Below are 69,698 nucleotides of genomic sequence, written 5' to 3'. Positions count from 1 at the left end.
CGCCGGGGCACTCCGGGATGACCTGGTAAGCTGCTGCCCCTCCCGCCCTCTCACCCGGGGTGCCCGTCCGAGGGTCGGTGCGGCCAGTCCGGATCCGCTCCTGCCGGGAGGCAGCGCCAGTGGCGGCGCCCAGGGCGCGCGGCGGGGGCGACGAGAGTGCACGGCCCACCCCTCCCACCCGGGAAGGCAGCCTCCTGGCCTCCTGGCAAACAAAGACTCGGGAAGTTTGGAAGGGAATCTTTCCCGACATTTTCCCTCCCCTCCGGCTCTGGGCTGCCGCCATCAGGGCTCTTAAAGGGGCATAAGATCACTCTGGCTTTCTTCTCCGTGGTTTTTCCCTGCACTTCGTCTGCCCTCCTTTGGCTGAAGGGAAGACCCAGAGGGCACCGGTGCCCCTGGAGTCCGCAGGTCTTAACCCTCCAGGCCCAGGTTGCCTACGGCAGCACAGGAGGTGAGAGCCTGTGGTGTGAGGGTCCCCAGCAGCACAGGGAGGCAGCCCCCTCGCCCTTCCAGGGCACAGGTCCTGGGGGCTTGGGTGGACATTGACGCCGATCCACCCCACCAGCCTGAGTGGATTTCCCTGGGGCCATCCTGGGTGACACCACCCTGTCTTCTCTGGAGCAGCCACAGAGCCTAGTCTGCATGGTGGCTACTGTGGACAAGGCAGCTGTGGACAGGCTTGAAGTCGAGAGGTGGTGGGAAGGAGCCTGGGGCCCCTGGGGAGCATACAAGGGGACACTGTCCACAGCCCAGGCCTGGCTCACCCTCAAACCAGCTTCTCTGCACCCACCTCCCTCCCTTTGCTTGAGACAAGGCCTCTGTCCCCGTGAGTGGCCTGATTCCTGGAGGGCACTGGTGGGGTAGGAAGCCACCCCACCTGTGGGCTATGGCAAAGCCCTAACAACTCCAGAGCTCTGTCCTGGGCCAGGGGCTCTGAAAGCCTCTGAGTTTGCAGAGATGCCTCCAGCCACCTGGGACCATATGGCAGGGACCATACGGCAGGTCTTGCATCAGAGGCCTCCCCTAACCTTCACCTCCACCTCCAGGGTGGCCAGAACCCCACAGTCCTCTTCAATGAGAGGCTGTAGGGCAGTGGGATAGCACTGAGCAGGAGGGAGAGGTTGACAGGACACCCACCCTCTGACCCTGAACTCTCTCCAGTAGTGTAATAGGGGCAGGAGTCAGGGGTCAGGCAGGGCACAGAGGGGTGTTTACAGGGACTGGAAATGGAGTGCCCCATTGGTTCCAGTTGCTGCCAGGAAGGTAAAGGGCTGGAGCTGCTAGAGCTTGTATGTAAAATGTCCAAAATCTGAACACACTGTAGGGCAGAAGAAGCACATACCTGGGATGGACCTAGCCCTGCTGCCCACCCTAAGGTTGCAACTTCTCCGTGCAAAGAATTGGTTAGAGTTAAAAGGAGGGAAATTTTCTGGTGACCCTGGTCCCAGCCCAAGTTCTGAGAAGGAAATCCCCTATATGTGGGGAACGGGGAGGAGCGAGAGTTTGTACTTCACCCAGTACCATGAAGTAGTGGCCTCTGCAAATGCAAGCTGTCTAGGCAACTAGAACTCACTTCCCTCCTTAAGACCATATTTGCCTGTTTTGGCCCATTCGAAATAATAATAAAAAAAGATACTCCCTAAAATAAAACACCTGAGGTGTCCCATCCCCAAATCCTCCAGGGGAGCTTCTGAGCCCACTCAGTTAGTAATGAAAGAAAATGAGCCTGAACTTGAACTTTCTTCTTATCCCAACCGCAACTGTTGATTAAAAGCCTGAGCACCACTGTTGCCCAGCAGGGCATCTCTGCATTGAGACAGACCCACCTTCACCTGCCAGCACTACCTCCTTCTAGCTGGGGAACCTCAGTTCTCCAAGCCTCAGTTTCCTCACTCATAAAATGGGCTTAATAAGAGTTCTGACTGAGTTGTGATGCCAGAGAACTTGACAATCCGTGTGAACACTAGCACACAGTAGGCATACGATAAATATTAGCTTCTGCTCATCTCCTGTGGTCCGGGTGAGCCCTGACTGCCTGCTGCTTCAACACATCACCTGCTTCTGGGCAGCTCAGGAATTTCTCTCTCATGTCTCATGTCAACTCTCAATTGTTTGCCTCGCCCCACCTTTTTGTGTTTGTTTTCTTTCTTTTTTTTTTTTTTGTAGAGACAGAGTCTCACTGTACCGCCCTGGGGTAGAGTGCTGTGGCGTCACACGGCTCACAGCAACCTCTAACTCTTGGGCTTACGTGATTCTCTTGCCTCAGCCTCCCGAGAAGCTGGGACTACAGGCGCCCGCCACAACGCCCGGCTATTTTTTGGTTGCAGTTTGGCCGGGGCTGAGTTTGAACCCGCCACCCTCCGCATATGAGGCCGGCGCCTTACTCACTGAGCCACAGGCGCTGCCCTGTGTTTGTTTTCTTATCCCAAAAGAAAGCCACCAATCGGGCGGTGCCTGTGGCTCAGTCCGTAAGGCACCGGCCCCATATACCGAGGGTGGCGGGTTCAAACCCGGCCCCGGCCAAACTGAAACCAAAAAATAGCCGGGCGTTGTGGCGGGCGCCTGTAGTCCCAGCTACTCGGGAGGCTGAGGCAAGAGAATCGCTTAAGCCAAGGAGTTGGAGGTTGCTGTGAGCTGTGTGATGCCATAGCACTCTACCGAGGGCCATAAAGTGAGACTCTGTCTCTACAAAAAAAAAAAAAAAAGAAAGAAAGAAAGCCACCAATCCCTTCCCTGTAGTCCTACACTGCCTTCTGAAGCTGCTGGGACCTTGTGCAATCACCTAAGGCTAATACCACAGGAGGTGTTTCTTGTGTAGTGCTCTTGCCAGTGGCCATATGGTCTTTGTTGAATGCCTCCAGAGACAGGCAGCTCACAATCTCCGTGGCAGTGTTGCTGTGGAAGTTAGGAGATGAAGCCTCCCAGTCATCCTTGAGCCTTAACTGGTAGGACCAGATGTGAGACAGGTCTGCAGGCAGTGGCTCTGAGTCTGAGGCATCTGTTTTTACTGTGGAAAACACACACCTTCTTAGAAGGTTCTAAAAACTTGGTGAGGTGCTGTCTGCAGTCTCCAAAAAAAGCGTGGCAGAGGATGGATGTACGGTTTCACAAAACAGAGCCCTGTTTCCCCTTTTAGCTGACAGCCCATGTAGCAATGTGAGGACTGTGCTGGTGACCTCCCTACTTCCTAACAAGCAAGCTGCTGTCCCTAGAGACAACATATATGCTTTGATTTTCTGGGATTAGATTCCTTGGGTCCCTCATTTTGGAAAACCTGAACAAAAGAAAAGAAAAGGAGTCAATGAGTGGAAAATAGACTTACTACAAAAAGCTGTTGCTGCATTTGGGAAGCTGAAAGTTAGACCAAGGTGTGCAGAAGGCAGAGCCCTGCGCCAGAGCCAGCTGTGGAATTTTCAGGGTCCAGTGCATGATGAAAATGTGGGGCTCTTGTCGGAAAACAGCCAAGAACTTCAAGGCAGTGACAACAGACACTAAACCGAACATGGAGCCCTTCTGAGTGCAGGGCCTTCCTGAGCACAAAGCCCTGTGTTAGCTTCTGCTTGTCTCTAATGTCTGTGGCATAAGTCACAGACCCACTAAGCCAGCCTTGTCCCCTGCATGTGCTTGTGCCATCAGAGGAGCACAACTCCTTTTTTCTTGTTGTTTTGTTTTTGCGACAAAGTCTCCCTTTGTCACCCTGGCTTTCAGTGTCACGGCGTCATAGCTCCCAACAACCTCAAACTCTTGTGCTCAAGCGATTCTCTTGTCTCAGCCTCCTTAGCTGAGATGACAGGCGCCCACCACAACACCTGGCTAGTTTTTCTATTTTTAGTAGAGATGGGGGACTCACTCTTGCTCAGGCTGGTCTCAAACACCTGAGCTCAGGCAATCCACCCACCTCGGCCTCCCAGAGTGCTTAGGATTACAGGCATGAGCCACCGGCCCAGCTAACTCCTCTTCTTTTGCTTGGATGTTTTTTTGTTGGGGGGTGGGGGAGGACGGGGTGCCATTACTGCTGTTCTGTGCAAATTTTAGAATATTTTGAATCCTCACAAAAGAAGGAAAACGTTTTTTAACCATGTGTGAAACCAGACTCAGAGATAGCCATGGGAAACACCTCACCCAGCTTCTATGACATCATACCATTTTAAACCAAATGAGCATCTTAGCATCTTATTAGGCACATCAGCTTATCTTTTGCTCATCACAACTCTTTACCTAAGTCAGAAGATACTTTTCTACGTATTAATTTTAATGACTAGTTAGTATTCCACTGGGTGGTTTCCTTAACTAAACCCTTATTATTGGAAATGTAGGCTCTTCCCAATTATTTCTAGTTTTCCCTATGGTAAACAGTACTGCAAAAAGCGTCTGTGTGTACATTTCTGATTATTTCCTATGAAAGTGGAACTGCATTTTTGTGGTGGGACTTCCTGTCAAGCTGTGAGGGGAGACCTTTGGCTCCAGAAGGCCCTGGGATTGTCTCTGAAATGCTACCTTACCCAAGTGCCTTGGCCCCCAATGCTTTGTGCAGTGACAGTCCAAGGCCATGGCCCTGGCATCTCACTTTCATTTTGAGAGAAAACCCAGTCCCTATACCCCCAGTTGCCTTGCCTGGCAGCACAGCAGAGACTTGAAGGGGTCTGGGAGAAATATCATGAGCCTGCCTGGCTGACTGTGTTCATAGCCACCTGTGAAGTGCCAGCCCGCCCCCCATACAGACGAGGACCCAGGGCTCAGTGGGCAGAGGCGCTGGCCTAGGTATCTCCCTGCCAGCTACTAGGAGTTCTGCCAGCCTTATTGTACGGAGGGCACATCAGCGATTATGAAGCAGAAAACGGCCTCTCATTCTACCAAGCTACAGAGAGGTAGAGGGTCCACGTGTGGCGACACAGGCTGTCTGTCCCGCGAGCCTGTCAGGCCAGGGTTGGAGCGAGAAAAGGATGCACAGGTGCCTACCTTGCAGAAGAGGAGAGGATAGAAGGCAGCAGCCGGGAGGTGAGCTCAGAGCCCCTGTAGGAGGGAAGCTCTGTGTCTGTTCACTTGGCAAAGGCTCCTGAGGGCAAGAATGAGGTGTGCTGGCCCCTGCGTGGCCTCCAGGCCAGCCGGGTGCAGAGAAGCGAGATGTGCAGTATGAGAACGTCAAGAGCCATGTCCTGTGTGAGCCTCTGTTCCTTCATTGGCATCTGGGTGTGTCGGAGGAGGGTGAGGAGGGTCACAACTGCTGAGTCAGTGTCTTAAAAGATGCACATTTATTATCTCACAGCCCAGGGCAGTCAGGACCCTGTGTGTTCTCAGCAGGCTAAGGCCAAGGTTGAAGCAGGGCTAGTTCCTTCCATTCTCCATGGGAGAATCTGGTTCCTTGCCTTTTCCAGCTGCCAGAGGCAGAGGACACCTGTGGTCTTTGGCTTGTGGCCCCTTCTTTAACCTTCAAAGCCAGCTTTCTCTCCCTTTCTCTAACCCCAAGTGGGAAAGGGCCTCTGCTTTTCAGGACTCCCGTGATTAGATGGGGCCCGCCTGGATAACCTAGGTTAACCTCCCATTTCAGGTCTCTAACTGAATCACAGCTGCAAGGGGACAGGACTGGGACATCTTGGGGCCATTATTCTGCTTGACAAAGGTAGTATCAAGGAATCTAGGGGCTGAAGAAATGCCTCCTTCCCTCCTCCTCGGTCACATCGGAAGAGTCTGAAGAGACTCAGGCCTCAGAGGCCTCGCCCAGGATCCCAGGCCAGGCCCAGTGTCCTCGCACATAGGCTCCCTTTTCCCCTACCCAGTGGTGTGCTGCCCTTGGGCCTGGAGGGACGCCAGCTTGAGGACGCCAGGGAGCTCCATGCCTGGGGGAAGGGAGGGAACGCATATTTTTGGGCAACTTCTGTCTGCCAGGTGCCACCTTATCCAGATTCCCTTCTCTTCCTCCCCAAACCCCAGGAATGTGAACATTAGTTTCCCATCTTGCAAATAAGGAAGTAGAGGCTCTCAGAGGGGCAGAGAAGTAGAGAAGAGTCTGCTTCCTACTGAGAGCCGGTGGAGCTGCAGAACTGCTAGAAAAGCAGGGGTGAATGAGACATCACAGCAGGAGAGGCTGTGCTGAGATGCCAGCTGGTCCCTCCAGAGCTCTGTGGCTCAGGCCTGGGGGCTCACTGACAGGCAGCTGAGAAGCCCTGCAATCATACCTCTGCTTGTAAAGCTGGATAAATAGGCTCAGAGAGGTGTGTTAATTTTCCCAAAGACACACAGCAACCTGGAAACATGCTTTTGACCCTGTGCTCTGCCCCGTACCATGGAAGAGTTACTGGGTGCTCGATTGAGACATGGTCTGTAAGGTGGATGGGGTCTCCTATATGGAAACACTTAGCTGCCTTTCTGTAAAACAAAAACCTTTCTCCAACATGAACTTTCACCCTAGACAGAGACCAGCTCAGTGCATAGTAGGGTGGTTAAAAGCTCTGGGTTCGGAGTGAGGATGTTCTGATTTCCAATCCTGGTGCCACCACCTTGGTGTGACCCTGGGCACATTGCTGATCTGTGTGCCTGCGTCTCCTCATTTGTGAAATGGGGATGAGTAGTACTTCCAGGGCCCCAGAGGACCCCCAGGAGGCTCTTGCTGGATAGCTGATCCTTCCCCACCCCACAAACACCCGCATACACTCAAGGGCCCCAGGATCCCAGGGCCAAGTCAACTCTGGTGGCCCTCAGGATGTACTGTCTGTGAGGATTCAGGTTATTTTCTCAGCATGAGCAAGGCTGGGTCATCCTGGATTTGTCTGAACTTATTCTGGCTTCAATCTTTGCCCGTCACAGGGACAGAAGGTTTGGGAACTCAGGAAGATTCTCTGTCAACTAGAAGCTGCTCTTGGTCACCTTGACCCTAATCCTAACATTATCATTCCCATTTCACAGATGGGCAAATTGGGGCCAGGGATGCCAGTTAACCTGCCTAAGGCACACAGCTGGTAAGGGGCAGGATTGACCCTGGAGATGGCTGGACCCTAAATCCAGGCCTTCACAGGGCCTACCTCTTCCCTAGCACCACTTAGTCCATAGCCCTTCAGTCTTTTCAGAAGGATGACAGGCCTCCCTTCCCTGTTGCTGGAACAAGCTGGCTGCTCTTGGGGACAGAAGAGCAATGGGACAGCCCTTGGGAGGAGGGGGGTTGTGGGAGTGTAGAGGGATCTTAGAGCCTCTCCCAGGGAAGAGCAGCATTGCAGCTTGTGGGGAGGGTGAAGGTGTTTGTGGCAAAAGAGAAGTCTGTCCCAGTTGGAAATGTCCCACCAGGGCTCTCCGGGATGTCCCTTTCTCTGCATGGCACATGTTTTGACCTGAGCAATGGTGAGCTCCTCCAAAAATAAAAGCAGGGAGGAGAACCCTCCGGGGCAGCATTTGAAGCTGTGGCACTTGGCACAGGAAAGTCGGCAAGGGCGTGCACCCCAAGGCTGAGACCCAGGGCAGGTGCTCTCTCTCTCCATTGTCTGCTGTGGCCACCACCTCCTCCCAGCCTGGCATGGGAGGAGTTAAGCTGCAGCGGGCACCTTGGCACATCGCACTGCCCAGAATGTCCGGCTCCCTGCCCCCACTGCTTTTCTTCCTTTTTGCCTTTTTCCTTCTTAATTAATCATACGCTGCTGCCCAATTTAAATATGGAAATGCCCAGGCCAGGCGGTGCAATTATTCATGAGGGCCTGGCCGGCTGTCCGGGGCTCTCGGCTGTGGGGAGCATCATGGCATCGCCTCCATTCTGATGTGTGTGAAATTATGTGCACAAAAGGCGCCTCCTTATCTGGGTGTGTGAACTAAATAAATAAATAAGGGCTTTTGTTTGTTTGCCGGCTCCTGCACAGGGCTGTTTTGACTAAACCGCTCATGTCGTCTGCGCTTTTATGGGACTCGGGAGACAGGGAGGCAGGGGGAGCCCCCGCAGGCCGGCCGGGGGCTGGGGGGCTGCTGCTGGGCACCTGGGGCCCTCTCCCTCCTCTGCCACCACCCTTACCCCCATACACCCCCCACCCCATACACACCCTCGCCAGAAAGTTCACCCCACCCGGGCTGGGCTCCCAGGCAGCCTGGCATCCTGCCAGGCTTGCCACCTAGCTCGGGCAACAGGGTGGGGCGTGCAGAGCACCGAGGATGGGCCAGGCGCCCTGGGCACCAGCAGGACCCAAGGCCGGGGGCCAGGGGCCCAAAAGGTGAGGGTGTCCCCCGTGGGCTCAAGGGTGTATGCTCAGTGGGCAGGAGGTAGGGAGGAGGCCTCACGGGGTGGGGAGAGGCTGGTGGAGGAGGCGGGCACAAAAGGGGCAGTGCCAGGCAGCCGCGCTGACGCAGGCATTGCTGCTGCCGGCCTCCCCGCAGCCGGCCCGGCCTGGGCTCTGCGGGAGGACGCGCGCTTGTGTGTGTGTGGGGGGGCCGAGCAGAAGCGCAGGCACCGAGCGTGGTCGTGGTCGCAGGACCAGCCATAGCCAGAGGAAGGGCCTGAGCGAGGCCGGGCCCAGGGCTGTCAAGGAGAAAAACATCCCAAGGCCTGCAAATTGCTGCTCTCAGCTTTTTTTCCCCCTCCTCCTGCTTGGGGAGAAAAAAAAGCAGCGCTTCCTCTGGAGGCGGATGCAAAAAGGATGCAGAATTTTAACCATCTCCTGCACTGGCCGGTCCTTCTCTGGCAGGTTTTGGGCCCAGGCCTGGTGTGGAGGCATGGAAGGAAGGGGAAGGTCAAAAGCATGAGAAGCTTTTTCTGGGAGATGCGGGAAAGCTGGGCCTTCTTGGCACACCCATCAAGGAACAAACTGGGGCCTGTAGCACCTGCAGCAGGGGTGTGAGGACCAGAGGTTGGGGGTATCTGGGGCCCATGAGGGGCCATCCATCACTGTGTAGGTCTCTGTCCCTGCTTGCTGGGCTCCTCGATTGGTGTTGAATGTCACGCCTGCCCCAGTTGGGGACTGCAGTGCCAGGCTAGGAGGGTCTTAGTTCACACTGACTTGAACCCTTCAGCCACACTGGGGTCCTGGGCCTTTCTTGTGACAGATTTTTGTGTTGTAAAAATAATGTGAAGTATTTTCTGGCAGCTGTCAGGGGCTTCACACACGCTACATCCAGGGCAAGACTTAAGGAATGAATTCTAGGGTGAGGAAGGTGGTCTGGTCACGGGACGCATGGCAGGCAGCCCCCAACACAGGATGGGGGCCGTGCACCTGGCTGCCGGATGCGGGACACTGGGTTCCAGGTGAGAGCACAAGGAGTGGTCCAACCAACAGCCCATAAGACACAAAGCCTAGGGCCCACAGAATGTTTTAATTTTAATTTTTTAAATAAAAAAACTGACTAAAAAATAATGAATATATAATAAGAATCCTGGTTATATTGGTCTTTAATCTAATGCAGTTGTAAAATTTAACCTAATGTTTAATATTTATGGAAGAGAGGGCCCAGGCAATGTGCTTAGGTCCAGGAAAGGCAGATTTATCCTGTGTTGGTCCTGTCTGTCCCAAGACAAAGGGTCAGATGTCTGGTTCTGGGGGGGGGGGGTCTGGGTGCCCTGTGATTCTGGCCTCTATGAAGGTTAGATGGGACAGGTTGCCCCAGCCTGCAATGGAGGGAGTAGAGGTGAGCCGGGGTCTGCGTGTGTGTGTGTGTGTGTGTGTGTGCGTGTGTGTGTGCATGCATGGACACATGTGAGCACGCATTCATGCCCACACAAGCAGGCATACTTCTGTACACACGTGTGATTCCCGGACATCTGAGTGTGGAAGTCCCAATTCTTAAAATAGGTGAATGCCAGGCTAAGACCAGGTGACGGTGTGGCTGTTAGGGCCTGGTGCTCCGGATAGCAGGTGGGGAGCCACTGTCTCTCTGGGAGGAAGCAAGCAGGCCTTCAGGTCCACCTGGCCCAGGCCGTGATCTAGCACAATGCTGTCCAGACAAACAAGGGGAGCCTCAAACACAAGCCATATCTGTAATTTCACATTACAGTTCACTTTAATCCTTAAAGTCATTTTAGTCTAGTATAAATACCCCAAATGGTATCATTTCAATGTGTCCTTTTGTATTTTATACACTCACTTCTCAGCTTGGGCTCCACATTGCAAGGCTTCAGCTGCCACGTGTGACCAGGCTACAGCATGGTGAGGCAGCCTTGGCACCTCCCCACCTGGAGGTGGGGAGACTGGTTTTCTGCTTCTGTTTTACTGGTGGCCCTTCTTGGCTGGGGAATAGGACGCTTCCCCTGGTTTGTCAGGGCCTTAGTAGCCCTGAGAGCTGAAAGAATGGATGTTGGGGCTGTAGGTTCCACAACGAGGGGGGCTGCTGGAAAGGCTTCTTCGGTTGTGCTCCCAGACGCCAGGGGACGACACAAAGGGCTGACTTCAGGCGCACAATAGTGGGGCGGTTAGTCACAGTGCCAGGGCAGCGGGCAAGCAGACAGAGCCCCCTGTGTCTGCGCCTGGTTGGGCTGGGCCCTGCGGCCCCCATCTCCCCAGCCTGCTTCCCACCCCACCCTGCCCGCTCCTGCATTAACCCCCTGCAGTCTGCTGCCTACCTGGCAGCCTGGTGGGGGCTTCCTTGCCAGGCCCTGGTTTTCCATCAGCCATCCTAGCCAGAAGCTCCTTCTAGAAGCCAGACTCAGGCCTGCATGATTTCATTGGCCTGTCTTGGGAAACAGGCATCCCAAAGGCCCCGTTGCTATAGCTGGGCAGTGTTTGTGAAGCCCGAGGAGAGATTTTCATATTATTTAGAGGACCCAGTGTGCTGGACTCTCTGCTTCAAAATCTCATCAGCAAGTGACAGTGCTCCTCATTCAGGGACTGTGCATTTCGGGGAAACAATGAAAAGCCAAAACTGTGAAAAATTAAGGAGTGGACCCAAAGCTGCTGTCTGTAACTGCAGTTTTAAAGTGAACAGACTGATATAAATATTTTAATTCTGTGCATAGATAGATGGATAAGATAAAATAAATTAGTCATATTCTGGCCCAGTCTGGAAACTGAAAACAGGACTGATGTTGTTAGCGTTTGCTATTTACTAGTTACGATTAAAATCTTTCCTTCTAGGTTGTGATTCTAGAGCCTCAGAGATAAAGTGAGCTGTGTTACTATGATTTGACAGTTAAATTATTGACACCTGGAGAAGGTAACAGACCCCAAAAGATATAGAATGCAGTTAATAGTCTCTCTTTTTAATTTAAAAATAATCTCTGCAAAAATACTGCATTTTGGCTTTTCTTCACTCAATTAAAGTGGCATGTGTTTTTATTTTAGGAGGCAGGGATGTTTTGCTGTGCCTAGTATGAGAAGGGAAATAAAATAAGGTATCTTTAGAATAGACACATATCTACTTGCAGGTCAAAAATGCCAACTGCCAGACCATCTTCTTGAAGGCAATAAACATCTCCAATTTATTCATCTTACCTGTCGATTATATCTTATAATTATTTGCTTTATAGTTTAATCCTTGGCCAGAACTGAGGTTGTCTTTGGAATATAAAAGGCCTTGGTCTGTCTGGTCCACGAGATATGGTGTGGCTCTGTTAGAATCATTCATAGCCGGATCAGGGCTCAGTTGGCTCCAAGGACAGAACCAGGGTGCGCGCAGCAGAAAACCAGCCTTCAGAAAACAAGTAACGGAAGACGCGTACTCAGCTCACATCATTTTCTTCTGTTTTATTTTAAACCACTTAAGATGATTTTAGCACAGAGTGCTGTATCTTACATGCATTCTGAGAGCCATTGGGTTTTCAAGCTAGTGTAAAAACTTAAAAAAAATCCTGATTTTAAAATTGCCTTTTCGAGCAAACAGCATGCAAGTTTGCTTTTTAATTCATTTTTAAAGAAAGATACTTAAGAGCAAATACATTTGAGGTGGAGATACTTTTCAAAACAAAGGTGACAAAAGGGGTGTTCCACGAGGAGTACTCGGATGGCTCATCCCTGGAGGTTCTTCCACAGACACGAGCACAATTTTTCCATCCAAAGAGGATTGTGGCAATCAGTTCTAATGTTATCTTGTGGAAAAGAGTCCCCACCTGGCTGAGACACTGGCACACTCAGCCGAGCTACTTCCCAGAGAGACCCACAAGCTGGACTGTGCCCCTTAAGTGATTGAGGACCCATGCAAATATTATTTTAAGACAAATGCAACTCTCCCATTTCTAATTGCAGTTCACCCTGACTTCAGGTACTACCTCAAGTAATGGAAAAATTAAAAAAGATGCACATCAGAGCCCCAGAGAAATTGGCCTGGAAGCCACTGTAGGGACATAGGAGACCTGATCAAGTCCTGGGGCTCTTTGCTCCTCTCAGCCTCAGCTTCCCTGATTTAAAATGAAAACAGCACCCAACCCAGCCCTCTGTCAGGGCTATTGCTGGAATATGACAACAGCAGCCGGTATTTGCATGGCAAAGCCACCCAGTTTCGTTTTCTGTTTGAAAGTTCCTCCAAAAGGTCCAGTGCTATAGACGTGTGAGCTGCTGCAGTCCTCTCAGTAACTTTTCTGGCAATATATGATGATTACTGTATACAATGATTATTTTATTCTTAAGTGAACAATCACTGTTAATAATGATTATTTTATTCTTAAGTGAATTCTATTTGACTTAAAACAAATGTGATGGTACCGGTAAGATAGTCCTTTTCTGATCATGAAAGCAACGTATGCTCACTGTAGAAAATTTGGAAAATACAGAAGAATGCACATAAGGGAAAAACTGTTCGTCATTCCTCCCACACAGAGAAGCTCTGGTCACATTTTCCCATGTTTCCTTCCAGGCTGCTCCAGCTGCTGAGTGGCTCTTGTCAATTCTTCTAGCCTCTATTCCAGATAACTCCACAGCTTTTCTGCTCGGTCTTCCTCGCCGCCTTCACCCTTCTATCCCTCAGTGGCAGGCTCTTCTCTCATCTTCGGGCAGCTGGTGCAGGCTCTGCGTGTTTGGGGAGAAGAGCTCAGGCTCCATGGCACCCAGCCTCCTTTCCCTGCTTTTCTGGGTACCTTGATGGGACAGGCCAAAGCGCTCACATAGCCCTCCAGCAAAGCCCTGTGTGCGGGCTCAGGGTGTGGAGGACCCAGAGTGGGATAAACCCATGCCTCGGAGGTGAATTTGCTAGGCCTTCCCTGGGCAGGGGAGGGCTGGCCAGTGGGAGGACACAGGCAGGCCGGCCGGACAGAAAACCCAGGAATGCTGCAGCATGAGGGGGAGTAAAAAGCAGCCCTGATGTTTGAATTTTTGGCAAAGAAAGACACTGGGGCCAAATTAAACAAATTACTTCTTAGATGTGCAAAGTTTCATCAGAACCGTTGAGATAATGTTTCCAAGGTGTTTGGCTTTATGGCTCTGACTTACACGCGTCCAGTGGTTGAGAGTTAGTGTCAAGTGGCTTGGTAGACAGACTCTACCAGGAGTTTAGTGCAAGGGCACGATTCCTGAATACCATGTCATGAGCAGGTGTGTGCCTTGGCTGGTCCTACAAATCCATCAGGTGAAGGTTCCAAAGGAACCAGGTCTCTGGAGGGGGAAACAAATTGATTTCCATATTGCTCTCTGGAGTAACTGTGATCCAAAGGGAATTCGAGAATTGCCACATTCATTTCCAATAGGATAAATGGTGCCCACGGGGTCTGCCTTAGCCTCCTTAGAATAATGCAGAGACCTCAACATCTCAACAATAGATCATTAGAGATTTATTAATAATCCAAGTTGCAGACAAACTTCACAGGCAAGATAATAGGTTGCAGTGTTAGTTATAATAGAGAAATATTAGGAGGAAATGAAATATGGAATAATGGGGGCCATGACAATAAATTATCATGCAATAAAATAATGGAATATTGTGTTACCCTTAAAATGGTGTTGACAGAGTTTGTAATGGCATGGAGAAGTGTGGGATACAGCATTTTTCCTAACAGTAAGTTTGTATGTAACTGTATGCTTTCCACAGAACAATAGAAGGGAATAGAATAGAATATTATTTCTGGACAATGGCATATAGGTGAATTTCCCTTTTTTCTTGTATTTTACACTTAACCCACATTTTTTACTTACTAAATTATCTGTCTTAAATATCTTCTTTATATATTTTTTCATTTATCACCAGTTTTAAGGGAATCTTTATATTTTATTCTTAAATTGCTTATACTTCAGACTTTTTTGTGTGTCTTCCTTAAACATATGGTATTTTTATAATCAGAGAAGAATCATTTTTAAAGACTTGTGATTAGAAATGTAGACAAATGGCATGTTTGCCTCCAGTCGCTGGATAGACGGCATGTGCAGAAGTATTCGTTAGGCCAACAAATATGTATAGTGAATAAATATTATCCATTTTTAAAAAAAAGATTTATATGTTGATAGCTTATTAATCAAATACTACATGTGTTCCTTAACCAAACATATATGCTTGTACACCAGAGCATAAAAATCTCCATTTAGATTTTATGAGGGCTTGAGAAATGTTTCTGTCCCTTAAACAATAGCTTCAAGAAGGAAAAAAGGACAGTATTAGTTGGATCACAATCCTCCCACGCTTGGAGTCTGTGCTTTATGCTTCTCATGTTTGGTTTTTAAGGCAATTTCAAAGATTCTTCAAGTTCATTACTGGAGAATATATAGATCCTGGATCCTGGGTTCATAATGTCAGATAAAACTGTGGTCTTTGAGTGGAGATCTTAGTGGTTTATTTATACTCACCAGTTGGCCTTCTTTAGCCAAAAAAAGAAAGAAAACAATTATTTCCTTCAGCTTGTATTTCCCTCAAAATACTCCTCGGCACCCTTTAATTGCCCTCAGATGCACATCTAGGGGTCATCACTTGTGTTTAGAGGCCAGAATTTTCTTTTTTAACCGTAACACTACAGGATTTTGTGATATGGAAAAGTCTGTCCATATTTCCAATGAAAATTCCTTAGCTTTCAGGCAACTGTGTTCGGCTTCCCTGCAAAACGAATTCCCAGGACCTGCATTCACGGGAAGGGGCCTGGGACAGAATGCAACGCCCCCGTCGGCTTGAGAAGAGACCCCTGCTCGGGCCGCCCGCGGGGACTTCCCGCCGGCCCTGAGCTGCTGCCGCCCGCGGCGGAGGCCCGAGCCTCAGTTTCCCCGACAGCGGAGACGCGGGGTCGGCGTCGGGGACTCCGAGGAGGGCCCTGCGCGCGTCCGCCCGGCTGGGAGGTCCCGCTGCTGGGGCCGCCGCCGCCCGCCCCGGCCTGCAGGGCGCGACCCTCTAATCCGCTTTAGTCAATATATTGTGAGCTTTACTCGGGCAAAGTAAACAGGGCGGGGAACAAAGCGGCGGCCGCCGGCCCGCGACTCCTGACCCCGGGGTCGCGCCCTTTGTTTGCCCTCAATGGGGCAGCCCCGCCGCCCGGCCCGCGGCTAATTGGGGCGCGTGCCGCCGCCGCCCGAGGCCGCCGCTCGGACCTCCGCCCTCGGACCCCAGACCGCGGCCTGAACCTCCTCCCTGCTCGACGCAGACCGGGCCCGCTGCTCGGATGGACTCAGACCGAGCTCGGGCCCCAGACTCAGACTCCAGGCCTCGGCTGCGACCCCGGGCCCCGCGCAGGACCCCTGCAGGCTGACCGCAGCCGGGCCCGGCCGCCCCGCCCAGGCCGCCGGCTCCGACCCGCCGCGGGCCCGGGGCTGCCTGCAGGAGGCGCCTGAGGCCTCGGCGCGCTCAGAGCCGGACGCGGCGGCCGAGCCCCACGCGGGTCCGGAGCTCGGCCCCACACCCTGGAGCCCCCGCCGCCCGCCCGGCGCGCGGAAGGTCCCCAAGCAGCTCCCGCCGCTGCGCGGGGTCTGTCACCTGCGGTGGCCGAGGCCACGGCCATGGGCGATTCTGCTCCTGCTGCCCCTGCCTGGGGTGCTGCCTCTACAGAGCCTTCCAGGACTTCACAAAGCCAGGATGAGGCAGAGAGGTTTATTATTCCTTCTTTTTCTTTTTCTGCTTTTCATTTCTGCCTGGAAGCCTGTTGGATGGGAAAGAAAAGACTCCGTGAACGTGAAATTCAGAATCCCCTGGTGAGGAGACTGGGAACATTCCAGGACCTCTGCTGGGGGTCACTGTCCCCCAGACTCTCCTCTTCCCTCCAAGTCACCAGGGGTGGGTTTGGTGAGACCAGGATGCCGAGGTCACCAAACCCAGGCTGTCACCATTCCAGAGCTCCTGTGTTCTTTGTTGTTTTCCTCAAGTCTTGGACAAGGTTATAATGTTTATCCCAAGAAGCTTTTCAGACTTAAGCTCCTTGTAATTTTTAAGGTTTTAGTCTGTTTTATAAGAGGTACTTTTTCTTGTAATTAGGTGCAAAAAGGAAACAAGAGAAAGGCGTCCTGAAAGGTTTTGACTTTGAAGATGGACGAGTGGCTTCTCGTCTTGGTCCCTTGGGGCAAGGCCCTCTGGCCTGATGCTCAGTTATTTCATAGTTTTCTTCACCAGCTTTAAACATTGCTGGGCTTTGCCAGGAAGACTTTAGGATGTTGGATTTGTTTCTGACCTTGTTTTTTATGGGGTGGAATGTTCTAATGTGGAAATTGGCTTTGGGAAGTCTTGGTGATGAGGAGTCACCAGATGTGCCTTGCTGTTATGAGGATGGGAGCCAGGTGAGGGTCCTGCCGAGTATGGTGTCAGGGCATCAGTAGCTCTCTGCATGGAAAGGAAAACCCTGTGGTTGCCACACAACCCTGTTCCCTCTTTCTTTGACCCTCACTCACTCACTTCTGCTCCCTTCACAAGCTGTATCTTCCTAGCCTTTCTCCTTGCTTAGGAGCAATAACTGGATCTGATCAGCATAAGTTAGCCGCTGTGGAATCTGATGTCCAGGGCTGGGACCCTGGCCATGCCTCTGGAAAGGAACTGCCACCATGAACCAGGTCATCGGCAGTGCTGGCTGGCAGGAGGTCTTGAGGGTTCTCCCAGGCCTTCCTTATCACCTGCTTGGCCGTTGCTATTCAGACCCTGGGGCAGTTGCCTGCCAGGTTCACAGAGGACTTTAAGCAGGGGTGAGGTGCATGTGGGCCTTGGAACCACCCTGGCTGCTTGGCCAAGAAAGCTCTGGTTGCAGGGTGCTGGCTGCAGACTAGGGCAGTGGACAGAGGAGACTGTGATCTCCTAGCTCAGGCAAAGGGCTTCATTATGAGGACTTTGGCAGGCCGGCTGGGCACTTGAGCCTGTGATTTTACACCCAAAGTCTACTCGTCCCAGTCCAGTTTTGAGGGGGTGAGCAGGATGCACCTGGCAGGGAAGAGTGAGAGCCTCAGAAGACTGAAACAGGCTATGGGGCAGAGGGCAGGGGATTGCCAAAGCTGGACCAGCTCGAGGCAGTTCTGGGTCCTAGATTTCAATGGAACTCTGTTTTTCCTGGAAACTATTCTTACCTGTAAAATAAGCCTATGTGTATATAAGGGTAAACAAATGGATGGAGATGTTTTCCTTAAAAAAATAAAAAGTAACAAAGTGCATGAGTATATATCCTGGTTGGTGTCTGAGGTCTGTGCAGAATCAGGGCAAGTCACTGATTCAGGCCTCAGTTTCCCCACCCTTTAAAGAGGGATGACAGTCTTGTTCTGTCGGGCACACAGGTTGTGAGGATCGTAAGAGATAAGTTGAGAACTCATTGTAAATGAGTGGACGTGCTTGCTCTGCACACGTGAGGTCCTACCGTTATTAGGAAAAGCCCTCTATGATGAGGCCATTGTTTTAGGATTAAAATATTTAGCAACTCACATGGTTCCTGGCACTTATTAAGTGATGGGATGTTTTTGTTCATTTGAACTGTGTTGAAACTCTCTGCATTGGCTATACTAAGGATGTGGCCCGAAGACATGAGAAATTGGGTCAGGATAGAGAGAATCCTTCTTCCCTTGAGGCCTTTGAATATGACAAGCAGGCCCCCAATTGTGTTTATTGGAGTCAGCAGTTTGGAGGCTGTCTTGGGACATACACCCAAGAGCCCTATGTGTTGTTTATCCCAGGGTCCATGCCTTCACTGCCCTGTCTAGCTGGCATTGGGTAAGCTTCTGCAGGGCCCAAACCCCAGCCTTGTCTCCACGTTTCAAACCCCTCCTCTCCCCTGGGAGATCAGGCTTGTGTGGCTCTGAGAGCTGCCTGGGCAAAGAACACACCTTCTCAGTGCACGGGCCCCTTGCCTGTCCCTCCAGTAGTGGCTTTGCTGAGTTTGTCCAAATGATGATGAATGAGGTCAGCCTGGCTTGCCATTCACAAAACAACTTTCTGTTGCAGGGAAGGCTTTTCCATATGAGCTCGGATCCCCTTCTCTATGGCAGGTTATGTTTTCATTGGCTTTAGGTGTTCACACATGTGTATGAGAAAGGGTTAGAGACCCTCACCTGGGTTAGAGACTTTCCACTAGGACCCCAAGTTGTCTCCCAGACTTAAGGGCAAAACTTTTATTGCTACACACACACACACACACACACATACACACACGTGTGTATCCACACACATATACACACACCCACACATATCCCAGGATATTATCCTTGTGGAGCTAACATTTAATGTTCTAAGTATTAAAGTTTGAGGCACCAACAGGCTGTCTTAAAAGGCTCATTCAGCCTGTCTGCCTTGGAGCTATTTTATTTATAATTCTTCTTGTCACGTCAAAGAACTCTGTGTTTCTTGCAGACTGTGTTTGGGTGGTTGAGTGTTTGGTTTTTGGCTACAGCCAGTTAATTTTTCCAAATCTGTAGGTCCAGGTGTGTGTTGACAAGTTTTTTCCCAACTCAGAAACTTTCCCAGTGAGTCGTGGAGTCCTCCTATAAATGCCCAGTGTTCCAGATGTGAGGGAATTCCAATTTCGGAGGAAAGCAAGGGGCAGTGCAGCCAGTGCCTGCAGCCACTGACTCCTCACACAGAAAGTCAGCTGAACAAGGCACATGTGGGAAGCAGAATCTTGTAGCATATTTAGAATATTAAGGTGAAAAATTGGTTGATGGATAAGGCATTAGCAAAGGCACAAACCCTTGATGATAATTAAAAATCCCTCCTTCTTGGCATCATTGAAAACCAGGCATAGGAGCCTATTCACATCTCCGGTCATTTTGAAATACATTTAAAAAATATACATTCATCATGTAAAAATTATTTAGACTTTTATTTTCAAAGTTAGTGTCTATTCTTGTCTGATTGCTTATACTGCCACTTTTTTATGTTTAAAATAAATGAACTTCATGTTCTTTTAAAATTAGGAATTACATCAAAAATCGCTCTATAAAATAGCAAAAGCATCAGTTTTCTTCTTTAGTATTTTTTTGCAGCAATTACATATTGTCTTATAGTGATAAATTTAATTCAAATATTTCTTTACGTTTTGTAGAAATGGCATATATGAAAAATCCAACCTTAACCTTGAAGTTAGCTAGATCTAAAAGCTAGGATAGTTTTTAGTATCCTAGGGATACTCCCATAGTCAGGAAAATGAAACTATCTTTATATATGTAGTAAATTACTCAAATTTGTGTTGTGGGAAATAATATTTGTTCAAAAAAAAATAAAATGGAACTATTTCAATAAATAAGACCAGTGTGGTCAAATTTCAAACCACTTGTAATTGACAACAGCCCTTCCCACCCTAATTCCACAATCAGCAGGAATAAATTCTTTTTGCAGACAGATTATGTTTTGTTGCAATTATTTTAAAGAAGTAACCTGTGAAGTCTTGATTTTAATAAGAAGTTACCATACTTTCTTGCAACTTAGCAATGACCAGTTAGAGTTCCAAGGCAGTTTTTTCCTCCCCCCTTTTTTTGTTTTTGTTTATTGTAGAGGAATTATAATTTACCTAGCTCCCTGAATACCTTTACAATAAAATGCTGTAAGTGGCACATAAATTTTTAGAAAAATGTGAATTTCTCAATTTGTGATGATTTCATTTTAAAAACGTAGAAATGAGTGACTGAAATCAATTCAGTGCCTACTTATCTTTGAAAGGCAATTTTTATTTTTTAAAAATTTTAGTTTGTAACTGTGCCTTTTTTCTTTCCTTATTTAAAGCCAAGAATCTAGCTTTGGCATTTGATATGTGCCTATATATAATCATATCATCCTTAATTCATATTTTTTCTGATTTTTTTTTGTTACTACTTTGTAGTGGAAAACAATAATTTTAATTCCTCATTGGTACGAGTGCACTTTTCATCCTAGTAAGTACACATACATATGGTACATTCGTGTTTATGTAAGATTGAACATACATGTATCACAGGCTCCTCGTCGTTTTATGCTCCTCTTGTAATTGAAAAATAATAACTCCTTAAGAATGCTTTCAGGGTTGTTAGACTTCTTTGGAGATATATACACGGGTAACACAACACGAATATCAATGTGTGGACTTCCAGAGGATGTTAAAGACGATAAGCTCATGGAAGGTTTCTAACCAGACCTGAATGCGTGGATGTGGTGTAACGCCCATCAACCATAACAGAGCACGGGCTTGACACTTGCCACCATCACCTGCAAGTACACTTTCAAAGGGTGTTTACTCTTTTTTTTTTTTTCTTGTAAGATAGAAGATAGAAAAATGGTGTCCAGGTGCTGGGTTTGTTTGTTTGTGTTTGTTTGAGGGTGGGTGCACTAATGCAATATCCAGCATTTACTTTTGTCCTTGAACATGTTTGTCCTACAGCCAGAGTTTCATTATTGTTGCTAGTAAACCGATGTGAAGTTTGACATACAGCTGAGTGAAAGCAAGCAACAGATTTTAGTTTCATGATTTCTGGAAGTTACGGATGCTTGCTTACATTTACTTATCCTGCCTGAGACGCTATCAAATCTGAATTATCTTTTGTTGTTTTATTTCTATGAAAAGTAATATAAACACACATATACATATATACTATACATATATACACGTGTACCCATGGTAACATACATAAGTAACATACAGAGTAACATATGAAAGCTAATAGGTTTTGTGCATGAATAATTGGGAGTAGAAATGAACCTGCCCTAAAGAAAGTAGTACAAATTATGATGAAATAGGCACATCAAAATGGACTCTCAAACTTGCAAACTACTTCGAGACAAAAGCAAAAGAAAAAAAATCATAAGCCTGGTTTGCCTTTAGAGTCCCCAAAGCTGCTAAGCAGCTCCTCAAAAGGCACATTGTCTGGGATGATCGAAGTGGCACCTTACCCTGAAGCCGCCACAAACTTTCAATCTCAAGTTTATTGGGCCAGCTTTAAAAACAACATTATTCTTCGATGCACAAGTTGAATGTTCAAAACCCAAGTGAAAATAATTTTCATTTACACTCATCCTACTTTCTTTAATTAGACTAAATGCATCTGTTTACTAAGTCTTTGTAATGCTTTGGATATTGAAAATTTACAACTATCAAACCTGGGTATGTGGAGAAAAGGGAAAGTAAAGAGAAGCACCCCACAGCCTCCTGAGGCCAGACGTTGGGCCAGAGGCCGGCGAAGGCAGAGCAGCAAGAAATTGCCGGCTGCATTTCCACTGGACAGATCTGGGGAGAAATCAGGGGAAAATAACTGTGTAAGACTGACATTATAAACATGACAGCCTGGGATTTATTTTCAAACATTTGACCTCAGGCATAGTTGTGGCCCAAAGGCAAAAACCAAGTTTTTCTTCCAGGAAACTTACTCATCCACAATGCTCATCAACATGCAAATTTTCTAGGTCTCCTTGTTGATAATTTTAGCTTACTTAAAAAAAAAAAATTATTTACTTTGAATAACAAAGTGATGGCAAATAGACAAAAACAAAACCCCCTAAAACCTGAATTTGAATAATACCCAATGGAATTATCTGAGTGCTGTTACTGTGTCCCTAAATAAAGCATAATTTGAGTTTATGACCAAATTATTTGTAAAGCCTTACTAAGTATAGGGGGAATTTTTCAAAAAGAATATGTGTTCTTGGATATTGTTCTGACTTCCCCGATTTCCTGTTTTACCAAATAAAAATTGGAAGGTAGGAAGAAAGCATTAAATTAACTCATTACTGAGTGAGAGCAAGAAAAAAAATTAGCTAATAAAAAGAAGAAGGTTAGCAAGCTGGTATGATTATATAATGATTTCAGGTGAAAATTACAAAGCTAATATCCTGGCGTTTAGTCACTGAGTTCAGTAATGATACAGTTGTCAAATTTGTATTTGTGCCAATGGAACAAAGTTGTAACGGCATAATAGAAGATAATCTCTTTTTCTTTGTGTTTTTTTTTAATTCAGTGTTTTAATCCACTCATTCAATCACAAAACATGTATCAACAATTAGTTATAATATTTATAGCATTTAGGATGGTGATTATAAATAGATTATAGTGCGGTGGTTGGATATGATCTTTTTTTTTCTTTTTTTTGCTTGAATGTATCTCAAAGCTATGCAGAGTTTGTAGAGTTTGTACTTGAGAACAGTTTTATGTGAGGAGAGTAACCGTATTTTTATGTCCAGAATTTCCATTGGGTTATTAACAAGCTTGCTCATTATTTTGGAAAAACAAAATTTGGTATTAAAAGGGCTGGTGATGTTTAGATCTCTACATTCTGCCTGGTCTCTAAAGCATTTTTGTTCTTCTGGAGTTGCTAAACTTGCTAAACCACAAAATATCTTTAATATGTTTTTTTAAAGTAGTTGAACCATACAGTCAAGATGGGGTGGAAGGGGGATTTATAGTGGCAGTTAGCGGTTCAGTTTTTCCTCCGTGAGGCTGGAGTAGGATGGTTTGGCAGGCAGATCTGTGGGACTTTTGGGGACTGCCCGAAACACACTCATCTTTCGGGAATGTGTTCTCCTACCCCACACTTCCTAGTTTGGACTAAAAATTTTAATAGTGAAGAAAATTATAAAAGACTGTTCTAGACAAGGTTGTTTCCCTGTCATATTGTTAGGAAGTGGGCACGGCACTCCCGAGTGTTGAGCTGCAGAGAGAGCTGAGCCCTTTCCAGAAGAAGTGAGAGCTCCCAGCTTCCAGCTCTGTGCCCATAGCCCTTGAGACTGGGGGGGCACACTCAGGAAAATAATGAAATCCACCTAATTGTGAGCTCACTGTGAGTTGCAGACAGCTGTGGAAAGTGAAAGTTGGTCAACATTCTAATGAAAATATTAACTGGAACATTTTGACGCCATTTTCTAAAACTGAGTTTTCTAATAGAAAAAAAAAAAAAACCCAAGAAACAAAACTAAGGAAAGTGAAAGTTGGTCAAGATTCTAATGAAAAGATTAACTGGACCATTTCGATGCCATTTTCTAAAACTAAGTTTTCTAATAGAAAAAAAAAACACAAAAAACGAAAAACTAAGCTATCCCTAAAAAGAAGAGGCTGTAGTAAAATTCCAGCCCTCGCCCCAAGCAATTTGGGAAGTTTTCTGGGTTTTTCCTTTTCCTCTCCCCAAATTGTGCATGTCATAGGTGGTGGCAGTGGTGTGTGTGTAGGGGGTGTCTAACACAATTTAAACTGGGGTCTAGGAAGCCTTGGAAGGCAGGTCAGTGGAAGGCAGCCCTCGGCCAGGGCCTGAGCTGCCCATCCCAGCCTTGCCCAGTGTGACTGGTTCCCCCTTTCCAGGCAGTCCGATCCAATGTGAAATGGAGTTTCCTGGGAAGCAGGGCACAAGAAAAACTTTTGAATTTACCAATGGCATAAAAAGTATATATATTTTTATGACAACGGCCAAGTTTCAATTGGTTGGCAGAAATGGCGAGATGTGACGTCAAGGGGCACTGGTTAGAATGCCAAGGCCGGCAGGGGAATGAGGGGGTGGGGAGAGACATTGAGACAGGACCCAGGAGGCCGTGTTTCTCTCGGGTCCTGGCCATCAACAGGCTGTCGCAGGCTTCTGGGGACAGTCAGGTCCATGTGGCTTTGAGCCAGGGCATGTTTGGGCAGGGGGAGCGGATCTGAGAATAGTAATCCTAAGTCCATTGCGTCCCTAAGAATTGGAGGCCCAGGCTGGCCCCTCTGTGGTTTGGAAATCACTCAGGCGCCCCTGCGGAGCAGGCAGGAAAAGACGCTGTGGCCTCCTTGGCATTCTAACCAGTGTCCAGACCCTGGAGCCCAGCCGATCCTGACCCCTGGGAGGGGCCTGAGAAGGAACCGTGTGGCCCACGGCCAGCAGCGTCGCCATCGGGCTCCGAGAGACCAAAGCCGCGGCCTTGAACTTCTCCCCGCAGCTCCCGCGCCCTGAATCGGGGAAGCAGGAAGTTGTTTCCACAGGGAAGGAAGAGAGTGAGCTCGAAGCTGGGCAGCTGCATCGTACCCCAACCCATCCCACGCCTCCCTGGGCACCGTGAGCGCCCCCTCCAACTCTGCCAGACACCTTGCGTGCCCCTTACATCTCTGGGCACTATGCGCTGCCCTCACACCCCACTCGCCAGGTCCCGTGCTGCCAGCCCCACCCCCCACCCCACTGGGCACCGCGCCCCTTGCTCCTCAGAGCCAGCGGTGTCCGGGAAGCCTCCGCGGGGTCGCCCATGAGCGCGCTCAGCCTACAGTAAAGCCTGCTGCCACTGTCGGCCCCGAGCGTTGTCCCGGGACCTCGTCTGGCCCCCACGGGGGCGAGCCCGCGACCCTGGCCGCTATCCACGGCCCGCACTGGGCTTCGCGCGCAAGGCTGCCGGCAGGCCAGGGACCGTCGGTCCGCCTGGGGACCCCCAGCCGGGCCCGAGCGTGCGCGCGCGCCCCGCTGCCCGCAATCATGGCAGCCGGCGCCTCCGAGCGCAGCCGCTGAGCGCGCCCCAGCAGCCGCCTCCGTGCCAAGGCGATGGGAAAGGGCCAGGGGCTCGCGCCCGCCCTCTCTCCTCTATCGCTTGGGCCCTGGGGCAAGAAGTGGAGGACAGATGGGCTTCCGCAGCACCGTGCCCCTGCCCGGAGAGGGCGGGCGGGGCCGTGGGGCGGGGGCGCGCTGGTGGGGAGAGCTCGGGGTGGCGTGCCCGCGAGGACGCGCACGCGGGGCTGCGGGGCGAGGCTCGGGGCCCGGTGGCGAATCCGCTGCTCATGCCTACTGCCCCGCCCGCGCGCGCCGTCCCGGGGCGGGCGGGGGGTGTTACCGGGAGGGGCGGTGCCCGGTCCTCACCCGCAGCGGGTACGGAGGGGGCCGTGGGCGATCTCGTTGTATTCCGGGTGCGGCTGCAGCCCTGACCTCTCGGTGCAACGGGGTGCCGGGCTCGCGGGCACGGCCGCCGCCCTCGGGCGGTCTCTCCAGGCTGCAGGGCCCGCAGGAGCCTCGCTTACCCCGTCCCCTCCTCCCTGGGTCCCCCGTACCCCCTCCCCCGCTCCGATCCGGCGGCGAAGGGGTGGGCAGGGAAACGCGCTCTCTGGGACAGGTGCCAACTCCGAGACAAAAGACATAAAATAGGCGGCAACGGGGGAAGCGCGGCCGGCGCGCTCTCGGGCGGGGACGGCGGCGCCGCGGGGGCCGCATCCTCGGTGCCGACCCGGGAAAGTTTGGGAAGTCTCCGCGGCAGCTTCTCAGTGGCGGGGGATGCGCGGCCCGGGTCGCCCTCCGCGCCGCGCTCACCCTCTCTGCGCCGCTGCTGAATAATTCATGGCGCGGCCGCCGGCCATTAGCATGCACCGGGCGCGCGGCGCGTCTGTGCCAAGCCGCCGCCGCATTCGGCGCCCGGGCAGCGCCAGACGAACGGCGGCCGGGCCCACGCTGTCCCCGCGCCTGCCCGCCCGGCGGCGCCCATTGTGCTCCGGGCCTGCGCCGCCGGGCTGTCCCCAAGCCTGCCCGCAGCCTGCTGCCCGCCCGACGGCCGGGCTCTGCAAGTTCAGGCCCGCGCCGCCCGCCCGCCCGGCGGGCCCCGGAATGCAAGTGAACTTGGAGAAAGTCGCTCGGCGTGTCGGCCGGCCCTCCGCGGCAGGGCGTAGGCACCCCTGGGCCAGCGCGCTTTCGTTTTCGTCTGGGACAAAGGTCCCTCACGGCGCTGGTCACGGACGCGGTGACCGGGTCCTGGGGGCCACTCATCCACACAGGCCACTGGTTCAATTCAAGGAAACAGGAGCCAGAAGGAGAGGAGCGGGCCAGTTCGCGGCGCGCCGCGGGACCGAGGAAGTGGGGCCTGGTCCGTGCGCTTCGCCGGCGTCCGCCAGAGCCATCCCACCTTACCGAGAGTTGCGGGAGCTGGCACCACTCTGCTTTCCTCCGCTGCGACGCAGGAAGGAGAGAAGTGTTTGGAACCCAGGACTCAGACCCATGGCCGCAGGCCTGTGCAGCGGTGGCCACTGTTAGCACAGCGCTGGCTGCCGTCAGGCGCGGTCCTCCAGGAGGGCTGGGCTGTCGTTCTGTATGTCCCGGGTCAGAAGGAGACTCCTGGTAAGTGCATTTCTCACTTTCACTACTTTGTGCTTCAGTATCAATGAAGGGACTTCTAAGAGGGGCTCCGCTGTAGGGCAGGCCTTCTTCCGTGGACGAGGGAACACACGTTGGTTTTGAACTTAAAGCAGAACCAGCTTGCAAGAACTCCACGGTCTTCATTTACCTGGATCTTGGGATCTGTGAAATACGGCTTCCACTCTCAGGTGTGCAGTTTATTTGCCAGAGAGAATTTTGTTGAACACATATAATAAGCGTTAGCAGGCATCTTAAACACAATGAAAAGAAAAGAGAAAACATCTGTTTTTTGGTTAGATCTGCTTGGGAAGAACCTACAACTGTTTCTTGGAAAATTGAAAAATTTTTTTTTTTACTTCCTAAAAACACGCTACTACTTTTTTTTCTGCTGGCCGGACACTTGGGGAGATTTGATTTTGTGAGGGGGGGGACCCTTGGTCTGGCGTTGGTGGCATTTGGTTAGTGAAAGGGCCTGTGTGGAAGCTGTTTATAGTGGCATAAAATGAAAAACAACTCATAACTTTTCATAATAAATGCCCCTTTATAGGTGGCTCACACACAGGCTCGGCCAGTGGCCCTGGGGAGTTTGTGGGGAGTGAGAAAGGGCTGAAGGAATGCTTATTGGCCATAATTAGAAGCTTTTAATGTAACACTGAAATCAGTTTCTTCAAAGTTGGGTTTCAGAAGTCAAGGCAGTTTAGCAATAGCTTCATTTTATTTTAGTTGTTTGGGATTTTAGGAAAATGCATGCCGTACATACGTGTATTTATCCTGGGTAAAAATGAAACCGGAGCTGCAGGGGATTAAGCCTACTTTTTAATTGCTCTACAGGTGTGATTTCCCCTGTGCTCTTCCCCAGCTTATTGATGTGGTTTGGATAACCTTGCTGGGGTCTTTTGCCACAAAATAATGGGATGAAGAGGCCTGTTTCCATAACACCCTGGAGTCATGAGCTGGCACTTGGGAGGCTGTGTTTCCGGGAACATGGACTGAAGCCTGAATAGTTGAGGCTAGCCTCATGTCTGCCTCTTCCTGGGCTCTCTGGTCTCCCCATCTGGAGAAAGAACCTGGAGGAATGAGGGGATCATTTCAGCGGGGTCTGGCCAGCTATGGCCAGAGGCTGAAACTTTGCTTCATGACTTGAAGAACTAACCTTGGCCATCTTTTTGCTTAGACTGCTCCCCCTACCCCACCCAGTGCTTTATCCTTGCCCTGATGTGAGTTTTAATTTATGACTTTATCAGAGGCCATTGGTGGACATGAAACTTGGGGTGGGACATTTAGGGGTCTTCTCAGATTTAGGGGTGCAGCTTTAGGTGTACTGCTGCAGATGGGAGCCACTGTCTGGCGTGGCATTGACGGCAATATGGTTAGTAAAGCTCAAATTCCATTGGGGTCTCCCCTGCAAAATGCCGGAACTGTTTCTGCCAGTCCACAGAATGCTGGTAAGGTGGTGCCCAGTGGGCAGGAATGGTGCCATGTTCTGCAGAGGTCTTTGGGCATGCCCCAGGATTCAAACGGACCGTCTCTCCTTCTCAACAGGCGGGATCCAGGCTGGCAGGAAAAGGCTGAGCTTCCAAGGAGGCAGTCTCAGGCCACTTAGCAAGGGCTGCGATTCGCCAAGCTCCAGAGTCCCATCTCCTGCCACAGAGTGAGCTGCCACAATGAGCTTGTCAGAGTAACAGAACCTTCCTACCCTACGGGGTAGAGATTATGCAGCAACAGTGGAGCCAGCCCAGAGGATGGAGGCTCTGCCTGGCCCTGGGAGGCCCTGTCCTGCCTTTGTCCACGTTCCTTACGGCCAGCTCAGTTCAGGTGGAGACAAGCTCCTGCCAGGGGGTTCTTTCTATGTTGGAATAGCCCATCCCAGCCAAATTTTTTTGGGGGGGCACACACAAAAGAAGAGGCTTTGAAAATGAAACTTGTCAGTTTTTTATTACTTCTGTATTTAATATAAAGAATGTGGTAAGCAGGGGGCCAGAGTCACATGGACAGTGGTGTGGGCTGTTCGGAGGATAGCTTTCTGTTTTGTTTTAAACCAGGGACAACCTTAGGATGACCCTCGGTTTATGCTAGGGCCTTGCCATGCCCAGACCCTCCCAGATAAGGAGTTTCCAGGTGCTGGTAGGGGCTGGCTGGGCTCAGCTCAGGACAGTGTGTGACAGTGGGACCCATGCCTGCCGCTTGAACAGGTGCAGGCCAGCAATTTGCTTTGCTCAACAGGATCAGCGTGGTGCTTTGCAGTAGGGTTACTTTTCATGTGTGGTTTGCACCTGGCCAGAGCAAACTCTCTGTATTAAACCTGTCTTACTTGCTCCTGTCCCCTGAAGGGCACTGGGGCCTGTCGCAGTCCACTGTGAATGAGGCCTGACCTGAAAGCATTCTGTGTGGCCCAGGGAAGGGTGGGGAGGGTTGTCCACCCAGACCTTGTGCCCAGGCAAACCTCTTGCTTTGACTGAGGGAGACAATGTTTAGCAAAGGAAGGGGCCCTTCCAAGCCAGGCAAGAAACATCTTGAAACTACCCTGTTTTACCTGTGTGTTTGTTGTTGCTGGGTTTTAAAGGTTATTTGCATATTTGGGGAGAAAAAAGCATACTTCTCCAGAAATCTCCGTAAGCTAGTATATCCTAGCTTATGTCAGGGCTTCAGTCTTTCCCTACCCCTGGCTCACTGTGTGACCCTACATAAGTTACATCACCTTTCTGAGCCTATATCCTGAGCTCCAAAGCAGGAAGAATTATACCGACCTCAGAGGAGTCAGACATTTCCATAAAGCACAGTTCTTGGCATGTGGTCATTAGAAGGACATAAATGGTTATTGCTGTTGTCATTGTTATAAATGACAATTGGTGGGGTTTTTGGGTAATTTTTATTGTATTTTACTTAATATCATTTTATATTATTTTCTAAATAACAGAGAATCCAGTTTTAGTTTCCCCAGAAAAGGCACCAAGAAGTTTACTTTTCCTGCCCCACAGGTGGTAGCAAAAGTGGACCTTGTTGGTGTTGACAAGGTAGACTAGTAGAATTTTGAAAGGACAGCACTTTCCTGGACACAGGGACTCAGTGTGAAGGTGATTGCCCAGCTGCACCTGAACTTCAAATTGGGCACATGGGCTAAGACAAGGGTCTGCATGGGAATTCGGGAAGTGCTGATGGAGTAGGTTGGGAAGCACACCTGGGTGCTGGCCTAGGGGCCTGACATTTGCTCTCCCTCTTCATGGGTGGGGAAAGACAAGGGCAGGAGATCCTGATGCAAGGTCCACAGTGGCCACACCAGCCACCAGCATCCTTGCTGCAAATGCAAGTAGAAATTGAGTAGGAAGGTTTTGCCACTCTGACAAGCTCATTGTTCTTTGACATATTATAAGAGTATTTATCAAAATGCTTGCTTTGGAGAATTTTATCTCCTAGCTAGTCATTCAGGAAGACCCAGCAAGATTACCCTTTCTCAACATCTTGTTGGGATAGGAACGGATCCTAAATGGCATTGGTCATGCTTTATGAGGTTGTAGATCCGAGGAGGGAGAAAAAACAATTGTCTCCAAGCAGAGACAATAGATCTTTTATACGATATATTTATTTCCAGGGATGACCAGTGTTCCGTTGGCTGGGACAGTCCGTGGAGCTGGAGTGTCCGGGTGTCGCGGGCCCTGAACGTGTAGTCGGGCATGGAGATTTATGGAAGGAAAAGGAAAGTCTCCCAACCCATGGCTCTTGGGAGATTTCAGTGGGAATGTCTGGCTTTCTTTGTTGAGTAGAGTTTAAACTTTCACAAGTTTATTTATTTATTTTTTTCTTCTGTGATGTCTTTTAAAAAGACTGCAGGGGCATGCTTGCAGGGCTGGAAAGGCAGCTAGGTTTTGGATTGTGGTCAAAATGGGGTCCCCCTTGGGCCGGGCCTGGTCGGCCTTTGTTAGCTGGGTCCTGAAATGGAAGTGAAAGAAACAGGGACTGGGAAAGGAAAGGTCTGTCCCTTGAGGGTTACGGGGAGGCCATCAAGAGAGCAATTTTGGCCAGTTTTTGGTTTTCCAGGGTTGCTTACTCTTCCCTAAATCCCGTTCTCAGATGAACTTGGGAGTGGCCTATAGGTTATGGGAGAGATGGCCTGGTTTGAGAAGCCACACACGGGTCCTCAAGGACCCTTCCTGGCTGGACAGGGTGTTTTTTGTTATTGTTTTGTTTGTTTGTTTGTTTTAAACTCTCCACAAGAGTTAGGACTCCATGAATATTTTTTGAATTAATAGAAGGAACAGAATTCATCCTGAGGCCTACACACACACTCTCCTGCCTGGCCTCTTTGCTGGCATGCTGCTGGCAAGGAGTGGCTACCCGGCAGCTCTGTGGCGGTTCGTGTGTTGCGGGAAGGGGTCCTGAGGCCCACAGCCCTGGAGACAAGGCTGGAGCCTGGAGGAGCTGATGGTACAGGGGCTTGTGCTGAGAGCTTGTGGGGTGCCCGAGGAGCACTGCAGGACTCCTGCCACCTTAGGCATCTTGGTCTGGACTCCCTGCTTGACCCTGGAGGGCAGACAAGGGAGTAGTCCTGATCAGAGGGGAGGATGAGGTACCTTGGCTGTCACAAGCCCTTGTCATTTTGTTGGCAAATATTTGGCTTCAAAAATGAGGTTTTATTTTTAAAAACTGCTGTTGCATCTTTAATTTTTTTTTTAAGTGCCTGTTTTTTAAAACAGGCCTCATAGCTTGGCCTGTTTTTCTTTCTATGTTAACCTGCCTGAAAGGCTGTGACGAGGAGAGCCGTCTTTCGGTGTCCAAGATAGCCTTTGAGGCCCTAGGTAGAACTGATAAAATTGAGATCACAGAAAATAATGAAATCTTGTGACATGGGGCAGAAAAACCCTAAAACTAGGTTTCTGTTCACTTTTGTGTGTGTGTTTGTTGGGGGGGGAGGGTGGTTGGAAGTAAAATTCAGCATAGTCTTACTGTCAAATTTTGGATGGGAAGGAGCCTCCCTCTTCCACTTGGGTGGCATCGGGTGGCTGTGCCGAGGCCGATAGGACCTGGGACTCGCTGTGCAGCTGGTGGCTGTGAGATGGGCCTGGGACTAGCAGTGTGGTTATTAGCCATGTGCCTGAAATATATAAAGTAAAAAGGCCAAACAAATTTTTTTTTTTTTAAGAAGTGATACAATTTTCCCTCGAGATTGAAAAAAAAAAAATGTCATCCCTAATGCCTTTGGCTTTGGAATACCGGGGCTGGGTTTTTTCTGTGGAACTGGGTGTTCCTTAATTCTGGGATTTCAGATGGCAGGGAGAGCATTTAGCTGAAATATTTACCTGCTGATTTGGGCTCTTAAATTTAGAATCACCTTTCATGTGTTTAAGAGAGATATTTACATTCAAATCAGCCTTTTATAATTACATTTTAAATTATAATAAAATGGTGATGCCAGGGCTCTAGTTTTATGTGTATTTTAATAGTAAGAGAAGCTGTCTTGAATCAAGTGGGGGTTGTATATCATCCAGACCACCCCCCAAGTGTGTCCCCAGCATGTCAGGTTATGTGGTGTCACCTCTGGGGCCCTCTTGTTAATGAGGAAGATTGCACACCTCATGGTGTACAGTTCCCTCTGAGAAGGGCCTGATTTGGACCTATGTGCTTGTGCCCTGAGCCCCACGGTAGCCCGCAGGCCAGCTTTAGCTTTAGTGGGGTGGAAGCCATTGTCTCACAGGCAACCGGCTGGGTACAGCAGTGGCCGCTACTGGCTGTGGCAATCCTGGTGAGGGGACACCTCTTCCTGCCTCCTCTGCTATGGCAGGGTAGGCCCCCAAAATGGCCCCAACTTCAGTGGCTTCTCCTATGCCGCCGGCTGGCAGGGCAGGCCCCATGCTGTGGAGCATGGAGGGACCATCTTCTCCAGGGCCAAGCTCTTGGCAGCCCTGCCAAGCCCTTGCTGGAACGGAATTCCCGGCGTTCCTGGTCGGGCGCATGGCATCGGAATCCTACCTGCTTTGTCTCTGGCATCAGCTGGCGAGCTAGTCACGTGGCCGAGTGCATGAGACCAGAGTCCAGGACCATAGGCTTCTTCTGGGCGGCTCCTCTCTCACTCTGTGCCCCCTCCCTTTTGGCTTTCGGCATGACCGTCTCTGAGCAGGCGTGAAGCAGTATTAAAATAAAACATAATCTAGGCAGCCGAGGGAGCTCCTGTTCCAAGAGGCTGAGGCGACTTGTAACGGTCCTCCCAGACTGGCCTTTATGTCCAGTCGTCCTGAACAGAAAGGCCCTAACATGTCTCCTGCACCAGAGTCAGACCCAGAGCCGGGAGCATGAAGCTCCTTAGGCAAATGGCCCAAGTGGTGGTCACTGCATACTATCCCCTCTGGCACAGAGCTGGCCCTGCCTGTCCCCACACGTCTGTGGAAGGTGGCTCAACTTCCGGGGGACCCTCCCCACTCTTCCACCCAGCCCCGTTGCTTGCCTGCACACAGATACCCCAGTGGTGATCTACTGCAGCTCCTGGTCACACGAAGGGCAGAAAGGGGACTTGGGCCACCAGGCTGGCCTGTCAGACCCAGCCTGGATACCTGAAGGGTGGGCACTGGAGTCTGGAGAATCTCCAAATAAGAGCACCCTCCCTGAAACCTCAGGCCCGCTGGCCGGGGTCAGAGGGCACACGGGGATGTTTCCCTGTGGTGACGGCAGAACAGGCATTGGTGAAATAGAAGGATTTGCAAGGAGCAGTGGGGTGAGGTGCCTGGACTCCACCCTTGGTGGCCTTCCTCCTCATCCATCACAGCTGCCTGGCCCCGGTGGCCCCTCTAGGCATCAAGTGGTGCCTGGGTCTTTGGAGCTCTGTGCGTATTTTTTGTTATCTCCTCCCACCAGCCCTGAGTGGTAGGAACCATTATTCCTGCTTTTTCATACAGATGGGGAAACTGAGGCTGGACAAGGTCTCGTGGCTCACCCAACCATGAGGTGGCCTGTCAGTCACAGACCCAGATTCAGATCTGTGGCCTGGACTCCAGGCCAAGGCAGCACGCGCCCCCATTGGCTTAGAACGGGGCGCGCTCTAAGGGCTCGGGGCCCAGACAGCAACTGGGGTGAGGGCTCCGGCCTCACCCGTGGGGAAACCACCAGGGTGGTGGCGCAGCCTGCTCCTCAAAGAGCCGGAGTGGGAACAATGCGGCTTCTATCCCCGGAGCGAGCCAGGCCGCCTGGACTCCAGGCCCCTCCAAGCAGCCCGGCCAGGCAGGCGCCCGCAACATGGCGCCCAGGCCTCGCCGTCCGTCCATGGGGCCTGCTGGCGCCTTGGCCAGGCCCTGGCCGCCCACTCCCAGTGTCCTCCCCGCCAGCCGCTGAGTGGCCAGACGCTTGGCTTCCTCCTCCCTCTCCGCTCGGCCAGCCCCCTCCTTTTTTGGTAGTGGGTTTGGGGGCCCGGCCCACCCGCCTCTGCCACGTCTGCCATCCTCCCGGCACCCATGAGCATCTTTCAAAAATTCCCGGTGGGCGGGGCCGAGCCGCAGCGGCCGCCTCTGGCCCCCCCTCCCCGGGCAGCCAGTGCCAGATGAGAGCAGGAGACAAAAGTAGCATTTTCTTCGTCCTCCTGGGCGGGCAGCAGGGCCTTCCCCTAGCGCCACTTGGCTCCTGGCAGCCCTGCCCCCTGGTGCCGGGGTCGCTGAGGCCCAGCCAGGATGGAGGGACCGATGGACGGGCAGCCAGAGACCAGGGGTCTGGGGAGGGACAGGAGGGACTGGCACTAGGGCAGCCTGTTGGCCGGCAGGACCCGCCTTCCTTCCCCTGCCAGTGTGACCGGCCCGGGCCAGGGACATCATTTCCACTTCCTGGCTTTTGAGAAAGCACCTCCGTCCTCCGGCACCCCGGGTAAGTCACCTTCTTTGCTTCTCTTCTGAAGACGAGCGGGCTGCTGCCATCTTGTGCCCCGTGCCTGGCTCGTTTCCTCCCTCTAATTGGTTCTCCAAACTCAAAATTCTATTTCAGACACCCCCTCCCCCCATCCTCCGTGAAGTAAGCCCTGCCAAAACTGCAGGGAAAATGCAAAAGCCAAGCCCATTTACTTTTAAGATCCGAAGCTACAGGCTTTAGAAATCACAATCAAAATGAATGTTTATTATTTCACAGGAGCTGCGTGTTCAATGATAATTTGAACAAATGTTTCAGGAGGTATTAATAGCCATGGCCTACTCTTTCTTGCCTAGTTATGTCAGTTTGTTGTGGGGGGGGGCTCATTATTATTATTATTGTTATTTTAATTCTTGGCGGCACCAGGAGTGGCAAAGGGAAAACCACCAGAACCATCCACAGCTCCTCCCTGCAAACTCATCGGCAGGCGGGCACACGGGAGGCAGGACTCTGCATCTAGGAACAGAGGCCCTTTTATTTTGTCCGGCATCTTTAATGCTACCATTTCCACAGTTTAGGGACCTAGTTCTTTCTCCCTTTAGTTTTATTTTATTTTATAGGGTGGGTGGGGGAGAAAGCAAGCTCTTTTTGGCTCTCAGGTCAGCTTGGGGGAAATCTTTAAGGCTGTTTTGAGCTTTGTTTTTTGAATACTTATTTAAGCCTGGGGAGGTGCCACCTAACAGCACCACTGTGCCTGCCTTGTAACCACTCTGCCCACAGCCTGTGTGTGGAGTACATGTGGGCACCTGTGGGCACTGTCTTCTAAACCTTCAGGGAAGACTGCACAGTCCCAGGTCCTGCCGCCTGTGCCCTGATCTCATCCTAGTTCTCACCGGCAGAGTTGTTGGCTGAAACACCTGGGCCATCCAGGGCCTGCAATGTGGCTGGCGGGGCTGGGAGTCCCTCAAAGGTCTTTGTGGCCCCTGCCACCCCACCGCTGTCTGTGAGTGGCTACCTGAGTTTCCCTGTTGGTCCCTGGTCCTTCAGAATTGCTGAACCTTTTTATTGAGAGGGAGGCTTTGGGGAGTGCAGTTCCATACCCACCTCCACACTCCTACAGGCTGACAAAAGCATCCTCGGGAGAGGCCTGACTCCCCACATTTGAGGGTAGCCGGGGTGTTGATTTATGGAAAATGAAAAATCGAACAGAGAAAGTTCTCCTTTGCACTAGGAGGAAAATTCCCGTGTAAATGCATCATTGCTCTGCTAGTTCAGAGGCCTGTGGGCCCAGGGTGTGCGGGCCTCGGGTTGAGTGGCCATCCAGAACAGTCACCACCAAATGTAAAAACAGAGCTCGGCTCGCACGAGGAGTACCGGCAGCTGCTTTTGTTCTTGGAGGAGCCAGCAGTCGATACTGGAGGATTTGGGGCTGCAGGAACAGGCATATACAGCAGAGATAATTAAAACATTTTCATGATTATGACAGCCACATTCTGCTGCTGCAAGCTGGAGGATTCATTCTACCCAAATATTTAGCAAGCATCAAATAAAACACTGGTGGCAAAATAACAGTAATAGAAAAAAAAACAGAGTAAAATAAATTTTAAAGGCAAAAGACTTACGAGGGTAGAGAGATGCACAGGGAGGAAAGAGGGATATTAATCGTTTTTAAAGAATTTATACTTTTAATACTGCCTACTCATCTTTGTATATATGTATATATTTTAGTATAATTAATGTGGGTGAATGGACCCTTAATACTAAATCCTAGAATGATAGATAGTAAAATTTTCTTATCATTAATTCATCTTCTTTTTGGACAAAGTAGGGGCAAGTAGCAGAAAAATCAATTAATTTACATAAATGAGCATTTTCATTCTTATTTCCATTGCAACTAAATTTGTCTAACATTTTAAAGATATGTGGTTAGCACATTTTCCTGCGTACACCTTCGATACCTGGGATAGTTGTATGTGACCAACTGTCATCTTAATTTTCTAATGTGGGTAACACCACCCTCAAAATCAGTAAAATGCCATAAATTCTGTTAAAAAAAAATCAGGCAAAAATCTTAGCATTCTCCATGGCACCTAGTGTTTCTCAGCAGTATTTCCTTTTCTTTCTTTCTTTTTTTTTTTTTTTTAAAGAAAGTACCACGCAAAGCACTTTTCACATCATCGTTTCTATATAAATTCCACTATAGACTGAAATTATACATTCTCACAGCACAGATGGGCTGGTCTGTCATTACGGCTGCTGGGTACTTGTTGGAACACACAGCATATTTCAATTGTGGAGTCGACAATTTCGAAGAACTGAGGTCAAAATAAACAAGTAGAATTTGTGTATAGAAACAGACTTATTCAATGATCTAATCCCTTGAAAAATTCCGTAGAGGAACAACCACCACCTTCATTAAACTTTAATTTAATTTTTGATCTTCATTTTTTAAGATTCCAAATGCGCTATGTGAAAGAATCTTAACGTGTTTTAATTAATTACCAATTTTTATCTTGTTTTGCAACATATACAGTGTAACACTAGATTTAAATTTAAACTTGTAAGGTGTGGGACTTTGGATTTTAATATCTTGATCTCTGTGGAAAAGATGTTAAATCTCTAGTTCTGTGTTGACTTACATATAATTATTTTGAGACCTTTATGAAAAAACAGATGGTAAATATTTAAGATGGTCTAAAGGTACATTTAAATTCAAACTTTAAAAAAAAATTAGCAGCTAAACTACATAGAGTAGCTATAAACTTAAAAAAAAATTATCTCACCAAGATAACAAAGTGTAGAATTCTTTGGTCCGTATCAACATACTTGAGGGCAGAGCAGTTTTTACAGCCACAATAATTTGCAAATGATGATAACTGTTTATTTTGCAAATTTGCTCATATTATGATGCAATCCGTTGAGGTTTCTTTCTTGTCCCTTATATCTAAGTTTTTGCCTCTCTAATTCTAAATTCCAGAGTCAGGCCCCACAGTTCCGCCTTGGTGGCCTAGAGGAGGAGGGCGCTTCCCAGCATCGCACCGTGCAAGCTCCATTTGTTAATAGAAGCGCTTTGTTGTGGCATGTTTATTTTAAGGAATGTACCTGTTGGCAGAGGTGTTAGTGAATAATAGGAAAAGTGAAAAGTTGATGAAATTTGCCAAAGCCAATTGGGAGCCATCCCTGCTGTCTGATTTTTTAACCACTTTGTCCTTTTCAGTTCTGCTCTTTTAGGGCTGGGCCCACGTGGCGGCTCACGCCTATAAGCCTTGCACTCTGGGAGGCTGAGGCAGGCGGATCCTTGATGGTACTTGTACACAGAGCCGTGAGCATGTAACACACACACATCCCAGGTGTTCTCTGTTTCCTCATTGACTGATGCCTAGGTCAGGTAGTGGTTTTCTGGAATGGTGCCCGAGGAGGTCATTCTCCTAGCCCAATGCTAGCCAGCGTAGGAGGTAGGCGGACCTCAGGAGTTTGAGACCAGTTCTGCTCTGTTAGCCTGGTGACTTGCAGTGCATTGCTGCTCTGGGGACCCTGTAAGGTGAGGCATAGTGACACAGACCCCAGCTGGCATGCCTCGGCTGTGCCTCGGAGCAGTGGTGGGTGTGTGTCTGTGGTGCTGGTGATCACAGTAGTGATGATTCTCTGCACCCCTCCTATTCCTCAGGTGCCCACTGCATGCAGGGGCACCTTTCACATTTGGGCGAGGCCCAGCTCCGCAACCCAAGGACTGGATTCAGATTGAGTTGTCTTTGTTTCCAGGCTGTGTCGATCTCTGGGCCTGGCCTCAGTTTCCTGATCTGGGAATGGGGACAGTAAGCATAGACCACACGGAAAGCTTGGTTCTTGGCAAGCATCCCACAGTACTATTACTTCTTGTCTGAGTCCCAGAGCACGGCCTCAAGGGGGTTGTCATTGTCCCATCCCACCAGGGTGCCAGCCTCAGAAAGGCCTGCTGGGTTCTCAGGTGGGGCCGCTGGCAGGGTACTGATGCCTGCTCCTGGCAGTGTGGACGTGGACAGCATGCTGTGCCTGTTGCTTGTGCACAGAGGTGTGAGCGTGGAAACATACATACATCTCAGGTGTCCCCTGTTTCCTCATTGACCGATGCCCAGGTCAGTAAGTGGTTTCCAGTCAGTAAGAATGACCCAAGGAGGTCATTCTCCCCAGCCCAAAGCCAGCCAGAGTAGGCGGTGGGTGGACAGCCTATCCAGGTACAGGACTCAGCAGGCCCGGGGGAGGCCCCTGGGCTGGGCGGGCCTGCACTCTGGGCCCTGGCCAGACACGCCGCTGTCTCCTCATGCGGACATGCAGTTCTGGGCGCCGGCCATTTGCAGACTGGGAGGAGTGGAAGTGAGCCTCCGGGCCCAGGAGAGGAAATGGCGGCGCGGGCAGGCCCAGAACAGGATCTACGAAGGCGGGCTGAGGGCCTGAGGGGGAGCCATGAGAAGCCCTGCTGCCGGCCACTCAACATGCTAGCAGCCCCTCTGCAAGAATTGACCATCAGGACTGGGCCTTCCCGAGCAGGCCTGTGTCCTCCCACGGTGCACAGGGCACCTGCATGCCAGGGTGTGGGGGAGGATCGCAGGCCCTGCTTCCTAATCGGGGACATGGTGGCACTGGGGCGGCGGGCGGGGGAGGAGGGCATGAGGAGCTGCGAACACCTGGCATACCTTCAGACCAAAGAGACCTTGATAAAAATGGTTCCCACTATAAGGCCTGTGTCTTCAAAACAGGGGTCATGGCATCAGCCTCAGGAAGGGGTTGGGAGCACCAGACAAGGTCCTTGCCTGGGAAGGACTGGTTGAGGGGTTTCTTCCCTCGCTGTGGCCTGGTAGGAGGAGCGAGCTCCCTGCCCATCTCAGCCTCAGTTTCCCCCATGGGCTTCTGGGGGAATTTAAAATGATGATGGACCCAGCGTTCAGTTGGATGCCTGGGGCAGCACCTGGGTGGGTAGAGGCGTGAGTGGGCCCTGGGTCAGGGTCCCAGCATTGGGCTGTGGGACTCTCTGGGCTTCTCAGCACCAAGCCAGGACACAGGTTTCTAGCCAGGCCTACTGTCCATCGCAACCCCCAGGAGAGACCAGCCAGTGTTGGGGAATTTGTCTGGGAGGCAGCTGGGCTGCTCTAGAGTTTGGAGGGAACCTCTGTCCCAATTTCCTGGGAGGCCAGCCCTGCGCCAGGATTCCTACAATGGGTGTGCCGCGCTTCCAGCCCAGAGGTGGGGGGAGCATTTTGGGATCCCGCCTCCCCACCCTGCCAGGGTGTGATTGTGTAGTGGGGGGAGGCATTTTGGGATCCCGCCTTCCCACCCTGCCAGCTATAGTCGCGCAGTGTGTTTTCCACTTGATCGGCCACGGGCTGAGGATCCCACCTGGGCCTGGTGCTTCAGGTCTAATGAGCAGTTCCCACCCCACCCGCCTGATGCAGTGGATACCCTTTGGAGTCTGCCGGGGGCCGCGTTGGAGGACTCAGCAGCGCAGAGACAGTGCCCTCAGCTCCAGCCTTTTTGTTGTCCATACATGAATAGTAAGTTGCCCGACACCTCTGCCCTTAGTGGAGACTCTCAGCATCTTGTGGATGGCCCATGAACAAGGGTCTTAGGCCTCAATCCTGGGTGCTCCAGCACCAGGGGTAAGCTTACCTCAAAGAAGGAGTTGCACTCAGACGACCCAGCCCTGCGCTCGCCTTGAGGTGCCAGTGCCGTGACTGGCTGCAGGAGGTCAAATAGTGTAGCAGGTCCCCAGGGTACCCAGCCTCAGCCAAGGACCATGTGGGAGAGGTGGCCACTGCAGTCAGTGTCTATCTGCCTGGGTGAGGGAGGCCTGTGGGACAGGACCAGTGGGGACCCTGGGGTGGTGGACATTTCCTGCCTTGGTCTAGTAGAGAGCTGGGGCCACGTTCAGTTCCCCCAAGGGAACACCAGCCAGTGTTGGCTGTTGGACTCAGCTCCTCAAGGCTGGAGGGTACTGACCTGCGCTGAGCTGGGTACTTTGCATCCCTTTTTCTTAAACATACATTTTTCAATTTAATATGCCCGGTTCAATTTCATTTCAACATCCAGTGAGGGCTGTTATATACATGTACTGTTAAGTGTTAGAATACAGAGTTGGTGGGACAGACATGGTCCCTGCCCAGGCAGAGGTTCCACAAGTGTGGTTCTGTCTGACAAAACCAAGGCTCACAGAGGCTGGAGAACTTGACCAGAGGTACACAGCTAATGGGCAGCAGAACTGCAGCCTAACCCAGGTCTTTCCTTGGCTGAACCTGAGCAGCCCTGCACAGGGTCCCCGTTGATTTCCAGCCCCTCTCTAATCCTGACGTTGACCGGTTCTCCCCGGTCACCCAGCACTAGGCAGGTCCTTTCCTTCAGCCTGGGGGTGTGTGCCTCTCTGGGTCTGGGGGTCTGAGAGTCTCTCCCTGGCTGGGTGGCCATTACCCCAATGCCCAGAGCCTGCCATAAGAAGCTGAAGAGCACCTTGCTAGCACCTGGGTCAGTGGGCGTGGGGCCACATGCCATGGGGCAGCAGGTGGCAGGAAGGAGGGAGCTCTGAAGTGGTTCTTTTCCTGCCCAGAGGTGGGAAATTGTGTGAGGTAATTTTCCCGGTTGCCGAGTGGCAGGCCAGGACAGTCTCACAAGGCCCGCTCTGTGTGGGCCTATGGGACCACGTGAGGGCAGAGGGCAAGAGAGCTTGAGCAAGACCCTGCCCATCCATCTGCAAGGCTCCCTGAGCCTGTAGGTCATGTTTCAGAGCAGCTCCAATCTCAGTTCATTCTGCAGGGCACCACCTCTCAAAAAGGTTCTGGAGGTTGTACCTGGGAAGAGGCCACACAACACCATCAAGTGACTGGGTCAAGCAGACCTCATGGCACCAGCTCCTCAGCTGCAGGGGCTAGAGCCGTGACCAAACTCTCTGTGCCCTGCACTGCACAGGCCTGGCCCATAGGCATAGTGGCCTCACTGAGAGGTGGATTTGGGTCATCAGGCTGGCACCAGAAGGGGGCAAGAACTTAGCTGGGAGCTGGGAAGCTGCCTGGAGGAGGTGGACCTACAGCCCCAGGCACTTTCCCACAGCTGACCACCAGGGCTGTGGCTGCAGGGCCCCGTGTCCAGCCCCCAGGCCTGCCACGTCCCAGGGCCCCACTGCCAGGCACCGCCCCACGCCAGCCCTGTGCAGGCCACATCTGCTTTGGCAGCCATGCCAGAGCTCCACCTCCTGGGCTCTGTCCCCATAGAAACCTGCTTGGGGGGCTCCTGCTGCACTTGGCCCTCTGCTGGTTTCCATTAGAGCCGCCCACTTTCCTTGAGCCCTGCCCCCTGAGGTTCAAGTCTTCCCCCAGGGTTTTTCCCCCAAATTTGCTGAGCACTGGCTGGCACCCCCGGCAGAATGTCTGATTGGTTGTATCCTGTGCCCAGAGTCCTGCCCAGCCCTGTGGCTGCTCCCTGACCCTACTCACCAAAGGCCAGCAGCTGCTAAGGTCCTGCTGTCCAGAACTGAGCCCTGGATCTGAGTCAGGGGTCCTGGGCTACCATCCAAGTCAAGCGATGGAGTCACTTTGAGACCTTAAATAAGGCCCTTCTCTCTGGGCCTTAGTTTACCCATCTGTGAAATGAGAGGGTTGAATTGTTTCTCGAGTTCCTTGCAGTGCCAAGAAGGAACAAATGAAGCCGCAGTGACATGGGCTCTTCTGTATTCTCAGGACTGGGATTTTTGTCTGTTGTCTAAGAGATTTTTTTTTTTTTTTTTTAATTTAAAGGAAGGAGTCATGGAATTTGATGGGAGAATGCTGCTGAGGGTCCAGGCCTGGGGGCTGGACATGGAGCCTGTTGACTCATGGCATGGCAGGGGTGGCCTCACCGGGCAGCTGTGCCTGCGGGCTGCCTTGGCATCTGCCTGACACCGGTGACCTGGTTGTGAACACCATGAGTGGATGCAGGAACCATGCCCACAATAGAATCCAGAGGGCTCTGGAAAACTACCCGAGAGTTTTCCAGAGGTCAGAAATGTGGGCAGAAAATGAGATCCAGCTTTAAAAAAAAAACCAGCCAGCTCCTCCCCAGGGAGCCTGGGGAGGCCTGGGAAAGCAAAGTGCTGCACAGCTGAGTGGGAGCCATGGTGGCATGCACTGTACTGTCTGCAGTGTGCGGCCCCAGCCCTGACAGCATCCCTGCCCTGCCGTGGTGGCGTGCACTGTGCTGTCCGCAGCGTGCGGCCCCAGCCTCGACAGCATCCCTGCCCTGCCGTGGTGGCGTGCACTGTGCTGTCCGCAGCGTGCGGTCCCAGCCCCGACAGCATCCCTGCCCTGCCGTGGTGGGATGCACTGTGCTGTCCGCAGTGTGCGGCCCCAGCCCTGACAGCATCCCTGCCCTGCCGTGGTGGCGTGCACTATGCTGTCCGCAGCGTGCGGCCCCAGCCCCGACAGCATCCCTGCCCTGCCGTGGTGGCGTGCACTGTGCTGTCCGCAGTGTGCGGCCCCAGCCCCGACAGCATCCCTGCCCTGCCGTGGTGGCGTGCACTGTGCTGTCTGCAGTGTGCGGCCCCAGCCCCGACAGCATCCCTGCCCTGCCGTGGTGGGATGCACTGTGCTGTCCGCAGTGTGCGGCCCCAGCCCCGACAGCATCCCTGCCCTGCCGTGGTGGTGTGCACTGTACTGTCCGCAGCGTGCGGCCCCAGCCCCGACAGCATCCCTGCCCTGCCGTGGTGGTGTGCACTGTACTGTCCGCAGCGTGCGGCCCCAGCCCCGACAGCATCCCTGCCCTGCCGTGGTGGGATGCACTGTGCTGTCCGCAGCATGCGGCCCCAGCCCCAACCGCGTCCCAGTGAAGAGACGGTGACAGTGTCCCCACTGGGGGACTTTTGGCCTGACCTGCCAAATGGCTGGTGTGGTTCTTCCCCAAAGAAACTCAGCTCCCGCTGCCTGTGGTGGATGTCACAGAAACAGCCTTTGCTGAGCCAGTGCTGTCATGGGGACACTTTGCAACTCACAGATAAGAAACAGAACGTTGGGGGCTGCAGGCCCCCTCGGCAGCAGGGAGTCATTTTCCCGGAAGCAGGTTGCCTTGCTTCCTGGCCTCAGCATCCTTGTCTGGAAGATGGGGGAGTGAGACTCTGACCCAGTTAGATGAGATTGGGGGGTGGGGGGGATCAGTCTGGGAAAATGGCAAGAGGCACCTACCCCAGAGTCCTCGTCATGAGCAGAGCTGGTCACATATCCCACAGGCCACGGTGGAAAGGTGGGGACAGGTTCACTATTGTTAGGGTTGCCTGGGATTACTGCGGGGAGCCTCCAGAGTGACCAGTGCCTGGCTCTGGTGCCTCAGGTAGCCCAGGAGGTGGTATTTCCTCTTCCTATCCTTGCTGGTGGGGGGAGGTCTGAGCCCATCCTCCACGTAGCTGCCTCCTGCCCCCTACCTGGAGAGGGGCCGAGAGACCCTGGGGACATTGCCACTGTAGCTCAAAGGTTAGGCGTGGTGGCGTTTTCAGTTTTCTGTCCTGGGCAATAATGAGGCTTTGGTTTGAATGGCCACATCCCACCAGCCGCTGCCTCCGTGCCCTCTCTCCACCCTCCCAATAAAAGTGTGCTACGGAGTGAGCGCAGACAGCCGGCTGCAGCCCTGGCCGGGCTTGATTTAGACATACGGGGAGCCTGGGATGATGTAGGAAATGAAGGAAATTTCCCCAGGGAGAGGGGGAAGAGAAAATAGAAGAGCTTAAGTGCCCACATAATTATTAAGCCAGCGTGATGATTTACAGCCCAGCAGGCCGCCCCCACCGTCTGCTCCACCCCTGGAGACCCACTGCTGGGGAGGGTGGGCGGCTGGTGGACACTCAGCTCCTGAGCTCCACTTTGTCTCCTGGGTACAGCCCCTGAGTAGGGGTCCAGAGCTCGTCTGTGTGCCCGGCAATAACATTTATTGCCTGGGGCAACCTCATAGAACCCTGATGGGTCACCAGACCCATCTTACAGACAAGGGAGCCGGGGGCCTTCTTCAGTGGCAGAGCCTGAGCCAGGCTGGCTTCTGCCCTTAGCCAGGCCTTTCTTTCTGCCCACAGCTACATTCAGGGGCCTTGGGCAGGCAGGCAGGGAGGTGGCCCATTAGAACCAGGGACGTGGGCAGAGTGGTGGTGGCAGTTATCACAAAGCAGGCCTCTACTGACCATGTTCTGTGTCCCCTTCTCCTAGCTGAAGTCATCTCTCCTTTGCGAGACTTTTGAGGACCCCCCACCAACCAGCCCCGTCAGCCTCCATAGCCCCATCTTCTACCTCTGCAGACTTAGGCCTAGCATCACCCCCTCCTGGAAGCCCTCCCTGATTTCCACCTGCCCACTGCCCTACACACTTGCAGCTCCAAGCTGGGATGGTCACTGCTGCATGTTTCTGCCCTGGGGGACTAAGTGCCTTGGGCAGGATGTGCCACAATTAACCTCTGGGCCATGGGGCCCAGTGCCAGCCTGGGGGGAACATTTCCTAAGTGAAAGAACCGGAAGAAGAGACACTGGCCTGCCTCAACGGTGCTCAGTGCCACCGGGTCCGAGGCACTGGCCCGGTGCGTTTAGAGCTGCCCTTCACTGCATGAGCTTCCCTTCAGGACTGATCCAGGGGGCTTGTGAAACCACAGCCCGTCCCGAATGGCATCACAGTGCCTCATGGACAGGCTGGCATGGTCCCTGGAGGGAGGAGCACCCTGAGATTGTGGAGGACTGACAGGTGCATGCGTTGAGCTGCAGGGAAACCCTGGCTACTTCCCCAGGGGCCTTACTTGGAAATATAAACCACCAGGGGTGGCCCGGGCAGGTCAAGGGTCTTCTCAGATAACTGGGTGTCACTGCTGGGCAGTGGCCCATTCTCTTGATTTAGGCAAGGTGTGTCCAGTTTACATATTCCCCACGTGGTCCTGCAACTGCACCGCAGCCCAGGAGGTCTTCCGCCTCCAGGAAGCCCTCACAGACTGCTGGGCCCTTGCCTATGCTCCAGTGGCAGACACATATGGAAGCAGCTTGGAGCTGCAAGGATGTAGGGCAGTGGGCAGGTGGAAAGCAGGGAGGGCTTCCAGGAGTGGGTGATGCTAGGCCTAAGTCTGCAGAGGTAGAAGATGGGACTATGGAGGCCAACAGGGCTGGTTGGTGGGGGCCTCAAGAGTGTGGCAAAGGAGAGATGACTTCAGCTAGGAGAAGGACAGGAGCCCCGAGAGGTGGGAGGTGGAGCAGGGCCAGTAGGGGCCTGCTTTGTGGTAATTATCACTGTCGGCTCAGTCCTTGGCCAGCTTGTCCCCTCTAAAGGGACCCATTATAGCCACCTGGACTCACATCTTCCCATCGTTCACCTTTCCAGTCTGTGATGAACAGGTTATTGGTGCCCTCAGCCTTCCAAGGGCCTGGCATCTTAGTCCAGTGGGTCTGAGGCTGATTAGTGAAGGCCTTTAGACAGATGCACCTCGGGGAGCTTGTGCTGACCAGTGGGCGGGTGCCTGGGTCACACCCCTGGCTGTGTGAACTTGGGTCAGCCCCTTCCCTGCTCTGAGCTTTCTCATCTGCCCCATGATCTCTTTGCCCCCCACCTCTGCTCTAGAATGTTCTGAGGGACCAGGTGTGTGGAGTGGCTGCCTTTCAGGCCTGAAAACGAGAAGTACCCTCCACTCTCCAGGATTAGACATCGGGTTAAGCAGCTGTGATTACGTGAGCCGGACTGGGCGTTGGGAAGCATTGCGGGAAGGTGGAGACAGCTCACGACCACATGCACATGAACCCCCTGGAAACACGGTGCAGTGTGCTGCACGTGGTGGAGGACTCTGCTGCTGCTTTTCTCTTTTTCTCAATTTCATAAGATTGTGTTACTGAGTATATGTTCCTTTTGCATTTAACATTTAAATTACAAAATGAATGACCTGGCCAGAGTGATACCAACTCGCCCAAAAGATCACTACAAGTCCTCTTCTGAGAGGGAAACTTACGAACAGGAGACTGGGGTGGTAGGGGGGCAGCACCTGTCTGTCAGGATGTACTTTGGCCATTTAAAAGGAGCTGGGCCAATTTGAGGGGAAGATGGGGTGTCCACAGAGGGCCCTACATGGCTGGCTTTCGCCATGTCCCATGAGGCTGCTGTAGGGCAGAATCCAGCTTTGTTAGGGCTCAGATGCTTGGGACAATGTCCCAAGTCTGACTGTTGGAAATGACATCGTAAAGAAAACAACTTGGTTTTCTCGTGCCACCACCAGCAGCTGTCATTTTGCCGTTACAGATACTATGGCAGCATTTGTGACAAACAGGTTCTACCTTAGCCAAGTTTGCAGGTAGGAATTCAAATGGCCACAAGTCTGGCTGTGGCTTGCTTTTCCAGAACCACTTTGGTAATAAGCGGAATTTGGGCAACTGCCCTATGAGAGGCCCTGCGGTGTACACAGGATGAGAATCTCACCTGTTCATTTTCTCTTTTCCTCTGAGGTCGGTCTCACAGAGTAGCTGTGAATAATTCCTTTTAAGATACAAAACTGGGGCTTAGATATGCCGCTTCTGGAAGGCGGCACAGCCTGGAAGGTTCTGAGCAACCTGGGTTTGGCTCTAGGGCATATGCCCCTCCAGGGGATGACAGCTCTGCCACCATGTGCCACATCTTTGGGGGTTTGAGTTCCCTTGTGCCCTGACCACACCAACCACTGTGGTAGCTGTCAGCTCCCAAAGGTCCCTACTGGGGCCATTTTCGCCAAAGTGAAGCGGCTGAGCTGGGACTGCAGGACTGGTTTATGCATCTGACACAGGAGGCTGGAGAAGGAGGTGGCTGGCAACCTGCCAGTGCTTCCCTGACCTCTCCCAACCAGTCTGGGGTGTCTGGGCATCAGACACCATCACCCAGGACCAAGTCTTGGTCCTATCCACAACGTTAGCTGCATAAATTGAGGAGGTGCTCTGTGCAACTTACCCATTCAAAGAAGACATTTCTCCTCCATATTATTTCTGGGAGGGACAAGGTTTGATGCTGGGGACACGTGTGGACAGGACTGAGTCCTCAGGGAGACTGTACCCCCTAGGCCCTTGACCCTGTAGGTTGGCTGACGTTAGAGTTCGTTCCTGGCACTCAGAGCCTCCTAGCCCCACAGCCTGCCCCTGGCAGCGTCCACTCAGGTCCTGTCGGCCACCTTTGCTACCGTGCCATTGCAGCCTCTCCCCAGATCCTCCTGCCATAAGCCCAGGTAAGAGTCAGCCTGTTGTGTGAAGAGGGAGGGAAGGAACTTCTCAGACACTGGAGCCTGGAGTGATTTCCACATACACTTAGGCATCTGGGAGCTGCTGGTGGGCACTGCCATCCACCGAGCCCCTCTGTGCCCAGGCAAGGAGCATGTGTTTCTAATCTTGGGTGTAAATACAAAGAAGTGGCGTCATTGTCCCCATCTAAAAAGAGACTGAAGCCCAGAGAGGTGAAGGAGCTGGTCTAGGGAGGGTCACAAAGGCGGGGGGCAGGTGGGAGCCCAGGGGTGCTCATGGATGGGGTGAGGCAGGGCCCTGTGGGTTTGGAGGTCTGTCTCCAGGGCACTTGGCCCAGCTCAGTGCTGGTTCTGACAGGTTCAGCACCAGCCTTTATGGGCTGAGAACCATGCCAAGGGCCCAGGCCAGCCTGGTGGTACAGGTGAGCCCAGTGTGGGGCTTGGGCTCTGAGAGGGGAGTTATAAAGGCTCTGAGGGAAGATGATGCAATGTTTGCTCCACTCACGATCCCAGGGACTAAAAACTGGCAGAAGGGAAAGGTCAACCACTGGACAAGGGATGGCAGTCAGGCTGTGGGATAAGACACTGCCTGGGCATCAGTCAGGGGCCTCCTCACACAGGGCCCCGGCAGGCACTCGGCCTAGCTCTTCCATCACCATTGCTGAGAGGGGATCAGAGGACCTGGGGGCACCCTGTCACCATCTTCTGTGTGCCACCATAGAATGACCCCGGGCAGCTGTCCTGGAGTTTCTTTGGTGTGAGAGTTTTCTAGGAACAGAGACAGGTCCCCCAGGGCCACACCTGCCCTGGACCTGGAGCCCCATTCACCTTGTGTGGCCAGCAGTGTTGTGGGACCTCTGGGGTTGGCTCTCAGGGGTTACCCTGGTCTGGGTAGGCTGCTTAGTGACCACCTCTCTCCCCCAATCATACCTGTCCTGTCACACCTTCTTGGGTCTTGTGGTCTGGAATTGGGATTTCTGATGCCGGCATCACTGAGAGATGAATTAAATGGGGGTGTTTACAAAAGAGAGGGGCCTCTGTCTCTGGGCCTGCAGGTGCCAGGGTGTGCTGGCCATGTGATGTCCTCTGGGCCTGTGCGGGCACGTGCTGCGTCAGCCTGCTTCCCAGTCTGGGGGGCCCCAGCCTGTGGTATTAGTCCTGGGTAGGCCCCAGAGCTGCCATCCCATCAGCTCTGGTAAGGGCATCAGTGCCTGTCTCAGACTAGGGCAGCAGGTGAGGGGTTCACTTAGACCTCCCGATCTTCATAGACACAGGCAGGTGGGCCCAGGGTTGGTAATTTGGGCATCAGAGCACCACCAGGCCCCAAGACAGGGTTTTGATTTTGGTTCATGTCACTGGTAGGAGAGGTGAGAACAGCGGTGGGGTCCTAGGCATCTGGGGGGTTGGGGGCGTGTGGCTTCAGGGTAGTCCCTTTTGGGGGCTTGTTCCCTCTGAAACATCAGGACAGCAGTGTGCTCGAGGCCAGTGGGTCCCATAGGCTCTGTTCGAGAGGTGGCAGCAGCTGGGCCAGGGCTGCCTTCCCTCCATCACCTGCAGCTTCTGTGGGACCCTCACACCCTTTGGGGGCACAGACTTTATCACCACAGAACACTGCCTGTGAGGCTTTTGTAAGGCTCCCACCTCCATTTGCAGAGATGGGGTGATGGGAGCAGTTGAGTGCGTCCCCAGGGCGGCCAGCAGGTGCCTGGCTCAGATGACTTAGGAAACTGACTCAAGGAGGCTGAGATATTGGTGAGAACTAATCCCTGCCCCAGTGCCCTGCACAGCTCTCAGCCCATTTAGAGGGAGAGTGCCCTCCCCAGGTGACAGAGCTTGGGGAGGGCCTCACTGGGCCACTTGGCCAGCTGAGAATTCTAGGGTCCATGGAAGCCAGGACCCCTAGGTAGGTTCCTGAGGGTGTTGGAGAGAAGGTGTAGGCTCTGGAGACCTCAGGAGTGGGGTACTTCACATCACCCCACATACCTCCTAAGTGTCAGTCAACTATGGTAGGCCCAGTGACACAAAGCCATGTAAGAGACAGTCCCTGCCTCAGAGCCTCAGAGGAGCCAGGGAGTACAACTGTCTGTGAGCTGATTTTGAGGGACACCCCCCAGCCTACTTCTAGAGCTAGGGGGATCTTTGACCCAGGAGGCCTCCCTGGAGGAGGTAACCTTAAAGAATGGGTAGGATTTAGGCCTTTGATGAAAGGAGGACGTTCTGGCCCCCAGGAACAGTGGGTGTCAAGGCATAGCTGGAGCGAGGGGACAGGGGCTTCCCTGAGCACCAAAACGGAGTGACCGTGGTCTGCCCTGAGCAGGCACCCCGAGCCCTGTCAGGTCTTCTCTGCAGACACTGAGGATGTCCAGGTCCACGGCTGGGCTGCTGCAGGAGCCTATAGCCGAGTCTGTTTCTGAGTACGTGGGTCAGGCAGGAGCAGAGGCGAAGTCGGGGAGGCTTTCTTGGTAGTCAAGTCTGTAACTTCTGGGCTCTTCCACACCTCAGCTACAGGGCTCAAGGTGGGTCGGGCAGTTGGTAGGTGGCTGTGAGGGGTAGGTCCCTCAGAGGCAGAGGGAGGTGGCCACACTGACTCTCCCCACTGTCAGAGTCCTGAGCCCCCAGACCTGCTGAACTGACTCCTTGGTTTCCTGTGTCTTGCAGATCACTGACCCGTCCAGACCAGGGCACCACCTAAGAAGGCACGAAAAGCCTCCAGAACTCCGAGGCCCAGGAGCTGGGCAGGGATGTGCTCACCCCAGTAAGGAGCAGCCCAGGAGGTGGGTGGCCTGCAGAGAAGGGGCGGTAGACTGATGTTTGAGGAAATTCCAGCACCAGCCCTGCCCTTGCAGGCCTCACTTGCAGCCAGGCCCACCTTCCCCAGAGTCCTCAGGGGTCTCAGTCTCACCCTCGACAGGTAGAAGCAACCCCTCCATAGGCCCAGCAGCCAGGGAGTTGAGCAGAGGATCCTCAGGCCTGCCGTGTGACTGACTTTCACAGCTGTGCCAAGTGATGGGCTCACCTGGTCCCCAGCCCACATCCTTTTTGCTTCTGATGGGCCAGAGAGCTGCCCTGTGTCTAAGGCCTAGGGTGACCCCCAGGCTTGATGAGGTGCCTGCTCTGACCCAGGTCTTAGAGCAGCACAGGCCAGAGCTGACAGAGTGCAAATGAGGGACGTGCACCCCGCACGCCCCCAGGGGCCCCGCCGAGGACTTCTCAGCAGCTTTCTTTCCTTCCAAGGCTCACCTCATCTTGTCAGACACTTCCCCAGTTGACACCTGAAGCTTAGGTGACTGATCATCCTCAGTGATGTAATTTGAATGTTGATGAAAACCAGGTCTACCTCGTCCATCCCTGGGCACGCAAAATTCTGCACACACACGCACATAGCACGCACGTGTGCACGCACGCTTCGGGAGGCCCAAGGAGCCAGGCGGGTGCTCCTCGCATACTCACGCAGGTTCAGCTGGGTCTGTGCCCCGCCTGCTGTCCCCTCATGTCAGCCACTTGCTGTAGCCACGGGAGCAGGGCCTCTGAGAAGTCAGGAGCTTGCCAGGTCTCGCCCTGGGAAGTTCAGCTGGCACCATCCATGAGCCCCTCCTGCACAGAAACTGAGGGATGCTCCTGTTCATGAGGAGCTGCCCCCCTTGAGGGGTCCAAGAAGGGCAAGAGCAGCCTGGGTCACAGGTGACTGCAGGGCCATTGCAGGATCTTTGAAGACAACGGGGGCTCAGCAGATGAGAGGGTCCCCTGCCCATACCATGGGAGCACACAAATGCAGGCTGTGACCACTTGGATGGGGAGTCAGTGTGGCTGTGGAGGTTGGGCAGGACTGGCCACCTCGGTTGCCGTGGCCAGGGGCAAGTCTAGGTCCCTAGGACCCCAGTATGTGCAGCATGTAAGTAGGACAGCCAGCATTTGAGCTGGGGTCCCCTCTGCCATCTGGGACTCAGTCTTGCCGACCAAACTCTGGGACCTTTGCCACCAACCTGAACCGAGAGCAGGTTAGGACAGTTTGAGAAAGGAAAGAGACTCCAGGGGACCCAAGGAAGGTGGGTCAGGATGGGGGGCAGGGGTGAAACATAACGGGGAAGGGGAAGGACAGAGTATGAGGGTAGAACAGGGCAGGGTTGCCTCAGAAACTGTGAGACTGTCACAGGAGACCAGCCTGAGGGTCTAGCTGTCCCCAGATGTCCAAGGGGGGGCCTGAAGGGTGTTGGCCAAAGTGATTGGCCATAAGCCAGTTCTGCCTATGGACCCCTACTCCCCCACACCCATGCCCTAGCACATGCAGCCCCCAACATCCCGTGGGCAGCAATGGTAGCCGCCAGGGGCCACGTGAAACCAAGACCTCACAGGCACGTCTCTCACATGGGCTTGGGCACAGAATGCGCCTCTGTGCCTCTGACCCCAAAGCCCAGACAGATATGTGCAGAAGGCCGCAAGGGTGTGTCCCCAGCAGTGTGGCAGGAACTCTGAGGGTCTCCCTGGCCCAGCAGCGGGTGCTTTGTGCAATGGCCGAAGCTCGGGATGTGAAGGTCTGGGATCAGGGAAGGACAGGCCTGAGGGGGAGAGTGGCCAGTCCCCGGGCTGGGACCCAGCGTCCTCATACTCACAATGGGTAGAACACCAGGCAGAATACACATAGTAGGTACTTACTCGGAGCTCAGGTGACCTGAGTAAGTGCCACGGTGGCCACACACCCTCTGTTAGGACCACCTGCAGAGGGGTCTCCCTATCCCTGATCTGTTCTGGTGGAGATGGAGGCTCTGGGGGCCACAGTATCCCAGCTCCCTCCCTCCTCATTTCCTCGGGCAGTGGAAGGCCTTCAGGCCACCAGCTTGCACTGGGGGACTCCATGGAAGCTTTGGGAGGGCAGTGACTCACTCAGCAGGGCTTGTTTTTTTTTTGTTGTTGTTCGTTTTTAATTGTTTGAGGTAAAGTCTCAACAGGCTAGAGTGCCATGGCATCATCAGAACTCAGAGCAACCTCAACTCCTGGGCTCAAGCAATCCTCCATCCCTCTGAGTAGCTGGGATTACAGGTGTCTGCCACAACACCTGGCTAATTTTTCTATTTTTGGTAGAGATGGGGTCTCACTCTTATTCAGGCTGGTCCTTAACTCCTCAACTCAAGGGGTCCACCTACCTTTGCCTCCCAGAGTGCTGAGATTACGGGCGTGAGGCACCATGACCAGTCTGGGCTTATTTTTCACTGACTCTAAATTGCTCTCCTCAGAGTCTGCCTAGACTTGGCCCAGAACACAGGCCCGGGTTGGGCAGGTCCCTGGGCCTTTCCCTGGCCCTCAGTGGAGGATCTGTCTCACACTCTGAGGGGCAGCATCCGTTTAGCCACACATGAGGCATGTGCCCCAATACCCCATCTTACTCAACGGCAGACAGGAGCCACAGTCCCTATCAGCGTCACGGCTACGCTTGACAGCTGGCACTGGCTGGCTTTCTGAAGGGACTTGTCTTGCTCCTGCAGTGCACTGGGTCCTGTTGAGAGAGAGGCAGCCCTGCCCTTTAGGAGTCAGGGAACATGTGGGTACACAGGACACCAAGATGTGGGGCGTGGGGACGATGGCCTGACACTCATGGCAGAGCCTTGTTGAGAAGCCACCAAGGGCTACCTACTGTTTGGTGTGCACAGCCCAGGGGTGCCACAGCACAACTCCCGGCTGGCGGCTCTGCAGAGGGCAGGGTGGACTTTGCCTTTCTGCCTGAGGGTGAAGAGAGCATTAGCAGTTGGCCTTAGGTGGCCCCAGGTTTAAGTTGAGGAGTGGCAGAGACTTGTTCTAATACTAAATACCTGGATACGTCTAATTTACCCAGAGAAAAAATTAAAGCCGTAAGATTACTTTGCATTTGATCTTTCAGTCCCTGTGAACCTACAGAAGCTCTGTGACACGATGAGGCTGTGTCCCAGCAAGCCATGGTCAGTTGAAAACGCAGTCAGTGCACCTGACCTACGGAGCGTCGCGGAACGCGGAGACATCTGACACAAAGCCTGTACCATAAAGAAGCACTGACTATCTCAGGTAATTACTGAGCACCGACCCAAAGCCCAGCTGGCTTCTCCTGAGTTCCTGTCACTCTAGCACCATCGTAAAATCAGAACATCCTAAGTGGAACCCAGGACCCTGTGGGGAGGCCAGTCCGTGCCGCTGGGGAGCAGCCGCACCTGGGCGAGGCCCTGGAGGGGAAATGGAGCCCGCAGTCTGGTCATACCCAGGGCAGTGTCTGGGCTACTGCCATGCAGAAGTGACACGGATGGTGGCACCTGCCTGATGCTGCCCCACGTCACCAAGGCGACCCCACCCTGTGCACTGGATGGCAGCTTCCGTACAAATTGTGCTCTCCAGGGTTTTGACAGACTCTGCCAGTGGGTCCAGATCAGCCAGTATCCCTCAAAGGCTTGGGCTGAGCCCTCAGCTGTAGGAGTATCATCTACCCCAACCCAGTGGCCCCCCCAAGGCCTCCACTGCTGGCCACAGTCCAGCTCCTGTGTCCCAGTCTACTTGCCTGTGGCTGGCCCCTCGGCTCCTAGAACAGCCCTGTTTGTCCCCACTTTGCATTTGGGGCTCTAAATAGGATTTGCTAAAGACTCATGGACACCACAGGCAGAGCAGGGCAGGAAGACATCCACATGGCCCCTGGGATTTTTGATCTGCCTGATGGGCCAGTGGGCATTCACTGTCTGCCAGGCTCCATTATGGGGAGGCTTAAGTCCCCCAGGTGTGTGTTAGGGGCAGCGAGGCCTGTACCTCTTGTCCCGAGGAGGCCCGAGAAGGGGACATAGTGTGGAGTGGGCAGTCACTGGACAGATGACCAGGACAGGGGCCTTAGACCTCAGGGCTTGTGTGGGAAGTGGCCATTACTGAGCAGGCTGGGGCAAGGCTCCAGGAGGTGCTGGGGCTGGTGGGCTGACCCAAGTCAGCAGGGCCTCAGGCGTCAGGCTTTGGGGCAGGGGGTTGGGAACAGGTCCCTGGAGTGAGTCTTCTGGACATCTCTTTGCTTGCCACCTGGCACTTGTGCTGCCTCCTGGCATGGCCAGTCCCTGCAGTACAGGCCAGCCCCTTGGGCCACCTCACTGGACGTGGGGCAGACAAGGTCCTCTGTCCCCCTCGGGTCTGGGGGCAAAGGAGAATTTTTAATCTACAAGGAGCCCAGACTTGGGAGACCCCCAATGTCACCTCATAGTGGACACCACCTAGCAGTGGGCCACTTCTTCTGTGAGGTGAGAAAACATCAGTGCCCCTCAGGTACCCAGTCCCAGGACCCCCCAGAGCCCCATGAAGGGGTCGACCAGACCTCTGCAAGCCCTGCTCACCTGGGAGCTCGGGTAGGAGGAAGGCTTCTGAAAGGAGCTGCCTGTCTCCCTCTGGTCCTCAGTGCAGGGCAGGCAGCTGTGTTTCCTGAGTGGACGTGCGGCCTCCTCCCTGCCTGCTGCCCCCGCTGGTCCCCGCCCTCTGGCTTCTCTCCGTCTTTGTCTCCAGAGGGTTGCACAAAATGGCCGCGGCAACCCTCCGCCATTTTGTGGCTGAGGCAGGCGTAGCCTACGGGAGGGGCGGAGGGAGGAAGACCACTGCCCAGCCACCTGCCCTGGGCGGCCTGGACAGAGCCCAGCACCGGCCCCTGCCCCAGGCAGGCCCAGGCCATGGCTGCCCTGGGCTTGGCAGCAGCCAGCACTTGGCAAGGCGGTCTGGGAGTCTTGGCCCCTCACCCAGCCCTGCCCGGCCTTCTCGCCACCCCGAGACATTGCCCGCCAAGCAGACGGAGATCCTGGGAACCAGAGCCCAGAAGAACCGTAATTAAAACCATGCAGTAGAGGGTGTCCTCGGTCATGGTGGTGGCCAGTGTGGACCATTCTAGAAATGATGTTTGCCCAAGTGGAAGTGGGCTCCCCAGATGGTCAGCGGAGTTGGGTTTGTGTTGGGCCCCCGGGGAGGAAGGCAGCCCTCTCTGGCCTCAGTTCACTCCTCGTGCTCCTGACCTGCCGGAGGACCTTGGGGCTCCCCGGCCCAGCACTGTGTTGGACCACTCAGGTCTTGCAGTGGTCATCAGGCTTCTGGTCTGGAGACGGGCACTGCCCCTCCCCAGAAATAGGGCCTGGCTTTCTGGAGGAGGAACTGCCAAGACAGTGGGGCTGCTGTCAGCTGGGCTTCTCCAGGCTGGGCCTGCCTGTGAGACATGAAAGTGGGGCAGCTCCTCCCGCTGGCCCTCACCCCACAGCCTCGTTTTCTACCCAAGACCCTGTCCCCAGAAACCTCAGCTGCTCTAGGGAACATCTCCCCATCAGGAGCCTCCTCTGAGCCTCTGTTCTTGTTTTATGCCCACAGGCTCACTCATCTGACTTTCCAGCACCAGCAGGTCAGAACAACCACCTTCTGGGCCAGGAGCACGGTTGGACATCTCTAGGAAGTCCCCAGCAGCCATCGGAGGGGAAAGCAGCTTCAGGGGACAACTTGCTCTGCCTGCCTGCCAGATGTGAGTGCCTGTAAATCCCTGTAATAGGTCCCTCTAAGGCAGAAGTCGGAGACATTTGCACGTGAAGAACGGGGAGTGGTGTCTGATAAAAGTAGATCAATAATGGTTCTCTGGGCAGCATGAGGTGGTATCAGGTGGGCCCCACTGTGCCGGATGTCTTCCACATAGCTGTGAGTTGGTTCCTCGCTGGAGGGGGCCCTGGATAGACTAACTGCAGGGCCCTTTTCCAGAACCTTTGCGGCCTGGGAAGGTTGCTGGACACACCCTTCCCAGACTCCTCTCCCTGCGGTTCCTGGACAGAACATTCTGTCACCACAAAGTGAAGTTTGCACAGGCCCTGCCTTCTCTCTGCAGAAACCCAGCTGAAATGGGACAGTGGAATGCCACCTGCCCACCTGGATCTGAGCCATGCCAATGCCAGGCCGCCCGGAGCCTCCAGGAGGCACGGGAGCCCCAGGTTCCCAGGCAGGAAAAGTACCAGTAGGTGGGGCTGCCACAGGGCAGGGCAGGCCCAGATGTTCTTGGTGTGGTTGCATCTGGTCACCCCCTACCGTCCCTTCCGGCCCCTCCCTTCCTCCCCAGACTGCGGCTTGAATGGGAATATTTTCAGATAAGTACAGACCTTCCAGGTTAAAACTGTTGCCTAATGGTTGAACCCCAGATGGAGATCCCCATGGAAGAGATGGCTGTGCGTACCTGCCTTTCCCCGCTGGGCTCCAAGCACAGGTGTTTTCTTGAGCTTATAGGAGCAACCATAGAGCTGCCTCTGTCCCGTCCCAATTTATGGAAGAGGTAGCTGAGGCCCAGAGGGCTGACTGCCCAGGCCCGTTGGTGGTAGAAGATGGAGCGGGGTCTGAACTATGGTCCAGCAGCCCCCAAAGCCCCCTGCCATCCTGCAGCCTGTGGCCCCATGGATGTAGGTGTATCCCTAGAGCAAGGCCTGGGCTGCTCCCCAACCAGCACGGGGCTGCCACGAGTCACAGGCCACATCTGCGGCCAGCCAAACTCAGTGCCCACTGGGACCTGGCCCTGCTCTAGGTGTGGCCACAGCACGACAGGCCCCACTCCCTTCAAGAGCTCAGTGGCCATGGAGGACCAGGAAGCAGGGAGTCAGACGGGGTTAGGACCTCAGACCACAGGGTGCCTGTCTCAGGGATCCAGACTGGAGGGTGTCAATAAGAGAGCCCGTGGAGGCACTTGGCACCCCCCACACCCAATTCTGGCTTTGCTGCCACACCCTCCTGGCATGTTCTCAGGGACTGTGTGACTGGTGGGTTCCTGCTGCGGCCAAGCCCACAGTGCAGCCTGAGGCTTGGGAAAGGGGCAGGAACCCTGGGCCTGTCTCAATCTGCATTTGATGTTTTCACATGTGGACCTTTATGTGTTGATCTTTTTTTCCTCTTTGAACTTCTCAAAGAGACATTATTTGCGCTGAAGTCTGAGGTTTGGGCCTCTTAACATGCCTCACTTTCCTCACCGTGGTCCCAGCCCTGCCCCGCGCACAGTGGGTGCAGCCTCTCCCAAGTGCCCTGTCCTGGCCCATGTCAGCCACAGACTACCCATGCTTCGTTCTTAGCTTTACAGGCTGTGTTTGCAGGGAGACCCGTCTCTGCCCGAGCCCCTGGACATTGCCGCCCCCCCTACCCCACCCCCCCAGCGTTCCCCAGACTGCATTGTTGGCATGGCTTGCTGAGCAGAGACACTGGCTGCTTTATGGGGAGAAACCCAATCCGGGTAGCGGAGGTGGGGGTGCGGCTCCCCATGGCCCCAAGCCAAGCCTGAGGTGACTTCGAGGTGACACCGTCTGTCTGCCTCGCTGGCTCGCTCCAGACATCCGCTCAATCCTGAAAGGGCCACCTGCCTATCACAGCCTCCCACACACCTGTCTTGGCGGCCTGGCTCCTCCCCTGCCGGGGCCTGCCCGGCACCCTGCCCATAGGCAGACCCCGCAGGGCTACAGCAGGGCCTGAGAGGTGGCAGCTGGCAGATGGCGGGGCGTCTGCCGACTGCTCACTCCCTGGCAGCTTTGCTCAAGGAGTGCCGTTCACGCTGCGCTGCCCACCCCGGCCACCAAGCCCTCATCCAGGCTGGCTGAGAAGGGTCTTGTTGGTCTGTCTTGGGATGAACCCCCTGGTGTCCCTGAGGCCTGTGGTCACCTCTGGGCTGTAGGACAAGTGAGCTAGCAAATCACACCTCCCCAGCATGCCCCAGCACATAATTAGTATCTTTCCCTGTCTGCCCAGAAAGGCTCCAGGCATGGGTCACAGACCCAGAACCGACCCATTTTATTCCCTCATCTCTCTGAGCTTGTGTGAGTCCTCCCTTGATGGGACAGAGCGCACCGGGGTCACAGTATCTGTATCTTAGTCACTAGAGCACAGCAGGGCTGGGAGGGTAAGTGTTTGGGCACCCTTCTCAGAGCACCTTGGGGGTGAGCACTGCCACAGCCAGTCTCCCTGCCCACAACAGGCCTGCATGGTCCAGATGGGAGCCCCAGAGCTATGGGGCAGAGCAGGACTCCCAAGGGTACACAGTGCCCTTTCAGGAACAGAGCAGGAAAAAGTAGGGGCAGTTCTACCTGGTGGAGGGGCAGGCGAGGGCAGCAGTGGACCTGGTAGCCCGGTGGCTGGGAGAGGCCTGTGGGTGGGGGCATTTTACTACTTCAGGAGGCTGGAGTGGGGAGCCAGGGTGGCAGGTGCAGTGGGAAGGAACAGAGACCATAGAGTGGGTATTAGCGCTAATGATGGATGGCTCACCAGCTGGGGGTGTGGGTGGCGTGGGCACTCAGGGACCGGTGGGGAAGGCTCCCTCCACAGCCTAGTGGGCTAATCTTCTGGCCCCCACTAATGGACAGAGGTGCTAAGGCTCATTTGGGCTGCCTCGTTCAAGGTCACACAGTGCAGGGCTGCAGGGAACCTGAGTGGGTCTGGCTTCTGTCCAGTGTAGGGCTCAGCCCCAGCAGCCCCCTGCTGTGTGCTCCTCTTATCGTGACACATCTCTTTTTCCCTGCATTTGTCTCACCAGCCTTACCACTGTCGTGCAGAACCTGTGAGGGCACTTGGGGCAGGGCAGGCTGCAGCGAGGTGAGCTTTGATTTACTCGGCCAGCCCTTGCTGGGGCTGCAGCCACAAGCTGGTTGTGCATCCTCAAGCTGGGTCCTGAGACCCCCTTCCCAGGGTTCCTGCAGGGGAGAGTCTCGAGCCTCCCGTGTCCTGGGTCCTGGGGAAGCCCCAGCCTCTGGGGAGCTCCAGGGTCCTCTCTTTCGGAGGGCAGCACCTTTCTTTGTATTTCTCTGCCCTCCTCTGGGCCCTAGAGCATCCAGGCACTAGCCTGGCAGGGTTCTGGTCACCTGCCCCAGGAATGCCAGACACCCTGACCATTGGAGTACAAAGCTTGGGTCTTGGTCATCATTGACCTGGCATTGTACAGCAGAGGGCTAGCTGCAGAGACCATACCATCCAGGACCCTGCAAGGGGTGCACCACCAGGCAAGAGGCACTGGACTAGACAGTGGGCTTAGTGGCAGGGTGACCTGGGACAGGCACACAGGGGCTCGGCGGGGCAGGTCATGTCTTTTCCAAAGCTGACAGTTGTCACTTTTGTTTCTAAAAACCAAACAGGTCAAGAAGTGGTGCTGACATGGACCTTCTGCCAGCTGACCTCAGGTGAGCAGGGCCTCCCCGTCCTTGCCGAGAAGCAGGGAGCTGTGGGAGTATTAAGAGTGGGAGATGTGGTCAGAGCCAGGTTATCTCCTTGGATGGGGGCCTGGTGGTCCCACCACCAAGCCTTTGCCCCAGCTGTGCTCTCCCCTGAAGCCAGGTCTCTCTTCTTCCCATCCCTCTTCTAGCAAACTCCCCCATTGGCCTGCCATGCTCTTATGACATGGAAACCTTTGACCACGTCCACTGGTTTCCCACTCAGTGGACGTGGTCTGAAGGAGCCGTGGTGGAAGGAGAGTGTAGGTGGAAGAGCCAGGCTTAGGCTTATCTTCACTCTGCAAGGGGGCACTGCCCCTGAGCCCAGAGCCATGTGCACCTGCCTGTCCCACCAGGATCACTGTGCCTCTCTCTGGGGACAGAGGTATCTTAGGTGGCTGTGGATCAGCTTGGAACCTTAACACATTGGGCTGCCTGCCATTGACCAGGCTGACCCCAGATGCCACACAGGGGAGCGTAGCCTAGAGCAAGAAGAAAGGCCAAGTGAGGGAAACTGAGGCACATTTGCCTCTGCAGGAAGGGGTGAAGGCTTGGGGAAAGGGGCTGTGGTAAGGGCCGGGGTGGACTAGGATGTGTACCCCTGCCTCCCATCCCCTACCCCATGTGCCAAGCCCTCCATGGTTGGCTCTGCAGGCTCTGGGGCTAGAGCCCCAACCTGAGGAGAGTGGGTGGTGCAGGCCACAGGGCTTGCCGGAGGGTGCGTGGTGCCCCACGTACGTTCCAGCTCAGCCTGCCAATGAAGGGTGACCTGACAGCTGCTCAGAAACCTGGAGGGGCAGCTACGGTGGTGACCCTACTTCTCAGTGAGGAAAGGTGAGCAGTGACACCTGCTGTGCCACCCGGTCCCATGCCACCTTTAGCCTGCCAAGGCCAGGCGTCAGCCAGCATGTGTGAGGGACTTGGCCAGTCAAGCAATCAGTCCAGCTTGAGGGGCACAGGGGTCTCAAGGCCCAAGTCAGGAGCCCAGAGCAGGTGCATTCCAGGGAGCACAGCTGGGGCAGATGCTGGCACCTTAGGTCATGCCAAGGCATCCAGACTGGAGCCCTGCCCTGGGAGCCAGAGTCTTCCCTGGGGGATGGGTGAGCAACAGCTGTCACCCTACAGGGTGGCTTGGCGGTGCCAGGTCACCCTTGATCTTCCCACCTTGATGGATCATCTAGCGGGGAGAGCTCCCAGGAGACCCTCAGCCCCCACCCTGCCCTGGCTGGCTCTCTGTGGACCACCCTTGGGGACACCTTGGTCCTGTCTGCCAGCAGGGTCCAGAGTTGAGGGAGGGGAACAGGACATGCAGATGTCCCTCTGGGGCCTTGCAGGGACACACAGTGTCTACAACCACCAGACAGGGTTGGAGGGGGCGGGGTTGCTGCGTTCACAGGTGACTGTACCTCGTGTCCCAGTGCCAGGTGGGCATAGAGCCCTTCCTCTGCAGGGTGGGAAAGCCGAGCCCACAAGAGCCCAAGAAAGCCAGCAGCACCCCCCCTCTGTCCAGAGCAGAAACCTGGGGCCAGAAAGTCAGCCCCTCTGGGCCTGAACGTCCTTCCGTGAAATGGTATTAGCAATCAGGGCCTCACCGGAGCGTTGAGGATTAGAAGACTCGGCCCGGCCTGGTGCCTGCCTGGAGGAGGCAGCAGGCTGAGGAAGGGCTATGGAAGGAGGTTGAAGGTGGACATCCTAGGTCCACATGGGCACTGGAGAGCTTAGAGTGAATGTACTCTTGTACTAGGAGAGAAGCGGGACGTTCTAACGTTCATTCTGCCACCCATCTTCTGAGCAACCTTCGGAAGGCCATGTCACCTCTCTGGGCCTCAGTATCCTCACCTGTAAGATGGGTTACTTGCCACCTCAGCTTTTCCCCAGGGTTCCCCAAGGAGGTTGTGGCCATGGTTAGTGTTTGTCGAGGGTGACCTTGTAGTGGGCCGAGGGCTGGGGGGCCCGTCTCTTGTCAAGTCATCCCACAGCAGGTGAGGCTCCGAGGCCTTCTAAGTACCTCACCCTATCAGGCTCCCAGCCACCAAGCGTGGAGCCCACCCAGGGACAGGCCCTAGGCCTTGAGTGTCCTTCAAGGGACTGCAGTTGCACCCCACCATCCTCCCCAGGAGCCAGCTTCTCTCAGAGAAGGAAGGAGCCAAATCCTCAGTGGGGTGGTCAGCTCAGGCAGGCACAGCAAGGCCAGCACTGGTGCCACAGGATGGAACCCCTGCCTGTCCAGGGAGGGGGCAGCACACCCACAGGCTGCTGCTCCACTGGTCTCAGAGCCGTGAGCTCTGCTTGTGGTGACCTTGAGTGGGCAGAGGCTGCACTGTCCAAGGGCAGAGTCACGGCCAGGTGGACACTCATGGTACCATTGACACTTGTAGGCCTTCAGCAGATGACAGGTTTCCTCCCAGCATCTGCAGCAAAGGAATCCCTTGGGGACATAACAACCATTCCAGTCAGATAGGAGGGAGCCAACTGCTTGCAACAGTTTCCTAAAAGGCCACCGAGGGCTCTTCCCTCCTCTCGTCCTTCCTCTCTCCTGTGCTTGTTGGCTGCCTGCTGCCCAGCCCGCTAGAATCCCCCTGCCTTTGGCACCCAGCTGGCCTGGCCGAGCACACAGCCCATCACCTCAGCACCTGTCCTTCCCCTCCAGGAGGTGCCTGCAGAAGCCGTGAAGTCCCACCTCAACGCCAAGACTGACCGCCCTTTGGGGTGAGGTAGTAGGTTGTATAGTTTGGGGCTGTGCCCTGCTCTGGGATAACTATACAACCTACTGTCTTTCCTGAAGTGGCTGTAATAGCTGCGCTGGATGGAGCGTCTGGAACCCTGGCTGGGGCAGGGGCGGTGGTGGCCTGTTGGAGACAGCTCTGGTGGGAGTGGGGACGGTGGCTGCCATACAGTAAGGAGCCTAATGGGCCTGGGCTCCATCTGCACTGTGACCTCTCTGGGCCTCAGTTTTTTCATCTGTAAAATGGCGACCAATGAGGATCGAGGAAGATGGAGTGTGAAGTTTCCATGGTGGACAGAGCAGGACTCAGAGTTGGCCTTGCCCTCTCTACTTGGGCAGCACTGAGACAGGTTACCTGTGCAGCCCTGCCCCCTGTCCAGCATCAGTCCCAGACTTGTAGATGGCCTTGGGCAGGAGTTGGGAAGGAGCCACAGGGCTGGGAACAGTTGAGACTTTTGGAGGTCACAGGGCAGTGAGTGTCAACCTTGCCTATCAGCTCAGGGACATCCATCCCAGATGGCCAAGGTGTGCCCTGGCCTGCCTCGTGCAGTGTCAGGCCTCTGGCCAGTGTCAGCACCTTGGCCCAGGAAGGGAGAAGAGGCCAAGGCACCTTCTCCAAGTGGGAACCAGGAAAAGCATCTATAGGCACACCCAGGGCACGCCAGGGACACAACCCGAAGGGAGGTGATACGGGGAAACGGGCTTGGAGGCCAGGGGCTCCCCGAAGCCAGTGCACAAAGGCCACCCCTCCTGCCAGGGCACCATCTCCCCTCTCTTTCTGCCCTGCGCCTGCCCAGCCTTTCTGCTCTGGTGGCTGAGGGTCACCGAGCAGGGGCCGGCGCTGGGCAGGGCTGCGGACCTTCCCACACTGAGGCCGGGCCTAGCGGGGTGAGGTAGTAGGTTGTGTGGTTTCAGGGCAGTGATGTTGCCCCTCAGAAGATAACTATACAACCTACTGCCTTCCCTGAGGGGCCCAGAGACACTCCCTAGGGAAGGCCGCCGCAGGCTACAGGCAGGGCAAGCCAGGCTGCAGGCTGGGCAGGAGGCCAGGCATGGGTCCTTCATTCATCAAAAGCTATTGTGACGTGAATTTGGAATTGGCTCTGCATGGCCATGCCAGGGCAGAACAGCCCCCTCCACTGACACCCATCTGTACTCTCTTGCACCACCAGCCACCTTTGAGCCTGGGCCTTCCTGCCACACTGGCCCGGGGGCTTTGAGAGCCCAGAGGAGGTACAGGGAGGCTTCCTAAAGCAGGGGCCATCAGAGCTGGGTCTTGTCAGCTGCATAGGAGTTTTCACTGGAGACCGCTGGGGCACCCCATCCCTCCCAAATTGTCCCCTGGGGCTAGGGAGGGTAACACATGGCACTCTCCACCTCCCCTCTTCACCTTACTTACAGTCAGTGGGTAGGTCTGGCCACTTCTGTCCCCTGAGCATCACTTCTGTCCTTCCTCCTTCTTTCCCTTGCCAGGCTTTTGCCCTTCTCTGAGCCAATCTCTGCCCACTCGCCTGTGATCACCTTTACCAGGACCCCCTCACTGCCTGTCGGCTCTGAACACACAACACCCTCACCCCTTGGCAGCAGCTCTGGCACTGCCTGTGAACAGTGCAATGAACGTCCCAAGGAGTCGGTGTTTCCTCCTGGCATCCACACTGTACTTGGAGCCAGGTGAGCTTGAGGCCACGAGCCTTGGGGAGCTGTCAGCTGCCCTCTGTTGGGGTCAGCATCACAGTGGCAGCCCAGGAGCCAGGGAGCCCAGAGGAGCCCTGGACCCAGCTGTGCAGCCAGTGTCAGCTTCCTAGAGGTGACACCTGGCTCACCCCATGTTCCTTCCTATCTTCCCATCAACCAAAGCCTCTCCTCTCCTGATTGACCATTCCTAGAGATGGGGATGTCAGAACCCACCCAAAATGTGGGCCATGGGAAGGATGGGGCTCCCCATCACCCAGTCAGCAGCAACATGTCAAAGCTTTGGCGGTGGCAGGCTCAGGGCAGCCACTCTGCACTCAACCTGTGCCTCACTCTCAGTACCCACTTCAGAGGGCACCTGTGTATTCAAGAAAGTGATCAAAGCGCCTGGCGTGGAGCAGGGAGAGAGGCAGGGCCCAGATCCTGCTCCCAGAGGGTGTACCTGGCACCACCTGCTGCCTGATCCAAGAGGCAGCTCCTGACCCTGCTCTGGTGCCTGGATTGGTGTGGGAAGTAATGTGGGGTAGGGAACCCCTCCAGGATTCACCCCACCCTTGGACTTTGAGCTCCCAGGCAGGCTGGGTCTATGGTCAAGAGCTGGGAGTAAGTCTCCATGAGAATAGCCTACTCACCTCCAACAGGAAAGCTGGGGACCAAGAGCCTTGGGTGTCCCTAGTTCCCTGAGGCAAGTGGGACCCTGTCCCCCTTTTCTAGGAGACAACTTCACAGACTCAGTGGGCTTTAAGGTTGTCCAGGCTGGGCCTTCCGAGAGGCTCCTGAGCCCTAAGGTTTGAAAGGGACACCTCTGACTTTGGCCTTCCTGGGAGGGATGGTCAAGCCCATCAAGCACTTGAACACCTGCTGCCCTGAGCCCAGCCAAGGACGAGCTGGCCTTCAGGACACCAAAGGACAAGGCCAGCATCCGGAGCTAAGGTTAGGACAAAGCCAGCAAGGTGGCAAAGGCACGGTGTCCAAGAGGAGTCTCAGGCTCTCCGAGGGCTCACGTCTGAAATTAGAGGGGAGACCATTGCAGCAATATTGTGTGTGACAAGCATACACTCTCCTGCAGTGTGGACGAGTGTGTTCATCATGTAATGATTTCTGGGACTCAGTGAACATGTAATATAGCAAACACCTGGATGAATCAGGCTGGTCAGATGGGTCTTCACACCCCCCACCCAAATCATGAACATAGTTGGTGATTTTGTTACAGAAGAAGGGTGGGGAAGGCAAAGCGACAACTAGGAAAGTCCTGGACCCTAATGCTAATTGCCTCCGTCAGTTCCTGGCCCAGCTTCACCCCGTGATCCTCCTTATCAGCCCAAAGGAGCCTGGGGGCCACCCACACCATAAAACAGTGTGTTACCCCTGAGGGCCACCGTGTGGCGACAGGAGGCAGTGCAGTGAGCAGCCAGCCCAGCCGGCAGTCCCGCAGCCTGGCCTGGGCTAGGAAGCAGGATGACCACATCTGGGCTGTGGAAGGAGTTGGTGGCAGCCAGAGCAAGGTCCAGGGTGTGTCCTGCTGCTCTGCCAGGTGGGGCTATGCTGCAGTCTGGTACCCCTTGAGCAGTGAGCCTCCAGCCTGCCCTGCTCTGGCCACTGTGTTCCATCCCAATGATGCTCCAGAGCCACCCACCCATCCCGAGTGGCAGGAGGGTGCAGAGCCCCAGGAGCCATGCCTACCAGCATTGCTGCCACCCTGCCACTGGCCACCTGAGGAGTGAGTGGAGGGAGCTGTCGCGGACCCACACCTGTATCCGGGCACTACCTGCAAGCCTGCAGGAAGGACACCATCCTGAGCCCTGGGGACTACGTTATCTGGAGGAGGCAGGGTGGCCCCAGGCAGATCCCACAGCATAGGAGGTGGGGTCCAGTGAAGACCTTGGATGTTAAAGGAGGGCAGGGCCTGGGTCTCACTCTCACTGTCATGCCCATGGCCCCCCTGGTGGAGACATTTGGTGGAGCTGGGCCTCTGACATTGCCTCCTGAGGGGTCAGGGCAGGTGTGGGGGCTGGAGGGTCCCTGTGCTGGCTGGGTGAACATGGCTGGCCTCTTCCCTATTCTGGTGGGGGGGGCATGTAGACCAGCCAGGATACACATACCAGGCATAGACAAGTAAAGGACTGAGATGGACTGGGGAGGGAAGGACCTTCAGGTCTGGCTTGCTCAAGGAGCTATTGCTGACCTTGAAGGCAGTGGAGCTGCCAGGTGCCCCTTGGCTGCCCAGGGTGGAGGAGGGGGATTGACAGTGCAGGGGAAACAGTTCTGGGCCTCTTCCCTGTGGCCAAGGATCTTGGCAAGAGAAAAGTGGCTGCCTGCACACCCAGTCTGGCCTGAGAAGAAAGGGATTGGGATGCATGCTGGTTGGGCTTGTCCTTGGTGGACCTGGCCTGGACCCCTACTCTTGGCCTTTTTCTCAAATCCTCACATATGGGTCCTCCAGTCACGCCCCAAGCAGGCAGCACCATCAGATGTGATGAGTGAGGAGTATGGATACTCCTATGGTCTCCAGAAGCCCTCGCCCCCTTCTCTCTCTCCCTCTCTATACTCACCTTTCTCCACATCCTCCATCATCCAAGCCTGCCCTCTACCCTCCTGGCCCTTGCTCTCATCCCCCAGCCTCCTGCCCACTTCCTAGGTCAAAGTCAGCCCATACAAGTCCAGGAGGCTGGCAAGAACCAGGCAGTGCAAGGATGCTCCAGTTTGCCACATGGTCATGGGTGGCCAGAGCAGCTGGCCTGCGGGTCCAGGTGTGGTGGTCAAGTCAAGAATGTGAAGGCTGGTCTGGGCTGGGAAGCAGGGATTGGAGGGGGAGGGGCAACTCAAGGAGAAAAAGCAAGGGGAGGGTGGAGCCAGGGCAGGCCTTAGGGGCAGGGGGAAGAGGAGGGTGGTGAGCAGCATCTGGCCCCAGACCTGGGAATCAGTGTGGTTCCCTGGACAGACATATTCAGGGCTGCTGCTCACTGTGTCCCCTCACTGCAGTAAGCCCACTGAAGGCTCTGACAAGCCTGCAGTGAGGAAACAGCCCCATGTGACTTAGTTTCCCAGGCAGGTCTGACTGCACCAGCTCTGGCTTTTCCAGTCACTCCAGTGGCTCCCATAGAACAGGAGCTATCATGGGCTTCAGCCCAGCTTGGCCTGGCACTTTTGTGCTGGCTGCCAAGAGAGAAGAGGATTCCATGGAGATGGAGAGCCTTGGGAGGGGTGGATATGCCCAGACCATGGTAGTGACCAGGGAGTGTTAGAAGTGTCACATTTGAGAAAGGGAAGGGAAGGGAACATCAGGTCACCCTGGATCAATAGGTGGATGGGACAGAGGAGCCAGGCTGGGAATGGGTCCCTGGCAGATGAGGTTAGGACCCACCATGGTGAAGTTCCCCAGGGACAAACCTTGAGGTCTCGAGACCAGGACTTTGCTGCGTCCAGTGAGAGACCCCTGCTTCTCTGCCCACTGGGCCACAGAGTGTGCCTCACACCCTGTGTTACAGGGATCAGCAGCCTTAGGAGCAGCCAGGCACAGCAGCAGGGTGCCCAAAGGTGCCCGGACAGGGCTCAGATCTGGGTAGTACACTGTGATATGCTGCCAAGGTCGTGAGGGGGCTCAGGGCTAGGGACCCCAGGAACAGGCCCTGAAATGCAGCTCTTGATATTTCTGTTCTAGGCAAAGCCTTCACCCATTGTGGGGTCCCCTCCCACACCCACTCCTAGGTATGAAGCCCAGCAGTTTCCCAGCAGGCAGACCAGATCCTTGTCAGGGGCTGCATTCTGTATTTGGGATGAACAAGCCCAGCTGTGACCTCAGCCTCACAGGGCCAGGCTGGAAGTCCCTACATCCCCTAAGCCCAGCCACCTGACCACAGGCACTGGACGGGCATCAGGGGCCCTGACCTGTGGCCCTAGTCCAGGCCCTGCCTTCCTGAGGGGCCCAGGGAGCCTTGACCTCTGCTGGGCCTGCAGTTTCCAGAGCACACCCAGATGGGAATGGACCTGAGGGTTTGAAACATTTTCAGCTGCGTCCCAGGACGCAGCAGCTTCTGGCTTGACCACCAGATGGCGCCTGCACACAGCGAAAGTGCAGCAGTTGGGCTGGCAGGCTGAGGGGCTGCCCTGGATCTCAGCATGACTGCTCCCACATCCTCCCCGAGGCCAACCAGCCAGTGAGTTAAGAATGGAGGGATGTGGTGGGCACAGGGCAGATTCTACTACATCCTGGGGGTCACTGCAGGGAGCAGCCCCCCCACACACACACACCCCGTAGCAGCAGCCTCCCCAGGGTGGGTCTGGTGCCCAGGTGCATCAGGTGGCTGTGGGGGAGGATGCCCCCTGCTGTTTGTAGGGGGTCCTGCTTAGTTGGGCCCCACCCTGCATCTGTCTGCACTCACTTGGCACAGTAGCGTTGGGCTTCTGAGCCTTGGTGTCTCCATCTGCAAAATTGGTGGGCAAGGCTGGCCACCGGACCAGCAACAAGGCCAACCCCTCCCAATCTCTGCCCTCTCCATGGGCCAGCCTTCCAGAAGGGGTGTCTGCAGCAGGGCCACCCTGCAGAGTGGAGGCCACTGCCCTTCCCAGGACATAGAATATTGTGTGGCCTGAGGTCATGTCCAGCAGGAGATGACAGGGGAGAAGGGGGAACCACTGCTGTCCTCTACTGCTTGCTGGGTGGAGGCTTCCCAGGGGCACTACCTGATCTGATTCCAGTATTGGCACTGAGACCTGGAGATGTCAGTCTGGGTTTACATAACAGTGTCCCCCTGGGAGCCTCCATTGCTCCCCTCTGCCCTTGATTCCTGCCACAGGAGAGGGGGGCAGTAAACACTTGACGATTGTGCCCAGCACAGTGACAACTGAGTGAGCTTAGGTGGTTCATTAGGCTCCTAGAGCCTCAGGGTGACATATCCCCAAGGGAGTCCTGGGGGTAATGTATCACTCAGCCACAAAGAAGTTCCCCAAAGGTCTGAGCCCAGGAGGACAGACTCACAGCCGGGAGGGGAGGGGTATGGGAGCAGCTGTGAGCAGGATGCCCTGGCAGCTGTCAGGAGCCACCAGTTCGTCCAGCCTGGCTGACCCTCGCCCCAGTGAGGGGTAGGAAGCCACAGGTGAGTTGCCGCATGGGCTCTGGGCAGGCAGAGCCTGTTTCAGAGAAGCCTGGTGGGCACAGGGGAGCAGGCTGGGACATGGGTCTCAGCAGCTCCCATAGACCTTGACAGGGACAAGGCAGGCACTCAGCCGGGGCAGCTGGGAAGGATGGGCACCTCACTGGGCCTTGGTAAGGTGGTCCTGAAAAGGCTGAGAACACTACTGCCCCACCCAGCACAGGGGACAGGGTCCAGTGCCAGGAGAGACCAAACTGCTGGAGCTGAGGGCCCAGGCAGTGCACAGCCCATGCCCATCTGCTGGCCCACAGCCTCTGCTCTGTGTCTCAGCTCTGGGGCTTTTGTTTTTGGTAGAGGCCTCCCTCTCCCTCCAGCCACAGTGGGCTACCTGTTGCCTAGAGCACAGGGCATCCAGCATCTGCCTCCAATACTCTGCTGTTGGCCTTGCCTCTGCTCATCCTCACCTGGGCCCTCCCGCCTGCCAACACCTCCAGTTTCTGTTAGCCTCTAAGTACACACTGGGCACTGTCCACCAGTGCCTCAAAGATCGTCATCTGACATCTCTGTGGGTGTTACTTTTCTCATCATCTTAATGATGAGGAAACCAAGGTCCAGGGAGGACCCACAGCCTGGAAGAGGCCTGTCTGGAGTGCCTGGGGCCCAGCACTTTGCACAAACAGGCACCCCCAGCTCTGCCTTCACCAGGCTG

At 53.9% G+C, this 69,698-nt stretch overlaps 1 protein-coding gene and 1 long non-coding RNA gene across 3 annotated transcripts; one reads left to right on the top strand and one right to left on the bottom strand.

The window, feature by feature from the left end:
* Window positions 1–23,256: 23,256 nt before the first annotated feature.
* On the bottom strand, window positions 23,257–27,122 carry LOC128581725 (translation initiation factor IF-2-like). The gene is made up of 2 exons (XM_053584875.1): window positions 25,026–27,122; window positions 23,257–24,133 (listed from the first exon to the last, which is right to left on the bottom strand). The coding sequence occupies exons 1-2, from the start codon at window positions 26,427–26,429 to the stop codon at window positions 23,930–23,932; spliced, it is 1,608 nt and encodes a 535-aa protein (XP_053440850.1). The 5' UTR covers window positions 26,430–27,122; the 3' UTR covers window positions 23,257–23,929.
* A 6,461-nt stretch (window positions 27,123–33,583) lies between these two features.
* Window positions 33,584–63,165, top strand: LOC128581733 (uncharacterized). Of its 2 annotated transcripts, XR_008378906.1 has the most exons (7): window positions 33,584–34,124; window positions 49,962–50,077; window positions 53,176–53,336; window positions 55,638–55,785; window positions 58,810–58,868; window positions 59,405–59,449; window positions 62,130–63,165. It is a non-coding gene; the product is annotated as an uncharacterized LOC128581733 (long non-coding RNA). The 2 variants fall into 2 exon arrangements; XR_008378905.1 differs by lacking the exon at window positions 33,584–34,124 and having other exon boundaries at window positions 49,251–50,077.
* Window positions 63,166–69,698: the final 6,533 nt, after the last annotated feature.

Source organism: Nycticebus coucang, chromosome 3, assembly GCF_027406575.1.
Source record: "Nycticebus coucang isolate mNycCou1 chromosome 3, mNycCou1.pri, whole genome shotgun sequence".
NCBI lineage: Eukaryota > Metazoa > Chordata > Mammalia > Primates > Lorisidae > Nycticebus > Nycticebus coucang.
Note: the sequence above shows the minus strand (reverse complement) of the source record. Positions and strands in the feature narration are given on the sequence as shown.

Coding starts and splice junctions, on each gene's coding strand:
- LOC128581725 (XM_053584875.1), bottom strand. CDS start 26,429: ATGAAGACCGTGGAGTTCTTGCAAGCTGGTTCTGCTTTAAGTTCAAAA. Junction 24,134..25,025: donor CCCCTCCGTACCCGCTGCGG/GTGAGGACCGGG, acceptor TCCCCGATTCAG/GGCGCGGGAGCTGCGGGGAG.